The following is a 62,866-nucleotide window of genomic DNA, read 5'->3' as shown; positions in this document are numbered from 1 at the left end:
GTAGACAGTTTTAAGTTGTATGTTTGGTACCAGGCAGATGAAGGCAATCCAATCTTCCTTTGTATCTTATATATAAAGTAGGATGTGATGGTTAGGGGAAGGGTGGCAAAACTTTGAGAAACATGGAGAAGGTTTGAAATAGTTCAGAATAACTTAATAAGACATAAGTACTGGGGTTGCTGGGCAGACTTTCAGACATATTTGAAGTGAGGTATTTCTCTAAGAAATCATCAGATCATGTGAATAAGTAAGGATATAGAGAAGCTCATACCACTACTTAACAAGGTTGAGTATATATATGTGTGTACATATATATGAGATTCAGTTCAGTTCAGTTCAGTCACTCAGTCGTGTCCGACTCTTTGCGACTCCGTGAACTGCAGCACGCCAGGCCTCCCTGTCCATCACCAATTCCCGGAGTTCACCCAAACCCATGTCCATTGAGTCAGTGATGCCATCCAACCATCTTATCCTCTGTCGTCCCCTTCTCCTCCTGTCCTCAATATTTCCCAGCATCAGGGTCTTTTCAAATGAGTCAGCTCTTCACATCAGGTGGCCAAAGTATTGGAGTTTCAGCTTCAACATCAGTCCTTCCAATGAATATTCAGGACTGATTTCCTTTAGGATGGACCGGTTAGATCTCCTTGCAGTCCAAGGGACTCTCAAGAGTCTTCCCCAACACCACAGTTCAAAAGCACCAATTCTTCGGTGCTCAGCTTTCTTTATAGTCCAACTCTCGCATCCATATGTGACCACTGGAAAAACCATAGCCTTGACTAGATAGACCTTTGTTGGCAAAGTAATGTCTCTGCTTTTCAGTATGCTGTCTAGGTTGGTCATAACTTTCCTTCCAAGGAGTAAGCGTCTTTTAATTTCATGGCTGCAAACACCATCTGCAGTGATTTTGGAGCCCCCAAAAATAAAATCTGACACTGTTTCCACTGTTTCCCCGTCTATTTCCCATGAAGTGATGGGACCAGATGCCATGATCTGCGTTTTCTGAATGTTGAGCTTTATGCCAACTTTTTCACTCTCCTCTTTCACTTTTATCAAGAGGCTTTTTAGTTCTTCTTCACTTTCTGCCATAAGGGTGGTGTCATCTGCATATCTGAGGTTATTGATATTTCTCCCGGCAATCTTGATTCCAACCTGTGCTTCATCCAGCCCACCATTTCTCATGATGTACTCTGCATATAAGTTAAATAAGCAGGGTGACAATATACAGCCTTGACGTACTCCTTTCCCTATTTGGAAACAGTCTGTTGTTCCATGTCCAGTTCTAACTGTTGCTTCCTGACCTGCATACAGATTTCTCAAGAGGCAGATCAGGTGGTCTGATATTCCCATCTCTTTCAGAATTTTCCACAATATATGAGATTACCTTGTACAAATATAAAATGCATTTATTTTTGCAAATACCCATAAGAACGTTTTCAGAAATAACTCATTTATTAGTCTGCAAAAATTCAGAAATCATAGGAATGACATTCTCTGATCACAATACAATAACATTAGAAATTAAAAACAGAAAAAGGGCCCCCTGAATTAACACACTTTAGAATTCTTTTCTGGTTCAAGTCCCTTGGATAACAGCTTTCTCCAGATAGAATTTATAGGCCATGAAATTCACCCTTTTAAAGCGCACAATTCAATGGTTTTAGTATATTTACAGAGTTGTGCAACCATTGTCACATTCTAATTTTAGAACACAGTCACCACCCCATAAAGACATCCTGTCCCTTTCCTCAGCTGCCTCTAAAGTGATCGGTCCTTCTGAGGAAGCTAAGGCAGTGTTGAGGTGAGGCCCTGACTTCATCCAGCCACTATAACCATTTCAGGCAGCCCCTGCTTAGCATTCACCTGCAGCATGGCCTCTGAGCTCACCTGCATCTGCTTGGCCTTCATCCTGCTCAGCAGTGAAGTGACAGTCCCGGAGGATAAGATCGATGCCCTCATTAAAGCAGCCGGTGTAAATGTTGAGCCTTTCTGCCCAGGCTTGTTTGCAAAGGCTTTGGCCAATGTCAACATCTGAAGCCTCATCTGCAATGTGGGGGCTGGTGGATCTGCCGTGGCAGGAGGTCTTGTCCCCTCCCCCACTGTTGCCCCAGCTGAGGAGAAAAAAGTAGAAGCAAATAAAGAAGAATCTGAAGAGTCTCTTGATGACACGGGCTTTGGCTTTTTTGACTAAACCTTTTTGGTAACATGTTTAATAAAAAACTGAGCTCTTTGCTGCAGGAAAAAAAAAGACTCCTGTGTGCATTAGCTGACACATCCTATTCCCACCTTTCCCCGTACCCTGGCAACCACTGATCTACTTTCTGTCTCTATGTACTTGTCTATTCTGGACATTTCATATAATGGAGCTATATAATATGTGGCTTTTGTGATTGGCTTCTCTTACTTAGCCTAATATTTTCAAAGCTCATCCATGTAGTAACATGTCTCAGAATTCTTCATTTTTATGGCTGAATCATATTCTGTTGTATGGGTAAGTCAGATTTGTTTATTTCACCAGCTGAAGGATATTTGGGTTGTTTCTACTTTTTAACTATTATGAATAATGTTGCTATGAACATTCATGTACAAGCTTTTGTGTGGGGCTATGTTTTCATTTCTTGGGTAGATGCCTAGGAGTGGAATTGCTGGACCATTTGGTAACTCCATAGTTAACATTGGGCTTCCATGGTGGCTCAGATGATAAAGAATCTGCCTCAAGTGCAGGAGACCCAGGTTTGATCCCTGGGTGGGGAAGCTCCCCTGGAGAAGGGAATGGCAACCCACTCCAGTGTTCTTCCTTAGAGAATGCCATGGACAGAGGAGCCTGGCAGGCTACGGTCCATGGGGTCATAAAGAGCTGGACACGACTGAGCGACTAACACTTTTAAACTAATTAACACTACGTGGAACAGCTAAATTGTTTTCCAAAGTTGTACTATTTTGTCTTCCCACAGTGATGTGTGAGGGTGCCAGTGTCTCCATATCCTTGCCAACACATGATATTTTTTGTATTTTTAATTATAGCCATCCTGATAGGGTATTTTCTAAATATTTAACAAGCTCTTTTAGTATAGTTTCAGATTGACAGAAAAGACATAAGAATATTACAGAGAGCTCATATATATACCCTGTATCAGTTTTTTCTATTTTTAATATTACTATGGTACATTTATCACAACTAGTTAACTCATGTTGTTCACTTGCTCAGTCGTGTCTGACACTTTGCGACCCCATGGACTGCAGCACACCAGGCCTCCCTGTCCTTCACCATCTCCTGGAGTTTGCTCAAACTCATGTCCGTTGAGTCGGTGATGCCATCCAATAATGAGCCAATATTGATACACTATTATTAACTATATGTCCATATTTTTTTTCAGTTTTCCTTAGTTTTTACCAAAATGCCCCCTTTTCTCTTTCAGGACCTCACCCAAAATCCACATTATCTTTAGTGATCATATCACTTACGGCTGTTCTTGGCTGTGACCATTTGTTAGACCTTCCTTGTTTTTGACGACCTTGACAGTTCTAAGGAGTCTGGTCAGATATTTTGTAGAATATCCTTCAGTTTGTGTTTGTCTAATGCATTTTCCATAATTATACATCACAGCAAGGGTACATGTTCTCAACTTGACTTATCATTGATGAGTGAACCTTGAGTGCCTGGCTGAGGCAGTGTTTGGCTTGTTTTTCTATTGCAACACTCCTCTTTTTCTCTTTTTCCATACTCCACTGTTTATAAGGAAGTTATTATGCACATCCTACACTTAAGGAGTGGGCAGTTATGCTCCCCTGGCTTGAGAAACTATCTACATAAATTATTTGGAATTCTTCTGTACAGGAGATTTATCTACTGTCCTTTTATTTATTTATTCGATCATTTGTTAATATCAGTATGGATTTGTTAATATTTATTCTATACTTTGAATTATAATCCAATGATATTTAATTTTATTACTCAAATTGTTTCAAATTTGGTCGTTGAAAGCTCTTTCAGTTGGCTCCTGTATCCCTTTGACATACATCTATAAAGGGTTTTTTTTTTTATCTGCTTGTTCAGTTTTATATAATAAAAAAAAGTACGGTGCTCCTGCTCTTGGCTCATTTTATATTTTCCCTGCCCCAGTCTTAGAGTCAGCCATTTTTCCATGGAGCCCTGGCTCCTTCTATTGGAGAACGGAGACAATTTGGTGCTATCTACTAAATTAAATATCCACTTAGGCCTCAACTTTACTATTCTACTAGGTATATAGCTCAAAGAAATATTGGCATTTGTTTGAAAGGGATATATGCAGGCAATTTTTGTGTGTGAGCATTTAAAATATGATAGTCTGTGTATGAGCAATTCACTTAAATGTTTATTGCACGCTGATTATGAGTTCAGCAGCAATCTAGGCCTTGGTAATATAGCAGGGATTCTTGGCATTTACCATTTAGTGGGGGAAACAATCAACCAAAAGATAGGTAAGTAACATCAGGCAGTCCTGGCAGTCAGGGTACTGGCAGAAAAGAGAGGTACATTCAAAATGAAGGATTGATATGGTTTAATCATTAAAATCTACTGCAGGGCACAGAGCAGGGTGGAAAGGGGGAAAGTGGATACGGATAGGCAAAGCAAGAATATTCAGGGAAGGGGTGATAGTACTATGGGGAAAGGTAAAGAAGAGTAAAAGACAGAGTGTACAATGGGGCACTCTTTTAGATAGTGTTAGGATGAGGTGCAGAGAAGGCAACGGCACCCCACCCCAGTACCCTTGCTTGGAAAATCCCATGGACGGAGGAGCCTGGTGGGCTGCAGTCCATGGGATCGAGAAGAGTCAGACACAACTGAGCGACTTCACTTTCACTTTTCACTCTCGTGCATTGGAGAAGGAAATGGCAACCCACTCCGGTGTTCTTGCCTGGAGAATCCCAGGGACAGCGGAGCCTGGCGGGCTGCTGTCTATGGGGTCACACAGAGTCGGACACGACTGAAGCGACTTAGCAGCAGCAGCAGGAGCAGGATGAGGTGGCCTTTGAATAATGGCATGAGTGAAGGGAGGTAGAGAGACAAGTAGATATCTAAGAGAAGTTGTTCTAGGAAAAGGGGAAAAGTGGCAAGACCCCGAAGTGTTATTCACACAATGAAATATTATACATCAATCAAAATGAATGAACTATAGTAATATGCAAAGATACACAGATGAATCTTAGAAAAGTAAGTATTAAGGAGGAAAAATTAGGTTCTGAAAGAGTACATACAGCTACAACCTAATAACCTTTCTATAAAGTTAAAATAAGTTATAATAAATAACATACTTTAAGATGAGCTTCCCTGGAGGTCCAATGGTTAAGTTTGTGCACTTCCAACACAGAGGGCTCAGGTTCAATCCCTGGTGGGGGAACTAAGATTCCACATGCTGTACCATGCCACCAAAAAGTTTATATATATATATATATAAAAATATATATAATATAAAATATAAATATATATACTTGTATATATATATATAATATAAAATATAAATATATACACTTATATATATAAATATATATAATATAAAAATATAAATATATATACTTATATATATAAAGTATATATATATACTTTAAGAAAGAAAGACTCATATCCACATATGTATGCATACACACACATATATAACATATATTTATGTTTTTATATATATATATATCATATATGTTTGTGAATATATGGGTGGGCTTCCCTGGCTCAGTGGTAAAGAATACGCCTGCAATGCAGAAGATGCAGGTTTGATCCCTGGGTAGGGAAGATCTCCTGGAGAAGGGAATGGTAACCCACTCCAGTATTCTTGTCTGGAGAATCCCATGGACAGGGGAGCCTGGCAGGCTACAGTCCATGGGGTCACAAAGAGTCAGACAGAACTTAGCGACTAAACAACAACAACATGTATGTATAAAGTAAAACTGTATTAAATAGAGCACCACAAAATGATGAACACAAGATTCAGGATGATGATCCTTTGCCAGGGGCTGAGGGGAGGCAGACGAATGAGATTGGGGGCCATATAGTCAGATTTAGTTATTAAGTTCATGGATGCTTGTTACATTATTAAAAACAACTAACTAAAAGTGAATATGCTTGGATTAATAAGAGAATGTAAGTGAGACAGCAAAAGAGACACAGAAATATTGAACAGTCTTGTGGACTCTGTGGGAGAGGGAGAGGGTGGGAAGATTTGGGAGAATGGCATTGAAACATGTATAATATCATATATGAAACGAGTTGCCAGTCCAGGTTCGATGCACGATACTGGATGCTTGGGGCTTGTGCACTGGGACGACCCAGAGGGATGGTACGGGGAGGGTGGAGGGAGAGGGGTTCAGGATGGGGAACACATGTATACCTGTGGTGGATTCACGCTGATGTATGACAAAACCAATACAATATTGTAAAGTAATTAACCTCCAGTTAAAATAAATAAATTTATATTAAAAAATAAGAGAATGTGCCATCAATAAAAGATTTGATTAATTTATTTCTATTCATCCAAGGCCCAATGAAAAAAAATAAGACTGAGAAGCAAGGGACCATACTTGGCATACTTGTGAAGTAGCAAAAAAGCCAGTGTGGCTGGAGCAGAGGGAGGGAAGGGGAGAGTAATAGTAGATGGAGGGGTGGAGGGGGCTGAACCGTGTAGGGCCTTCAGGGCAGGAGGACCTTGGATCTTGTTATAACTGAGATGGGAAGCCGCTGGAGGTTTTGAGCAAGAGAGTCAGAGGATCTGACTTATGTTTTAAAAGGTTCATCCTACCTACTGTGTAAAAAATAGATTGTAAGGGGGCAGGCATAAGAAATGAAAGCAAAAAGGCAAAACAAGTAAGAGACAAGTATGATAGTCAAGGTGACAGATGATAGTGATTTTGACTAAAGTCATACTGTTGGAGGTATGTGAGAAGTGATCAGATTTTGGATATATTTTGAAAGTAAAAATATTTGATAGAGATAGTATTTTGTAATGGACTAAGTGAAGGATGTGTGAGAAAGAGAGGGCTTCATGGATATTTGACACAAGAAAATATGAGGATGGAACTCCCATTTATTGAGATGAGGATGACTGCATGTTGGGGAAGGGGCTGAAATTAAGAATTCTATTTTGGATATGAATTGTTTTCCAACGTCTGCTATTCAAGTGGAGATATTAACTTTGGATAGTCTGAAGTGTAGAGGAGATTTCCAGATTGGAGATTTAAAACTGGACATAAAAGGTATACAGATGGTATTTATAGGTATGAAACTGGCTTTTTAGTGTAACCAAGGGAAAAAACATGGACAAGAGAGTCACAGACTGAGTCCTAGAGCAATCCAATAAGAAAATGCTGAATAGAGGAGGAGAATTAACAACCAAAAGGATGTCCTTTTCCTTATAGGGGACTGGAATGCAAAAGTAGAAAGTCAAGAAACACCTGGAGTAACAGGCAAATTTGGCCTTGGAATACGGAATGAAGCAGGGCAAAGACTAATACAGTCTTGCCAAGAAAATGCACTGGTCATAGCAAACACCCTCTTCCAACAACACAAGAGAAGACTCTACACATGGACATCACCAGATGGTCCACACCGAAATCAGACTGATTATGTTCTTTGCAGACAAAGATGGAGAAGCTCTATACAGTCAGCAAAAACAAGACCGGGAGCTGACTGTGGCTCAGATCATGAGCTCCTTATTACCAAATTCAGACTTAAATTGAAGAAGGTAGGGAAAACCACTGGACCATTCAGGTATGACCTAAATCAAATCCCTGATGATTATACAGTTGAAGTGAGAAATAGACTTAAGGGACTAGATCTGATAGAAAGAGTGCCTGATGAACTATGGACGGAGGTTCATGACATTGTACAGGAGACAGAGAGCAAGACCATCCCCAAGAAAAAGAAATGCAAAAAAGCAAAATGGCTGTCTGGGGAGGCCTTATAAATAGCTGTGAAAAGAAGAGAAGCGAAAAGCAAAGGAGAAAAGGAAATGATCTACCCATTTGAATGTAGAGTTCCAAAGAATAGCAAGGAGAGATAAGAAAGCCTTCCTCAGTGATCAATGCAAAGAAATAGAGGAAAACAATAGAATGGGAAAGACTAGAGATCTCTTCAAGAAAATTAGAGATACCAAGGAAACGTTTCATGAAAAGATGGGCAAAATAAAGGACAGAAATAGTATGGACCTAACAGAAGCAGAAGATATTAAGAAGAGGTGGCAAGAATACACAGAAGAACTGTACAAAAAAGATCTTCATGACCCAGATAATCACAATGGTGTGATCACTCATCTAGAGCCAGACATCCTGGAATGTGAAGTCAAGTGGGCCTTAGGAAGCATCACTACAAACAAAGCTAGTGGAGGTGATAAAATTCTAGTTGAGCTATTTCAAATCCTAAAAGATGATGCTGTGAAAGTGCTGCACTCAGTATGGCAGCAAATTTGGAAAACTCAGCAGTGGCCACAGGACTGGAAAAGGTCAGTTTTCATTCCAGTCCCTAAAAAGGCAATGCCAAAGAATGCTCAAACTACTGCACAACTGCACCCATCTCACACGCTAGTAAAGTAATGCTCAAAATTCTCCAAGCCAGGCTTCAACAATACGTGTACCATGTACTTCCAGATGTTCAAGCTGGTTTTAGAAAAGGCAGAGGAACCAGAGACCAAATTGCCCACATCCGCTGGATCATCAAAAAAGCAAGAGAGTTCCAGAAAATTATCTACTTCTGCTTTATTGACTATGCCAAAGCCTTTGACTGTGTGGATCACAATAAATTGGAAAATTCTGAAAGAGATGAGAATACCAGACCACCTGACCTGCCTCTTGAGAAATCTGTATGCAGGTCAGGAAGCAACAGTTAGAACTGGACATGGAACAACAGACTGGTTCCAAATAGGAAAAGGAGTACCTCAAGGCTGTATATTGTCACCCTGCTTATTTAACTTATATGAAAAGTACATCATAAGAAATGCTAGGCTGAAAGAAGCACAAGCTGGAATCAAGATTGCCGGGAGAAAGACCAATAACTTCAGATACGCAGATGACACCACCCTTATGGCAGAAAGCGAAGAAGAACTAAAGAACCTCTTGATGAAAGTGAAAGAGGAGAGTGAAAAAGTTGGCTTAAAGCTCAACATTCAGAAAACAAAGATAATGGTATCTGGTTCCATCATTTCATGGCAAATAGATACAGAAACAGTGGAAACAGTGACAGACTTTATTTTTTTGGGCTCCAAAATCACTGCAGATGGTGATTGCAGCCATGAAATAAAACGAGGGTTACTCCTTGGAAGAAAAGTTATGACCAACCTAGACAGCATATTAAAAAGCAGAGACATTCCTTTGCCAACAAAGGTTCATCTAGTCAAGGCTATGGTTTTTTCAGTAGTCATGTATGGATGTGAGATTTGGACTATAAAGAAATCTGAGCACCGAAGAATTGATGCTTTTGAACTGTGGTGTTGGGGAAGACTCTTGAGAGTCCCTTGGACTGCAAGGAGATCCAACCAGTCCATTCTAAAGGAAATCAGTCCTGAATGTTCATTGTAAGGACTGATGCTGAAACTGAAACTCCAATACTTTGGCCACCTGATTCGAAGAGCTGACTCATTGGAAAAGACCCTGATGCTGGGAAAGATTGAGGGCAGGAGGAGAAGGGGACTACAGTGGATGATGGTTGGATGGCATCACCAACTCAATGGAGATGAGTTTGAGTGAACTCCGGGAGTTGGTGATGGACAGGGAGGCCTGGTGTGCTGCAGTTCTTGGGGTTGCAAAGAGTCAGATAGGACTGAGCGACTGAACTGAACCATTGTGGGATAAATAGAATCAGGAGAGGGTTGTGTTAAGGAAGTTAAGGTACCAAACTGTTTCAAAAAGGAGATCATAGTCAACTCAAGTACTACTGAGAGTTTGGGCAAAATCAGAACTGGGAATGATGTGTGGTTTTGGCAAGATAGAGGTCACTGGTAACCTTGATCAATGAGAGGTGTTTCAGTGGCACAGTGGTGACAAAAGCCTGACTGGAGCAGGCTCAGGAAAAAATAGGAGGAGATGAATTAGAGATGGTGAGTAGAGGCAACTTAATCAAAGATTGTTGCCATAGTGAGGAACAGTGAAATTTCGTGGTAGCCAGAGTGGTATTTCATTTGCTCATTCAATGAGTATTTATTGAATGTCTACCTTGTGCCAAGAACTTGGATATAAAAGTGAACAAAAAAATAGACAAATCCTTGTCTTTGTGGAGCTTACAATTTAGCAGAGAAGCATAATAAATAATAATATAATAAATTTTATAGTATGTTAGAAAGTGAGACATGCTATAGAAAAATTGAACTAAGGAAAGGAATGGGGGGTGAGTGGATGACATTTTTAAATGGAAAGATTAGGGAAATACTTTACCGAGAAGGTAACATTTGAGCCAAGGTCTGAAGGAGGTGAGAATTATATGGTGATCTGAGGTAGAATTTTCCAGGTAGACCAGATGGCTCAGCAGTAAAGACTCCGCCTGCCATGCAGCAGGCACAGGAGATGTGAATTTGATCCCTGAGTTGGGATAATCCCCTGGAGGAGGAAATGAGGAACTGGGTGGGCTACAGTTCATAGGGTTGCATAGAGTCAGACATGACAGAGCATGCATGCAGACACAGACAGCTTCCAGGTAGAAGGACCAACCAGTGAGAAGACCTAACATGTGAGCAAACAGTGCAAAAACCCTAGGATGTGGTGTGTTGGAAAATAGCATGGTGGTCAGTGTAATTGGGGAAGATTAAGAGGAGACAAAGAGTAGTAGAAAATGAAATGAACCAGGATCTTCAATGAACGAATGAGTGTGTGTGTGCTCAGTTGCTTCAGTCGTGTCTGACTCTTTACGATCCTATGGACTCTAGCCTGCCAGGCTCCTCTGTCCATGGGGATTCTCCAGCCAAAAATACAGGAGTGGGCTGCCATGCACTCCTCCAGGGGAACTTCCTGACCCGGGGATTGGACCTTCATCTCCTGCATTGCAGGCGGATTCTTTACGGCTGAGGCACAGGAGAAGCCTTCAACGAACCGTGAGTAGAGGACAACACAGAGGAAGTCGAGACGTAACCAGATGGTCTGAAGCTTAGAGGAAGAAGAATCAGGGTTGTGTTGTGTGTTTTACCTGAGGGTGAAGGAGGAATCGTTTGGAAGTTGTAGTGTGGCTGGAAGAGGATGCCGGGTCACCTCCTGACTCCCCAGTAAATGCAGTGTCTTGATGAGAATCACTTTCACTGGAAAGGGCTGAAAGGGAATTTCCAACCTCAGGGGAAAGCCAGGAATATCAGTGGACACTCAGGGATGAGTTGGAGGATGGGTAGGAGAGTTTGTTAATCTTGGGATGGTGTTCCAGGGAGGCTTCGGAAGCACCTGGAAGTTAAGGTAGAAATGAGAGCGCAGGTGGCAGGAGGAGAAGCACAGAGGAATGTAGGAATGAAGTTAGAGAAGCAGAATAACAACAACAGTAGTTTAATAACAACAATACAAATAATTTAACAACGCTTTGCATGGATTCTCTCATTTAATTCTCATAACAGCCTCAGAAAGTAGAGCCTTTATTTTGTAGCTGAGAAGAAAGGCACAAGGGTTCCAGCCACTTGCCCAAGATCACATAGCAAAAACACTGAACTGGGTGCTTACATACTGAAAGTGAAAGTGAAAGTTGCTCAGTCGTGTCCAACTCTTTGCAAACCCATGGACTATACAGTCCATGGCATTTTCCAGGCCAGACTACTGGAGTGGGTAGCCTTTCCCTTCTCCAGCAGATCTTCCCGACCCAGGAATCAAACTGGAATCTCCTGCAGTGCAGGCGGATTCTTTACCAACTGAGCTATCAGGGAAGCCCCTTGGACAATGACAAAAGAGATAAGGGATTTGAGTGAGGCACAGTGGGTTTGGCTTACTATAAATTTGGCAAGATGATTAGTTCTGACAGTTCTGATAAACAGGGGTCTCTCAGCTTTCCCCAGATTTAACTGTATTTGGGACTGGAGGTAGGAGAGGCTGTTTTGTTGGTGTTCCTTATATTGTTCTGTATGGAAAGATCCAGGCAGTGGCTGGGCCAGTGTATTTTCTCACTTGTGGTCTGCAGAGTGATTGATAGGTGGGGGTAGTGGTGTGATTCTTAGGTATGTCTTGATCTTGTGGGGGATATAAAGCCAGGCTGCAGGGGGCTCTAAAGTATATGGCTGAGGGGCAGTTTGTGGGAAAAGTGACCTTAAGGGAAGACTACACAGGCTGCAGATTCTGAGATGAGAGATCCAGTGGTCCAATTCTTTCTTGCATTGAAAGTACCTCCCACAGTGTTCAAAGCTATGGCCCACCTCCTAAAGAAACCATTTTTTACTGGACACTCTAAAGGGTTTCCTGGTGACCCGGCTGGTAAAGAATCCACCTGCAATGCGGGAGACCTGGGTTCGAACCCTGGGTTGGGAAGATCCCCTGGAGAAGGGATAGGCTACCCACTCCAGTATTCTGGCCTGGAAAATTTCATGGACTGTATAGACCATCATGGGGTCGCAAAGAATCAGACACAACTGAGCGACTTGCACTCACTGAAGGGTTTTGGTGCCTTGCTTGTTGCTTGAGGAAGTTGAAGAAGAAAAGGAGGCCTCGCTGTAAGCTTCCTTGGGCAGCATTTTTGAGCCTCATGTCAAGATGCCCCTACAAAATTCTTTCAAAATTCTAAGACGACAAATACAATCCTGCAATGTTTAAAGCTTATTATAGCTAGGTTACTTGTTTTAGTAAAATGTATGCTAGAGTTGGGTTTTCTGTGTCCTGTGCTGCATGTACATTGAGGTCTCTTGTAAAATAAACTGCGTAGAACATTTCTGCATCAAATATAGTAGAGACAGCATATATGTCTAAAACACCAAGGTCCTTTACAACTATTGTGTGAATAAATGAAGTTCATTGTTTCAGTTTTTGAAGAGGTTTATTTTGAGATATTTCTTCTTTTATGACACGCTGTTTGTTGTAGCAGTGATTTATTTTGAAGATGAGTTCTGTCAGGAGTAAACCCCCAATTGTAGTCTTGGAAAAACAGAAGCCACTTTACAATGATCCTCTGAACAACGCAAAACCAGAAACACACTGCAGTGAAAAGTGGACCCTGCTTATGTATCTGTGTAGGTGGGTTATGAATAAAGGTGTTCATGCACGCATACAGAACTAAATACCTCCCTCATTAATACTAATGACCTAACTTGGCGTTTGTTATATTAATACTTCAGATTTGGTTTCTGTGATTATCAGAGTATATGAAAGTGGATTAAAATATGTATGCACATATAGCTATATGTCTATTCCATGCATGTGGGATTTGTTATAATTTAGAGTATGTATAATTTCTTTTTCCTTTTTTACTTTCTGGCTGTGACTGGAGGCAAGCAGGATCTTAGTTCCCTAACCAGAAATCAGACCTGCAACCCCCTGCAGTGGAAACGCTGAATCTTAACAGCTGGACAACCAGGGGAAGTCCCCTAGAGTACGTATAATTTTTATAGAATTAAACGTTGGCTATTATTTCTAGCACTGCAAATACTCAGCATAATACTTTTTAATAAGTCTAAAATTAGTTTCTGGCTATCCAGTGGTTAAGACTCTGAACTTCCAAGGCGGGGGGCCCGGGTTCCACCAATGGTTCAGGAACAGCTGTGCAGCAGCCAAAAAGTAAAATTAAAAGAAATTAAGAAGTTCAAGAAATTAGGAACTTCATCAAGGTGTTACTAGTTTGTGCTGTGTACTAAGTCGCTTCAGTCCTGTCCGACTCTGTGTGACCCCATGGACTGTAGCCCGCCAGGCTTCTCTGTCCATGGGATTCTCCAGGCAAGTATACTGGAGTGGTCTGCCATGCCCTCCTCCAGGCGATCTTCCAACCCATGGTTGGAACTGGTGTCTCTTATGTCTAATCTGAATTAGCAGGTGGGTTCTTTACCACTAACACCACCTGGGAAGTTTTTAGTTTGGGAGTTCATCAAGTTAAAATTTATTTGCTAGTGGAATACATTGTTATTACTATGGTGTTACCATGTTTAGATTGGATGCAAAACATCTGCTTTCCCCCACCTCAAACTGCTTAATAGTAACTGTTTATGGCTGTTATGATGTATTAGCTGTTCCATGGCAGGCTTCTAGGATGATGTGAGAGTTGCCAGTAATATTCTCCTACTTTGTAAGAAGTGTTAGCAGTATAGCACTAACCACAGCTGGGGTCTGGGCTTCAGTTTTGCATGTTCCTAAACAATATTTTCAATGTTAAAGAGTCGACTAATGCTGGGAAAGCAGATTAATGCTAAAGTCATTTACAAGAAACTGAGCTATAAACCGAATGACAATTTATTAATTTACAGTTGTTCATGTGGATATGATTTGAAAACAGAGTTCCTTCTGGGCAGAGCTTCATGGGAAGCTAAATTATAATCAGAAGATTGTTGCTACCATAGAATCAAGGCAAGGTGAGTTGTTAGTTGTACAATTCAAACACATAATGCTATTTGCTGTGATTGCTCCAAGCGTCCATTTCCCCAGCAGAGTATTTGCTCCTGGAAGAGACTGCTGTATTTGTTTTACAGATCAATGCACCCTACCCCACCGCCTGGGTAGTGCTTATTCAGGTTTTGTATTTTTCTATGCTTTCTCTTGGAGAAGAAAATGGCAACCCACTCCCGTATTCTTGCTTGAAGAATTCCATGGAAGAGAAGCCCGGAGGGCTACAGTCCATGGGGTCGCAGAGTCGACACGGCTGAGCGGCTAACGCACGCATGCTTTCTCTGCTGATCAAAACCCTTGATTTGCTCTCCTTTTTAAAATTACAGGTAAAACGTGTTTAATCTGTTATCTCTTCAATTAGATTAGTCTAGTATTGATCGCCTAGAGGCCATTCTACCATTCAAGGGAGGTACCTCTTTAGGTTTATAGCTCAACTCCTATGAGGGTGAGGCAGGGGACAGTAACCTCGTGAATAATTCTTTGGGGGCACCTCACTGTGGTCAGTGAACACGGCTGCCAGATTAAAATACAGGATGCCAAATTAAATTCAGATAGCAAGTTTTTTTTTTTTTTTTTTTTTTAGTGTTAAATATGTTTGAGGTATAGCTATACCTCAAAAAACAAAAAAAAACCCAAAAAGTATTCATCATTTATCTGAAATCCAAATGTCCTGTACAGGGCGTCCTGTATTTTTATTTGCTAAATTTGGCAAGGCCACGAGTACGTTAACATAATGTCAAGCGGTTTGCCCGGGTTCAAGCTGGTCGGTAAGCACCAATCCATTCGGTTGTTTCAGGGAACAAAACCCCTTCCCACTAAAAAGTAAACAGCAGGTAGCAATGAAACTCGGAAGAATCTTGACCCTTTGAGGAACCCGTAGTGACACACCGGCCTTAACCACGGCTTTGATTGATTGCCCCATGTGCTCCGTTCTTCTCTTTCTGCTACTGGAATGATGTCTCTATCTCGTTTTCCTTTTCTAGTCCCGCCCTTTCAGCTACCGGCTCTGGATGGGGATCGGTAACCCAGAAAGGGCCAGCAAAAGCGCGGACGTGTTTAGAGGAGCGGAAGTAGTGAACTGTCTCTGAACACCGTAAAGTGCAGCTGCCTGTCTCCCTTTCCGGATAAAGAAAACAGTTCCGACAGTCAGTGCCGGCCTTCCTCCTGTAAGGGGATCTGTCGGACACTTGCTAATTCAGTTTTTCTTCCCCACTCCGGGCCCTTCCCTATCGTCGCCCCCTTCACCTTGGATCATGTTCAAGAAGTAAGGACATGCCGTGGCCTCCCTCGGCTGCTCACGAAGGTGGTGGGGGTGGGTGGTGGGGAAGAGGACAAGAGCAAAGCTTCTCTTTCTCTTTCCCCCACCCCTGCCATCCTTACTCTTTAAGGTTTTTCTGTAGTACCATGCTTTCAACACTATATGTCTCTGTCTCAGTACTATGCTTGCAACATTTTTTTAAGCTTTTCGCCCCTAATCTTCAATCAGGTTGGGTCCTCCCACTCTCATTTTCTATCTCGTTACCCCTCTTTCTCATTTGCCCCCTTTCCCAGTCCTAGCTCCATTCCTAGGATTCTACCAATCACATCCTTGCACTGTGATTTAGGGACATGCCCTCTTTAGCAAGAGGACAGCCCTGCTCTCTCTGCCATGTGGTTACTAGTTAGGAACTGAACAAGGGAAGGCTTGACTTCCTGGGTCATGGGAGTGAAGGAGTCTGGGTGACAGGAAGCTAGCGGACTGTCATACCTATTGCCTAGCTGCCAGATTAACCTTGTCTTGAAAATAACGTGATTGCTCCATAGGCTATTCAGTTGAGGAAGAAAAAAATTCTTTGCAACGTACCTAGTGGCTTTGCCTTGCAGATTTGGTAGACGCAAAAAGCAAAGGGGGAACATGGGCAAAGGAAGGTGGGTTTTGTGCATGACATTTTGAGCAAAAATAATTAGGGATGTTAAATACCGTCATTATTACTTCAAAAAAATCTCAACAGATTACATAGCGTAGGAGGGGCTGCTTTTCTGTGTTAATGTTTGGGTTGGTCATTTGTATCCTAATGCTTGAGGGTATTTTCATTTTGTTTTGTTTTTCATAGATTTTGTTATAGGTGGGAATCTGTTTCTTTCTGGGTAGAACTGAGTAAGATTTTCCAGGAAAGGCATTTGTGTAGCTGATTTCAGTTTATTGTGTTATATATGCCTCATATCCTTTCCCCTTCCCTGCCCCTCTCCAGCTAATTGTGTGTATATGACAGTTTAATATTGTATTAAGACACTGGTTTTGTGCTGGACAGAATAAAAGGGAAATTGTATTTTAAAAAGCAATTTCTTCCATAATTATTTTCGACATCTAAATATTTGCTTGGGAATAGGTAAATAATTTAAAAAATACCTTTAGCTATTCTGTTATGTCTTTTTAGAAATGCTTTTTGTTTTTCCTTGCAAAAATCATTTGGCAGATTTGATGAAAAAGAAAATGTGTCCAATTGCATCCAGTTGAAAACCTCAGTTATAAAGGGTATTAAGAATCAATTGATAGAACAGTTTCCAGGTATTGAACCATGGCTTAATCAAATCATGCCTAAGAAAGATCCTGTCAAAATAGTGCGATGGTAAGTCTTTGTTTTTTTTCCCATGTAAAACTCAGAGAAGCTGAATATAATATAATTAGACTGCACTCATAATAACTGATTATCTTTATATTAACTATTTATCTACTCTAAATGAGTAACCCTAAAACATCAATATTTATATTTTCACATGCTTTTGTATGTGAAAAATGCGGCATTGTGTACTGATTGTTTTATTAAAGAGTTAATTAAATGTTTTTATTCAGAGTCAGATTTATTTCAGCTTGTGCTTTAGAGATTTGTTTTATTAATTATCTACCAAGGAAATTAAAATATGTAATAAAATGTGAAATAAAATTGTAGCAGATCATATTTTTCTCTACTGGACTGGTGTTAATTTAAGTAGTGTTTTGTGGGGGTTTTTTTGGGCCTGGATCTTTACTGAAAATTTTTTTTTAAACCTTACTGTATTTCTATATATGCATACTTCATATTATACATTGTTTAAAGGATGTTTGGCATATTCATTTTTGAAAGAAAATATCTAACTTGGTACTTTGTGATGTTTGTTTTACAGCCATGAACATATAGAAATCCTTACAGTAAATGGAGAGTTACTATTTTTTAGACAAAGAGAAGGGCCTTTTTATCCAACCCTAAGATTACTTCACAAATGTAAGTCTTGTTAGAAAATATGTATTTGGGGATATGAAAAGACACAAAGGAGTTGAAAGTGACTTCTGGTAGTTAACTTATTGAAAGAAAAGTGAAAGTGAAGTCACTGAATCGTGTTTGACTCTCTGCAACCCTATGGACTGTAGCCCGCCAGGCTTCTCTGTCCATGGGATTTTCCAGACAAGAATACTGGAGTGGGTTGCCATTTTCTTCTCCAGGGGATCTTCCTGACCCAGGGATCGAACTCAGGTCTCCTGCATTGCTGGCAAACTCTTTACCCTCTGAGCCACCAGGGACTCCCACAGTTAACTTACTAGTACTAGGTTATATGGAATATAAAACTCAAAAGATTTCCCCTTCTCCGTCTTGTGGTAAATCTGAAAAATGCATATTCTCTCATTATGCATTCCAAAAGCCCAAGAAAGAACATTTATTCATTCATTCAAAAAATATTTATAGTTTTTGAACTTATTCTGTGCCAGGCACTGAGCTAGGTATTGAGAATGTGATAGGAAGCAAAGATAGACACGGTCCCTGTGCCTAGGAAGCTAACAGTCTAGTGGGGAGAATAGACAACAGTTAGATAATTACACACATACACATTCACAAAGCGTGTAATAAGTGCTGTAAACATTGGCTTTTACATCTGTACCCAGATTTGCTTCATAGAGAGAATTCTATATAAGAGAAAGCATGGAGTCCCAGTTCTTAGTAGTGTCAAGGCCAGGTGTTAAGAAACAAAATAATGTTTGTTGCTGCTGCTGCTGCTGCTAAGTCACTTCAATCGTGTCCGACTCTGATTCCATAGATGGCAGCCCACCAGGCTCCCCTGGCCCTGGGATTCTCCAGGCAAGAACACTGGAGTGGGCTGCCATTTCCTTCTCCAGTGCATGAAAGTGAAAAGTGAAGTCGCTGCAGTCCATGGGTCACAAAGAGTCAGACATGACTGATGTGACTGAGCAGGCACTGTATCCACTGTTATAATATCTTACAGAATAGTTTCACTGCCCTAAATATCCCCTCTTTTCTACCTACTCACCCCTCCCACCTCTTCCCCTCCTCCAACCCTTAGCAACCACTGATCTTTTTGGCAATTTTTATTGTTTTTTTTTCACTTGTCATATATTATGAATATTTCCCAAGGTATTACATATTCTCCAAAAACATGGTTCTATTATACGGATATTATAGATATACTTTAAGTCATTTATCTCTTAATTGTTGGACATTTAGGTTGATTCCAGTTTATTTCTAATATAAATATTAGTGCTATAATGAGCATCTTTCTACCTAAATATATTGCGCATTCCTCCTTTATTTCTTAGGATAAGGTCCTAGAAGTAGAATTACTAAATCAAAGAGTTTAGTTTAGGCTATTTGTACATATTGCCTAGTAGTCCTAAAGAAAGCCTGTACCTATTTATAAGCCTTTTAGCAGTAAATGGGAATGCCAGTTTTCTGACATTCTTGCTAGCACTGGTAATTACTTTTCTCAAAAATATATACCAATTTGATAAGTGAAGGAATGTGTTTCAGTTTTATTTCTCATCTGTCAAAGTACTGTAATTTCGGGAAGTATTTGTTCATGTCATTTGCCTTTTTCTGTTGAGTCTTTAGTTTTATTAATGGGTGTAATGTATTTCTTTTCTTCTAGATCCTTTTATCCTGCCACATCAGCAGGTTGACAAAGGAGCCATCAAATTTGTACTCAGTGGAGCAAATATAATGTGTCCAGGTTTAACTTCTCCCGGAGCTAAACTTTACCCTGCTGCAGTAGATACGATTGTTGTATCCTTCCCAGGCTCTGTTGAAAAATGTGTTCATTGTATTCTTGTTATCACTGAAAGAACTAACATCCAAGAGAGCATTAGATATATCTTTTGGAAGTTACTGTTATATCTTTCTGCTTACATTTGAAGATGTGGGAAGCAACATTATTTTGTGTTAGAAGTTAAGTGAGAACAAGTAATAAAAAGAGTCCCAGCTGCATTTCAGCTGTGTTAGGGCCCAGTGTTATGAGACTTGGGACACAGTATAAAACTCCTGATTATTAATAGAGAGGTTGTATATGATATGATTGGATCACTTATTTGAACATCATCTTGCTACTTTTACATTTGAATTACCCTGGGAAAAAAGCATTCAAAAGGGAAAAGAATTTAGGCACCAGGTGGAATTTTGGTGACTAGTAGGAACCATGGGCCAGAGAAGGCAATGGCACCCCACTCCAGTACTCTTGCCTGGAAAATCCCATGGACGGAGGAGCCTGGTAGGCTGCAGTCCATGGGGTCGCTAAGAGTCGGACATGACTGAGCGACTTCACTTTCACTTTTCACTTTCATGCATTGGAGAAGGAAATGGCAACCCACTCCAGTGTTCTTGCCTGGAGAATCCCAGGGACAGGGGAGCCTGGTGGGCTGCCGTCTATGGGGTCGCACAGAGTCGGACATGACTGAAGTGACTTAGCAGCAGCAGCAGCAGCAGCAGCAGCAGCAGGAACCATTGGCCATTCCTATTGCTTTATTTTGAAGTCCCTATTAACTTTTATTTAAAAATTCATTTTTAACTTGGTTGTTTGGGCCTCGGAACATGTTTTCTCAAAGAGAAACGTTGACGTCAGAGATAGCCCTTAAGAATCTATTCAACTCATGACATAGCTGAATAATTCTGCATTCCTTCCATTTCTCTGGTGTTGTTTCAGCCATATTCTAGATTAGTTTTTTGTCAACTAGTCTGGACAAGATGATATCTTCTGTTTTGTCATAGATAAAATGACCATTTGCCTCAGGTTGAGGAAAGGAACCATATTTGGTGGGAAATCACTGGAATGGGACAGCCATTGGAATGGGTTTAAGAGTGCTCAGAAGAGGGTGTCCTCTCTTGTGGAAGTTATATCTAAGGGGTAATATAAGTTGTATATCTTAGGAACAGCTTGTATTGACATAGATACTGGTCATGTAATAGGTGTTCAAATATCTGTGGAACATTGAAGAAATGAATGAATGAATTGAAAACCAATGGAGAAAAATATTCTCTGAGGACAGGTTATCCTTTTATGTTTATGATTGCTCTAAGTTTTTAAAGTTTATAAAGTTCTGGAGTTTCCCCTAGATGGAAAATTTTCCTAGTGTCTGGCCTTTACTTTTTAAATTACTTTTATTTTGAAATAATTATAGACTGTTGGAAAGCTGCAAAACTAGTACAGAGAGGTGTTGTGTACACTTGAAACTTTGAAAATATGGACTGTAATCTTTACCACTTTAGACACTTCAAATGAACCAAGAACATTCTGTTTGTTCTGGAGAGATTGCAAGTTACATTGGGCTCTTAAAGATAGATAGGGGATATAGTTATTGTTTTAATGTATCCTTTATATAAAACCACCATTTAGTGATTAAAGCACTAGAACAATGGATATTTATTTCTTTTTAATATTTTTATGCAAAAAATGTTATCTCCTTTTTTTGCCTGATTTCTTTTTCTTCTTCTCCTCCTTCTTTTGTTAGCATTGGGTTATAGTATTAGCATTTGACCCAAAACCTGAGAATGATTATTAGATTCCATTCATTTAGCATTTATTGAATATTTGCAGTGTGCCCATAAATGATGCTAGGTCCTTGCCTTCAAGGAGTTAATGGACTAGGTGAAAATGCAAGTTGGGTTCCCAGCGGCTTAAGCAGTAATGTGACACCCCCCTCGAAGTTATTTTGATAGATAAATGGTTTTCTTAGCTGTGTGTTTTCAGGCAATCATGGCAGAAGGAAAACAGCATGCTCTGTGTGTTGGAGTCATGAAGATGTCTGCAGAAGATATGTAAGTCTCCTGTTAGTCCCCCTTAGTTTTTCAGATATAGGTAACCTATGCAGTAAGGGGCTTCCCAGATGGCAGTAGTGGTAAAGAACGTGCCCACCAATGCAGGTTAGACATAAGAGACACTGGTTCGATCCCTGGGTTGGGAAGATCCCCTAGAGAAGGAAATGGCAGCCCACTCTAGTATTCTTGCCTGGAGAATCCCATGTATAGAGGAGCCTGGGGATAGAGAAGTCCATAGGGTCACAGAGAGTCGGACACAACTGTAGTGACTTAGTGCACACGCAGGAGGAATCAGAGTTACAGGTGAGCTTTGCTCTCGTTCATACCATGTCTTACAAATGTTTATGCACAGAAGCCTCATTTCTGATTTTTCCTAAGACTTAGGAAGCCATTGAAAGTTATTTCCTCTCTGAGATTGCATTCTTTCTTTAGCACTCTGAAAAGAACCTGTGTGCCAACACAGCTGTATTATATGTATGTGTGTGGTATTTTAGGAATTTTTTTATTTAGTGTGATTTCACTTAGGTGTGGGGAAAGGTATTTTGCTGCTAGTTTTTAAAAACAGTGACATAATTTAGTGCCACACAGTATTTATCTTGTATTTTTACCTGGTGGCATAAAATATTAAGGAAATATTAGCGATACATTACCAAAACATGGGCTTCCCTGGTGGCTCAGCTGGTAAAGTCTCTGCTTGCAGTGCAGGATACCTGAGTTTGATCCCTGGGTTGGGAAGATCCCCTGGAGAAGGGAAAGACTACCCTTTCCCAATCCAGTATTTTTCCAGTATATATATTTTCCAGTATTCTAGCCTGGAGAATTCCATGGACCGCATAGTCCATGGTGTAGCAAAGAGTTGGACATGACTGAGTGACTTTCACTTTCAGTTTATCAAAATATAGTCAATATACTTAAAAATGTTGGAACTCATTTGATGACCAAATTATTCCTATTACTTTTGTTTCAGGGTTAATTATAACACTTTGATGTTCTCCTGGTCTGGCAACATCATTACTCTGTTTCTGTGATCCTACTAGTTAGATCACTAGAATTTCTTTAAGACATGAATGAACTTCAGCAGAGTAATGTATTTTAATGTAGATGATCATGTTGCTGCTGCTGCTGCTAAGTCGATTCAGTCGTGTCCAACTCTGTGCGACCCCATAGACGGCAGCCCACCAGGCTCCCCCATCCCTGGGATTCTCCAGGCAAGAATACTGGAGTGGGTTGCCATTTCCTTCTCCAATGCATGAAAGTGAAAAGTGAAAGTGAAGTCGCTCAGTCGTGTCCGACTCTTAGCGACCCCATGGACTGCAGCCTACCAGGCTCCTCTGTCCATGGGATTTTCCAGGCAAGAGTATTGGAGTGGGGTGCCATTGCCTTCTCCAAGATGATCATGTTAGTGTAATATAAATAAATTCCCTATATATGGCTCAATAATTGCAAAAAAGAGCAATGCACCCTGAATTACATTTACCATGAGTAAGCTGTAAAAGTACTTAACAACATGTTTATGTGCTTTATTCCTTCTGCAGTGAGAAAGTCAACAAAGGAATTGGCATTGAAAATATCCATTATTTAAATGATGGGCTGTGGCATATGAAGACATATAAATGAGCCTCAGAAGAAATACACTTGGGCTAAAAATGGATATTGTGCTGTATCTGTATCTGTGTTTGTGTTTATGTGTGACAGCATGAAGACAATACCTCTGTGGTTATGCTGAATAAATTCAACAGATGCTAAAATTCTGTTAGCTTCAAAAATTATTTTAATTTTTCTTAAACTTAAGTTAAATTTGGGTTACGAAGTTGGACATTAAAAGGTAGCTGGTAAGTAACCAAACTTAATTAAGACAACTTAATGTCCTTTCTTAGGCTAATGATGCAAGATGAAGGGCAAGACTTGGTAAATGAACTTGCTAGTATATGGCTGATGCCTCAGAAAATCTGACCAATTAATGGGGCTGGAGCTAGACTGGTTTTTTAAAACATTTTATTTTTTTTAATTGGAGGATGACTGCTTTAAAATGTTGTATTTATTTGTGCTGTACAACAGTGTGGATCAGCCATAAGTATACATAATCCCCTCCCTCTGGAGCCTCCCTCCCACCTCCCCCCATCCCACCCCTCTAGGTTGTCATGAGCACCAGGCTGGGCTCTATGTGCTATACAGTATCTTCTCACTAGCTATATATTTTACACATTATAGTGTATATATTAAACTTGGATTTTTATCCCATTACCCAAGGGCACCTAGAAGTACCCCTTCTCTTTTGTGTGTGTGTTTTTTTGTTGCTATTTCCATTTTTAAACTTTTCATTATGGAAAATTCTGAGCATAGAAAAGTATGGGTAGATAGTATATTGGATTTTCTAATCCATCACCCAGCTTCAATTCATGTCCAATATTGTTTTGTCTCTGTCTCACTCCCTCCCACTGCACTCCCCAATTATTTTGAAGCAAATCTCAGATATATCATTTCATCCATAGTTTCTTTAATATGTATTTTTAAAAGATATGTTTTCTTTTAAAAATATAACCACAATATCATTATCACACCTAAACATTTAGCTATTTCTTCAGATATATGACAAATGGACTTAATTGTTTCTCTTTTTATTTTTTTAACCATTGGTTTGCTTGAAGTTGGTATCTGCCAAGGTTCTTATATTGCATTTGGTTGCTATTTATTTGTCTCTTTTAATCTATAAGCTCCCCCTCTTTTGTTTTCCCTTTAATTATTTAAGAAATCTAGTTGTTTTGTCTTATAGTTTCCTGTCACATTCTGGATTTTGTTGATTGTATCACTGTAAAGTAATTTAACTTGTTTTTATATTCCTCATATAGCCCGTAAACAGATAGGCTTGATCAGATTTTGGTTCAATTTATTTAATGCCGTCTCTTGAAGCTGGGTGAAATCATACTCCACAGATGCCCAGAACTTCCAGATTTGAGTCCCTACTGTATTCCCCAAAGAATGTGTATCTCTTATCATAAGTGGCATGTGAAGACTATCAACCTACTTCAGTAAGAACAGTAAGCTGTTTTGAGAATTAAACAGCAGCTGTGAATTTATATAGTGATAACAGGTCTTTCTTCCTAATAGCGTTGCTGTTATACTATGTTTCAGCCATCTTCATTTGGTTGTAGACAAATACAGTACATGTGATTTTATTTTTCAGATGGATACAGACATTTACAAGATTGTGGTGACCTGTGTTACAGTTAGAAGTTGGTGAGAAAGGTGAGGGTGGATAGTAAAAAGAGAGATACCATTGGGCTGGCTGTTGCAGCTGGGCTTTCACAACGTAGGTGAAGGGTACAGATCCAGGGTCTGACTCAGACTGAGAAACTATTTCCCACAAAACCTGTAAGACTTGGCGAATCCCATGTTAGAATGTAAGTGTATTAATTTATAGTAGTAAGTCTGCTTAGGGTAAACAGTTAGTAAACAGGCGGTTTCTTGGTGAAGATGGATTAGAGTAAAGGAAGGTTGATAATTTGGGGGAGTCTTTCATCTGGGCTGGGGTAGGGCTTGGAGAATTTTTCCTCCTTCATCATTAATTAGAATGCTTATGACTGCCAAAATCTTTTCTTTCTTAGCCCATAGAGGTGCCCTGATATTTTTCTTCCTATATCCTTTTTAAGTCCTATGTATTGACCTTTGTTATGACAGTTATATTCTACAACTTGCTATATTTTTAATATTTTATTATTTATTCCTGGTGGATAAAAGTGTAAATAATCTAATCAGTGGCATAATTATAAATGAATTTTCAGGGTAGGTTTCTTCAACAGATAGTCTCATTTCATGCTGACTTACTAGTTTCAAATTCAGACGTCTCCCCATTTGGGAGACAGGCAGCCTATTTGAGGTCTATAGTTCCTTATATGCTTAAAAAGAAAATAAGTTATTTATGTCAAAACCAAACTTTGAATCTTTATTCTTGGTACTAAGATAATGTTAATTGACTAAAATTGCCTATGGAGTGTTAGTGATGAAAAACAAAGCACACACACATATTAGAGAAGTTTTAATTGTGAGGTTTCAGAAATAATTGATCCATGTTTCAGACCACGGTTACAGTGGGTGTCGGGAACACTTTTAAAATATTCAACATCATCTGTGCTTGTTTTTCTACTCTGTTCAGGTACATTGACTTTGTTGCCTTGGTGATGTGGGCTAAATATGTACCTTTCCTACTTTCCCCGGGTCTGAGGCCTCAGGTCATGGAGTTAATCGGGGGTGTGATTCCACAGGTGGGAGCCTAGTGAACCGATTCAAAGAGGTTGAACTAGCAGGTATATCAACCTCTTGATGCACTGTGCATAAAGAAAACAGTTTACCCACATTCCTGAGAGTAGGAATATGGGGAGAGCCTGTTTTCTCATGTGTAATGTGGCTTCAGTTCACTTTTAGTTTGATAATTACTTTTGTGTCAGGCAACCTACAGTCTAGTCATTTTTGTGTACTTTTCCTCAGCCAAGGTCAGTTCAGCTCACTGGACATTTATTGAATATCCACTAGGTTCTAGGTGTGTGGCACAAAGATGAATAATAGACAAGTTGCCCTTGCCCTTAAGGAGCTTCAAGGCTAGTGAGTAAAGTTACATTTTTAAAAATCTGAGTAATGGTGACAGCCCAGTACCAATTTATAAAGCTAGTAGGAAGTTACTAATACATTTCCAATTTCAGTCATCAAAACTTATAAATTATACATGAACCAAATATAAACATATTCCTTAGATTGTATCCAATATGAGGTTAAAAAAATCCAGGTGTCTTGGAGTTGCAACAGTTCAGCATTCCAACTCAGATGGTTGTCTCATTTTGCCATAGACCTGGTCAGCCCTCTTCTAGCAGACTATTATAATGGTTTGGTGGTGCTCGGTTGGCAGCTGCATTTTTCCTTTTCTTAATGTTCTGGACTCAAAACAAGCAGCTGGATTTAGCTAAAGGACAGCCATGAACATTTCCAATTGGAGAGATTTGATAGTCCCCAAACATAAAGTCAGATGGCATTTGTTAAATAATGATTATATCCAGCCCAGTTCCCCCTGCACATACAAATCAGCTACCAAGGATACAGTATCTCTAAGCAAAGTACTTCAGAAGATATAAGAATGGTAAATGACTAAATTTACAGAGGTTACAGAGGTATTTCATTATAATAAGTATTTCACCCTTTTGTTGTTCATGAGACTATTAATTATGTAGCAATTATATATTAATGGGAATATGAAATGAATGTATGCCCAAACAAAATGTGGTAAATATTTTAACTTTGTTTATCTAGGTTCATTAATTTTGAGAATACATTTCTCAAGGCTCTTCAGGAAACTCAAAATGTTCCAATTTCTAAAGGAACATCTACTGAAACTGACTTATGATGAGAGAAAAAACAGAAAATGTATGTATGCATCCTGTGTCAAATATAACCATCACTTTTGAGGTCTCAAGCAATCAGAAATTTACTGAGTTATTCAATAACCTGTAAGACTTAGGCCATTAAAATATATTTTGAAAGCCCTTCAGAACGCTTACGTTTAGTATGTCATTAATTGTATTAAGGCAGTAAAAATTACACTAAATATAATTATATTCTTAATATCCTAGTCTCTCAGCAATACTCCTAAAGAAATCTTGCCTGTCAACGTGGAGATTGATGCATGGAAATGTATATTTGTATTCTATTTTTATGCATCATGTGTATACTTTATTATGCTTTGTTTTATAGCAGGTAAAAGCATGAGTAGATATAATGAACTATAATGATAATTTATCTAATATTATATTAAAACTAATTAAGTACTTGTAAAGGACTACAACTCCACCAGAACAGGAGTGAATGAACAGGATTGAAAACCAGTTTTAAAATCTATGTTGAGACTATCAGGCTGGTTGGTCAGTTGGTGTAGGAGCTGGCTTCCTGGAGAATATAATTTATATATGGAAAAGGACGTGGAGATGATTCACAGGAATTTCTACCAATAATATCATGTTCATTAGAACAGGTCATGGGGAGGAAAAATAGATAAAAACATCCAAACTAATTGTACTATTAAAGATTTGCCTCTTGGAGTGAAAAGTTAAAGTACACCAAATTTTGTCCCTGAACATTTTGAGAAATAAAAGGATTAGTGCAATAATTGTTTATATTTATTCATTTATTTGGCTGTGTCAGGTCTTAGTTGTGGCACGTGAGATCTTCCTTGTGTCACCTGGGACCTTGTGCTGCAGCATGTCGACTCCCATTGTGGCACATGGGCTCCAGAGCACACGGGCTCAGTAGCTGCAATGTGCAGGCTTAGTTGCTCTGCAGCATGTGGGCTCTTAGTTCCCTGCCCAGGGATTGAACCCACATCCCACATTGGAAGGTGGATTCTTAACCACTGGACCACCAGGGAAGTCCCAAGACAACTTTTAAAAGCTGCATGCACTTAACTTCTACTTTTGTTTCCCTATCTGTGAGGCATGGAATGTCTGTCTTATCATATTGATGTTTTAACAGATTTTTAGTTTTTCATCATCTGAAAGATTTTGTATGTACTTGTTAATCTGGATAGTGTTCTCATTAGTTCTACTGCTGCCCCATCCAGAATTCATTTTTTAAAGCCAAAATTCACTGTTCACTTAAGCATCTGGATTAAATTGGGCAGGGTGAGGAGGATGGGTGGTGGTGGTTTAGTCGCTAAGTTGAGTCTGACTCTTGCAACCCCATGGACTGTAGCCTGCCAGGCTCCTCTGTCCATCTGATTCTCCAGGCAAGAATACTGGAGTGGGTTGCCATTTCCTTCTCCAGGGGATCTTCCTGACCCAGGAATTGAACCCAGGTCTCCTGCATTGTAGGCAGATTCTTTACTGACTGAGGGGTCTTTTTTGCCCTGTAGGCTGTGGACAGCTTTCTTAGAGAGTTGGCTTATCCAGGATGAGGAAAAAGTATGCTTTTGCATGACTACAGTCTTTGTAAAGTTTGCTTATGTAAGCATTTTGGGTTTAAGAGAGTTCAACCTTGGAATTCCCTATTGGTCCAATGGCTAGGACTCCATGCTTCCATTGCAGAGGGCACGAGTTCAGTCCCTGGTCAGGAAACTAAAGTCCTATAAAAAGCTCAACTGAACTGTATTTGAATATAGAGTACAAACATTTTCATTTAGTGGGATAACAGCAGTCTCTAATCCATCAAATTAACCTCTATCTCCTAAATAGCTTTCAAAAAAGCACATGACTGGAAGATAATTTATGGCTGGCAATGCTTTATTCTGCTTCAAAAATAGTAGGGGCTAAACTGTCATAAAAACTTGTAAGCTTACACTGCACTTATTTTATGTTTTACAGGGTAAAAAATCTTATATTTTGTAAAATGTTTTTAAAGGAGTCCACAAAGTAATTCTGCTTTCTTGCTCCCAAATGCAGAGGTCTGAGAGAAGGCACATGGCCTCATGAGCTTCTTGGTATTGTCAAATCCATTTCTCTTTCAAGTACCAACTGCCCAGATGCTTTTACTGTGGATGGAAGAGTCTTACTAAAGCAGTAGTTTTTTTTTTTTTTTTTTTTTTTTTTTAATATAGAGAAGCATCTTCCCTGGCGGTCCAGTGGTTAGGACTCCGCCTTCTAGTGTTGGGGGGTGGTTTGATCCCCTTGGGGAGCTAAGATCCTACGTGCCTCATGGTCAAAAAACTAAAACAAAAGAGACAAAGAGAGAGAAGTATCTTGATTAAAGTGTGAGGAGATAGAAATCATATTGATTTGGGTAATTTTGGCTCCAATAATGTCTAATTAGCTGTGAAAGGGGAACATGTATTAGGTTAATGTTCTTAAAAGGAACTTCCAATTTTCTCCTTAAAAAAATATTTACTTTATTAAAAAGCTGCTCAAGGAAGAGCTATTTTATTGCATGGCACAGATTCAGTGTATAGATGTTATCTTAGAACTATTAATGAAGGAGTTCCCTTGTGACTTTGAATATTCAGTACCAGCTGTTATTCACATCAATATTTTAATATTTTACCAGAAAGATACTTAATAAAAAGGATTGATACATATTTAACTGTGTAAAGTGCTAGTTAAACTTGTTCAAATGGGCCAGAGGGAAAGGGAAATAACATTACTTGAGTACCTACTGTATATATAAGCTCTATTTATATATCTTGCTTAATCTTTATGACTGCTCCATGAGGTAGATTTTATTTGTTTTTATAGATTTATTTGACTGTGCCAGGTCTTAGTTGTGCCACACAGGATCTTTAGTCGTGGCATGTGGGATCTAGTTCCCCGACCAGGGATTGAACCTGGGCCCCCTGCATTGGGAACAGAGTCTTAGCGACTGGACCTACCAGGGAAGTCCCTCCATGAGGTAGATTTTAATTCTCATTTTGCAAACGAGGAAACAAGGGTTAACTTTCCTGAGGACACATTGCTAATAAATGGCAGAGTTGGGATTTGAACCTAATTTCAACTTGATTGCTAAGCCTGTTTTGCAGAAAATCTCCCCTCATATTTCATAAAATGTTAGTCTTGGCCCTCAGTTGCATCGCCATCTTTGTTTATGGGCTACTGGAGATAAGTGTAAGTTGGCCGAGCCTGTATACCACAGTGGGAAAATATGAGTAGGATTAGAATGAGGTAACAGTAGGTGGCTGCCAAGCCTGGGTGGCTAAGATAGTAAAGAATCTGCCTGCAGGGGCTTCCCTGGTGGTCCAGTGATTAAGAATATTAAGAATCCACCTTAGAATCCAGGGGACATGGGTTGATTCCTGATATGAGATCTCACAGGCCTAAGGGCAACGAAGCCTGGGTGCTATAACTACTTTGCGCCCTAGAGCCACGCTCTGCCACAAGAGAAGCCACTGGAGTGAGAAGCCGGGGTACCACAGCTAGAGAGTAGCCCTCTCTCGCCAAAACTAGAGTAAGCCCACAAGCAGCAACAAAGACCCAGCACAGCCATAAATAAATACATACTTAAAAAAAAAAGAATCTCCCTAAAAGCAGGAGACATGGCTACAGTCATGGGCTACAGTCCTGGGTCAAGAATTTCCCCTGGAGGAGGGCACAGCACCCCACTCCAGTATTCTTGCCTGGAGAATCCCATGGACAAGGAGCCTAATGGGCTACAGTCCCTGGGGTCACAAAAGAGTTGGACACGACTGAAACCACTAAATAACAGCAACAATATAAGGGAAAAGGCTGAGGGGTCTAATCTATATTTCACTCCAGATCTACTGAGTTAATTTTGAGAAGTGAAGTGAAGTGAAAGACATGGTCGCTCGGTCATGTCTGACTCTTTGCAACCCCATGGACTGTAGCCTACCAGGCTCCTCCATCCATGGGATTTTGCAGGCAAGAATACTGGAGTGGGTTGCCATTTCCTACTCCAGGAGATCTTCCCAACCCAAGGACTGAAGCCGGGTCTCCTGCATTATAGGCAGACGCTTTACCGTCTGAGCCACCAGGGAAGAGTTAATTTAGAGAAGGAGTATTCAGTGATACTTCCTTGTGAGAAGGAAGATCCAGTAATGGAACTGGTACAAGGAGATGGCCTGGGGCCTGCTAAAAGTCAGGTTGTAATTTCCATAGCATTCAAGACAAAAAAATAAACAGCTCTTTAAGAAGAAACTTCAAGTTTTCTCCATTCACATGTCAGCCCCAGGGTGGGATGTTGTCTCACACTTCTGGAATTGGTTAGACCCGTGTTGTAACTGTAAAATACACACTGGGTTTCAAAGACTTAATAAAATACTGTAAAGTATCCCATTTTTGTCACTTATACATTGAAATGACAATATTTTAGATATATTGGGTTAAATAAAATATAATATTAAAAGTAATTTCACCTTTTTAAATGTGGCTAATATTAGTGGAAATTTTTAAACTACACATGTGGCTTTCATTTCTATTGGATGGCACTGGGATGGAGAATGGGCAGTGTTCCTTGAAGTTTCCTTCTAGAGGTGAATACCTTAGAGCGGTAAATAGGGAAAAGAAGACTCTCAGCGCCAGTATTTAAAGTCTTCCATCAGTGGGAGGGATAAATTGGGAGATTGCGATTGACATATACACACTACTATGTACACTAATAAGGACCTACTGTATAGCACAGGAAACTCTACTCAATACTCTGTAATAACCTATGTGCGAAAATAATCTAAAAGAATGGATATATGTATACGTGTAACTGACTCACTTTGCTGTACGCTGAAACTAACACAACATAGTGAATCAACTCTTCGTCAATAAAAATTAAAAAAAATAGTCTTCCATCAAGTTAGGACTGGACTGTAGCCAGCCAGGTTCCTCTGTCTATGGAATTCTCCAGGCAAGAATACTGGAGTGGGTTGCCATTTCCTTCTCCAGGGGATCTTCCTGACCCAGGGATCAAACCCAGGTCTCCTGCATTGCAGGCGGATTCTTTACTGCCACCAGGGAAGCCCCAAGTTAGGACCACTTTTTCCTCCTGATGGTATGGGCCTGGTGTTTTGACTATTAAAACATCCCCATTCTACACTTTGAGTACCTTTGTAGATGTCTCTTATCACTCATTCATTAGAAGCACTGCTTTTTTTTTTTTTTTCCCCATATGTAAGCCTGTCACATAATTAAGGGCATCCTTCCTCACTCCTGTACTTCCCTGGTGGCTCAGTGGTAAAGAATTTGCCTGCAGTGCAGAAGTGAAGTGAAAGTCGCTCACTGGTGTCCAACTCTTTGCCACCCCATGGACTATACAATCCAATTCTCCAGGCCAGAATACTGGAGTGGGTAGTCTTTCCCTTCTCTAGGGGATCTTCCCAACCCAGGGATCGAACCCAGGTCTCCTGCATTGCAGGTGTATTCTACACCAGCTGAGCCACCAGAGGAGACCTGGGTTCAATCCCTAGGTCGGAAAGATCCCTGAAGGGGATGGCCACCCACTCCAGTATTCTTGCCCGGAGAACCCCATGGACAGAGAAGCCTGGAAGGCTACAGTCCATGGGGTCACAAAGAGTCAGACACAAGTGAACACATGCAGCTTCTCACTCCATCCATCCATCCATTCATAGAAAATCTTAGTTTTATTTTTAGGCCCTGCTCTTCCTCCCAGGTCTTTCACTAAATTGCCAAAGCAATGGCAAAACCAGCATGGCCATTCTTGCACAGAATCAGTGAAAGTTATCAAAGAAATGGGGATTATGTGGGTTAAGAGAAACGGCACTTATCAAAATGATTTTTAAGGAAAAGGGGACCACCATATTCTAATAGTAAACAATGGCTTGTTTTATTGCTCATGCAAAGCTTATATGAAATGATTGTTTGACTGCCTGTATGAATCATGTGTTTGGGCCTTTTTGCTTTCCACAAAACAACCAGGTCTAGTGTTGAGCTAGTGGGTATTCAATATATGCAAGGAATAGTATAGCGTACAGATTCCACACTAATAAAAGTGGACTTTTCTATTATGCTAGAGACCCCAGATACACACCATCATTTCATTTCACCATTTCATACTTTCTAAATAAGTCATTTCCTCCATTATCCTTTGAATACAGTATTTTACCTTTGATTATATTGGAATTGAGTTATTATTCTTTCATTAGACTTTGGGGATTCCTTTGTGGGAAAGTTGGCAAAAATTTCTGAATTTTTTTTCTATGCCAAAAGAAAGCTAAACTACTACAAACAGGCTCTTCACATATCCACTCAGACATGCAGCGAATGCATCAATCCAAGTGAGCTGGCACTAAAAGGAACAGAACATTTTAAACGAGTAGAAAATTAGTGGTACATCATTACTAAACTGTGCTTTCAGTAACTTTTCTAATATAGGTGTTCCCTGCTTTAAGCCCAATAGATGGGTTTGTTTAAATGCATTACAGAAAAATCTGGGCATTATAAATCAGATTTGATACACAAGCAATCTTCTAGCTACATGAAGAAAAAAGCCGAGAGATCTAATCTATATTTTGCTCCAAATCCAGTGTTTTGAAAAAGAAGGTCTAGTGACTGAACTTGTGCAAGGAGATGGCCTGGGGCCTAATTAAAGTCAAGGTGCAGTTTCCACTGCATTCAAGAAAACCAGAAAGATAAATATAACTTTTAGAAGAAACTTAGTTTTCTCTCATTTACATTCAGCCAGTGGGTCTCACACTTGGGGAACTGGTTTAGACCTGTGTTGTCCAATATAGTAGGCATTAGCCAGCCATATGTAAAATATATTCACAATCATGATCAATTCTCATTAGATGTCCATTCTTCCCAACTCTCTTCCCAATAAGACTGTAGTTAGGGTTACAGTTTTTGACTACTGAATGCATGATCAAATCTGTACCATGACCTCTATAGCACAATTTTCTGTGTTACTGATTCGTTTTATCTACAAGACTAGGTACAAATATGTTCAAAGAGACAGTATATTATTTAAGACAACTAACATTTTATAAAGGAATTCTCCAGGCCAGAATACTGGAGTGGGTAGCCATTCCCTTCTCCAGGGGATCTTCCCAACCCAGGGATTGAACCCGGGTCTCCCGCATTGCAGGTGGATTCTTTACTAGCTGAGCTACCAGGGAAGCCCAAGCAGACTGGAGTGGGTAGCCTATCCCTTCTCCAGCAGATCTTCCCAACCTAGGAATTGAACCAGGGTCTTCTGCATTGCAGGTGGATTCTTTACCAGCGGAGCTACCAGGAAAAGTCCCTTTTATAAAGGAATACTCGTATAAAAATACAATCAAGAGCATCAATTTGGTTTAAAAAGCAATTGTTACCTTAGTACCCACTAGGAAATCAAACAATGGAATGCATTCTCTAATATATTTATTTCAACAATATTTTGATACCCTAATGTAATTGAAGGTGATAATACACTAGAAAAAAATTTAATATATTGGTGTTGGGGGCAAGGTGATACTTGTAAACTGGGTGTCACACTCAGTGAGATACTGTGCATCATTATACTCACTGAATATGATTTGGTTTGTAGTAATTACATCTGAGACCACATATTAGGGTGCTTGATTTATTACTTTTCTAAATTAATAACCTTTCATCTTAACCAAGAGTCCCAATGAGGAAGATCGTACAAATTAAAACAAAGGGTTTTACACACTACTCTGATGATTGATAATTTGTAGCCCAAGGCCTTCTTAAGGAAATTCTCTTTCTGGCTTACAAAAGCTGTGGTAGACTATTAACATCATGAGGCCAGTTACAAGAAAAATTGATCTCTAAAATGTCATGGTCTCGCACCCTGTGGAGGCTTATGGATCTGACTTATATGGCATGTGCAGGCCTAATAAGAGGGCAAATCAGCTCCAAGTATTTCACAAATTTATGAAGACAGAAGTTATTGTATCTACCATCCTTAAGGCTTCTAGGTGGCCACTGAAATCAGGCAAATGGCATAGTAATCCGAGGTGAATGGTGAGGTTAAGGCCTCCACACCAAACAGGTGCAATCAACATACGATACAATCAAGAACATGCAAAAAAAAAATCTCAAAATTTGAACAGGTAAACAAAAACCAGGGCAGATTCAACCCAGGTAAATGAAACTGCCAGACTACCAAAAGGAGTTCTTTAAAGGAGATTTAAAGGGGCTTCCCTGGAGAAGGGCATGGCAACCCACTCCAGTATTCTTGCCTGGAGAATTCCATGGACAGAGGAGCCTGGTGGGCTACAGTCCATGGGGTTGCAAAGAGTTGGACACGACTGTGAGACTAAGCACAAAGGGGCTTCCCTGGTGGCTCAGCAGTAAAGAATTCGCCTGTAATGCAGGAAACTTGGGTTTGATCCCTGGGTTGGAAGATCCCCTGAAGAAAATGGCAACCCATTCCAGTATTCTTGCCTGGGAACTCCCACAGACAGAGGAGCTTAGTGGGCTACAGTCCATGAGGTCTCAGAACAGTTGGTCACAACTTAGCGATTAAACAACAACAAAGGAGATTTCCACAGAACTCACTTGCTCTGCAGGAGTAAATCAATCTCAACTGGTATATTTTTATTCAAGCCATAGCTGAGAGCTTGATTAACTGGGAAACAATGAAGTTAAATGAATTACATTCTTTACGGTCACCACTCCAATTTCAATATATGCATAGAGAAATTGTATATGCCGAGGAATAAACTAGCTCCCAGGAAAATTATTAACCTTTGTAAGTAATCTTCAGTTTCATGGACAGATTTCAACTTTCACTTTAACAGGGGTTGGGAACATTCTTTTGGTTGCTTGGTTGTGTATTCTGAGAAAGCAAATCCATTGGCACTTATGAGGGCTTAGAACATAAACCAACATTAGAAGTAACAGAAACACATAGCTAAAAGTTTTACTTTAATCACAGATTCGAAATTAGAGATTTCATTTGCATATCTTAGCAAGCTAAAAAGACATGTTAAATTTTTAACCAATCAGCAAAAAAATGTGCCACAGATTTAATGTTCATAATTTAGAATTTATCACATATATTACTTATAAATATATCCTTTATTTGTAAAATTATTATTCTTAGGACATTTCTTTCCAACACAGTTGAAATTATCATATTTTTTAAGAAAAAAAAATCCACCCTATTTAAAAATGTACTACTAAACTTCAATGTGGGAATACATCAGTGCCACCAAATTGAAAAAGAAAACAAAAAAAGAAACATACTGCTGTGTTGGATATATATGCAGTTGTTACTACAAATAACAACAATACACGTCCTGTACGGTGATCATATACATGCTCTTGTTTCACTTCTCAGTCATTGTCAGAACCATTTGGAGGTAGGAAAACCAATGCATCATTGAAAACATGCCCAAATGCCCTAAGACGGTATACCCCATACATCATTACATGCATCTGATTAGGTGTCAGTCCATTAAAAGTAACAGCCATATCTGAACAACATCCTTCTACTACCTGGTTTGGGTGATTAGTCATTGCCTCTTTAATAAAAAGCCCAACAGATTTGGTGTTAAATATATCTTTTCCTTCAGAATCTTCTGCATTTTCTGCAAACACTCCAGCATATTTCAGGCAGACAGCAAGCTGCTTATCTTCAGATATCTTCCAAATCATCCCTCCCTGTTCAGGACACTTCTCAGGAATACTGAGAAGGCTGTTAAGTCTCTTCATTGATTCTATACTTAAGACAATTCCTCCTTCCATACTCACATACTCCAGATCTCCAGATTTTACAGTGTGACCTAGATAGAAAGGTTGTGATGGATCCTTTTTTAACAAAAAGTACTTTAAGTTTTCAATAATAGCAAACGTAGTGGGGCGTGCAAGGAAGAACCAGTTGTATTGGTCTCTATATTTATCAAAGGCGTATTTGTAAGCTTTTCTCATCATTAACCACATGTCATTTGTTTCCATGTTAATTGACTCAAACACTTTAACATTTTCAGAACTGAAGAAGTCTACTTTGTCACAGTGATTGGTCCAAGTTTCTTTCACTGCAGCCCAGAGGCTCACATCTTTGGGTCTGACAAGGAGGATACAGTATACCCGAAAGCTCTTACTGAGTTCCATGCGTTCATCCTCTGAAATTTTCAAGATGTCTTCTTTATTGGGAGCTTGGAGATGATGATGCTCATGGTGGTGCATTCTACTTCCATGACCAATCCTAATGTGTCCTAGCATAGTGACCAAGGCACAGAAAATGCTTCCAAGCATTACACCCTTCAAAAATGAACTGCTTTCAGAAAGCATTTTTCCTATAAAGAAGAAAAAGAACTTTAGGATACTTAATAGAAAAGGATTAGTCTAATGATTTGATAGTTCCCCTATACTTACATTTGGCTCTTAATGTTAAGGAAAAAAAGGCTCCCAGGTTTGACATGGAATCAGTTGCAAATAGTACAAGAGAATCTTAAGAATTTTTTGCTTCCAATGGTATCTTACTGCTCGGTATAAACTGGAACTTTGCAGAAATACCTCGCAGCCGTAGAATTTTCTGGGAGGCTATTTCTGCACTTCATCTATGGGGATTTAATTAACTAAGTACTGAATTAAAAGTACCGACTCCAGAAACCAATGTTACAGAGGTAGTCTGTCCATCATTCTCTTGAAAGGAATTTTGTTTCACAAGCTTGCATTATATTATTTAAATACCTCTGCAGCTATAAATGGACTTTTACAAGAAAATCTTCAGTTCAGTTCAGCTCAGTCACTCAGTCGTGTCCGACTCTTTGCGACCCCATGAATCGCAGCACACCAGGCCATCACCAGCTCCCGGAGTTCACTCAAATTCACGTCCATTGAGTCGGTGATTAAACTGAACAAATAAAACCACTTACAGTTGCTATATCATCACTGGTATCTGTGCTGGCTTTTGTTCTCAATCTAAAGCTTTATTTAACCGATGGCTGCTACCAGATGTTTTGAGTACATCTAAAGCAAATTTCTTGGAATTGATACCATATTTGTTAATATTTACCCTCTTGTTCCTAAGACTAAATGACTTTCAACACAGTATCTCAACTAACTGATGTAATAAAAGCCCATAATGAAAAGAGTTAAATTATTTGGATGAGAACTGAGTCAATATAAGGCATATCTGGGGACCATTAATGAACATTTTTATTTCCTCCAAAGGCATCTGTTTATTCTTTGGGGAAGTAAAAAGTCTACACTTTGATTTCAATTAGAAATTAAAAGAAAAGTCAACATTAAATACAACTGTTGAAAATTTCCCAATCTCCTTTCCATCTCCACAAGGAATGTTCTGAGCTCCTTAGATTTTTTCCCTTTGTTTCTTTAAGTTGAAAGTGGCCTTAGAAGATACTTAATGTCGCTTTTCTCTTTTTACAAATAGGGAAATAGAGGGTCCACAGAGGTTAGGTAACTGACCCAAAGTCACAGTCAGTAGTAGAAATGAACTAGAAGTCACATATCCTGACATCAGTTTAATGTTTTTTCTGGTACAGAATAATGACCTCAACAGTGCTTCTATCCATATTATTGATAATAAACAAGTTACTGAATAACCCTGTTTTCCTATAAATGAAGAAACATGTAAGATCTGTTAATCATAATTTAACAGATCTTGCATCTAACACCACCATACTGCCTCAAGGACACCATCCCTCGGTTTTAGAGGAAATGGACTTTGACTTCCATTACCTTTGAAGGAACAGGTGTGGAATAGCTTGACAGACGTAATTCTCAAGCAGGGGTGGGGGAGTGGGGAAAGAGGCAGGACAGTTTTTCTGTCACTCACAGAACTCGGTCACAGCTCTAATAAGGAAAAGAGAATTGACAGGAAACAAGCAGAATTGTCAGATGCACTGCAAAATGAATTCTTTTACATAGGTCTTTGGCATTTCATATTATTTCTGGTCAATATATGATAATTCAGTAGTGTTTCTTAGCTTGATAATGGCATATGGATGTCAGGATTCTTCTTGATGGGGATACCACTTATAAGTCATTTGCACGAATTTTCCTAAGGAGTAGCACATGATATGTGATGCGCATGATAGGATATTTGGTGCAGAGGGGAGGGAAACTTAAAACTGCACACGGGCTCAAACAAGGCAGAAACTACCAGAGTGGTTTTCCATACGAGTCTCTTTAGATGAAGGTGGTTGGGGCGGAGTATGGAAAAGGGAGGAGGATGAAATGGAGAACGTAAGTGAGGGGGAGAACACGGTCAACCCAAGACCCCAAGGAGGGGCAGAGGGAGCGCTTCTAGGAAGCTGGCGCTCAATCTCTCCCCCTCACTGTTCCTCCCACTGGACCTGCCTGGGCACCTCGCGTAGAGCATGCTGGGAGTGAGCCAGGGCCGAGGCCTACCCTGGAGAGGGGCGGGGTCGTTCCGGGAGCTGCTCCGCGGGCAGCTCCAGGTGCGGGCCGAAGCCCCAGCACTCACCCGCGTCTAGAACGGTTCAGGGGCGGGAAAGCGCAGCCGCGCACAGCTTTCCTCTCACGTTCGCGCGCCACTCGGTTACGTTCCTGGTTGGGCTGCTCTAGATGCAGGCGGTGTCCTCTCGTTGGTTTCGCAAAAGCTGGGGAGGGCCAGGAAGTGGCCGCCACGACGGCGCGGGAAGGGGGCGGGGCAAAGAAGCCCTCGGTCGGGCGGAGCCTCCCGCCGCACCGACGTCGGAGGGGCCGGCGCGCACGCAGCGCGCCTTTTCTCCCCGCCCCCTGCCGAGTTCCGAGAAGCGCGTCGGGCTGGCGTGACCCGCACGCTGGCCCATACCAAAGTGGACGCCGAGAGAGGCGTGCGTGTGCACGTACGACCCGTCAACACCTCCCACCGCCTCACCTTCCGGGCGTGGAAACTGCGAGAGCGGAGTAGAGCGTTCCATCCGAGTGTCAGGTCTCTCATTGGTTTCTCTGACGAACCCTTGAGACGTTGCACCAAGAGGGTGCTCCATCCAGTACCCCTGGGCTGAGGTTAAATGCAGACCACTGAAACAGTCACCAAATTATGAGGGCAAGGAGTCGCTAAGGTTATTGGAACGGTATCTGAAGCCCCACTGTCCAGAGTTCAGTGCTGTCTTCACCGCGTCATTTGGTATGCAGGGGACGTTACTTCACCTCGCTATGCCTCACTTTCCCCCTCTGTAAAGTACAGAAAGTATCACGGTAGTGCTATCTCATAGAAGATTAAATGAGATAGTGCCTTTGACTCTTATTAGCAAAAGACCAAGCCTAGAGTAAGCATTCCCTAGCTATTAGCTGTTATGCTACTCACCCCTGTATCACTAGCCTTAGTTACCAGCACGCCGCGGACAGTATACATTTGTGGAATTAATGAATGTTAGAACAACAGATGAGGAATCAGGACCGGAAAGGAAGGGTAAGGAACTTTCTAAAGATCACAGAGTAATTAACTGCAGAAGAGGAACTAGAACTCAGGTCTAATTACAAGTGTAGAGCTCGCTTTCTGCTAAACATGCGAGCTGTCTTAAAATTCATTTTTGTGACATAAAGGGGTTTTTGCTAAAAAGCACAAAATCTTACACATTTTTAAAATGTACTGTCACCAGGTTCCATCCAAATAACTTTAAGTGGTGATTTACCCAGCCCTGAGTTCCTAAAGACACGTATATTTGAGTATTGGCAGTGACCCAGTTTAAGTGGACTGAAAGTTTCAGGAAGCACTGAAACAATGAACAAATAGATTTTAGGCACTCACTATCCTGGCTGTGCTAAGTCAATTCAGTCATGTCCGACTCTGTGTGACCCCATAGACGGCAGCCCACCAGGCTCCCCCGTCCCTGGGATTCTCCAGGCCAGAACACTGGAGTGTGTTGCCATTTCCTTCTCCAATGCATGAAAGTGAAAAGTGAAAGTGAAGTCGCTCAGTCATGTCCGACTCTTAGTGACCCCATGGACTGCAGCCTAACAGGCTCCTCCGTCCATGGGATTTCCCAAGCAAGAGTACTGGAGTGGGGTGCCATTGCCTTCTCCGCACTCTCCTGGCAGCACTACCCTAAATTCTGGAGATACAGTGGTGAACAAAATTAGCCCCCTGCCTTTAAGGAACTCTCAGTGTAGCTGGGAATAAAGATATTAAATAATCCATTACAAATACATGGTGGTACGTTCTCCAGAGGAATACAAAAATAAATTTTAGAACTGGGAAAGAGCTTAAGACGGCAGAGTATTTCCACTATATTTTGTTAAATGACATACATTGTCTATTGTCACATATATATTAATACATGTGTACTGACTAAACCACAACCACCTCGTGTATGTGTGTGTGAGGTGTGTGTATGTCCGACTCTGCAACCCCATGGACTGTAGCCCACCAGGCTCCTCTGTCCATGGAATTCTCAGGCAAGAATATTGGAGTGGGTTGCCATTTCTTTCTTCAGGGGATCTTCCCAACCCAGGGATTGAACCTAGGTCTCCCGCATTGCAGGCAGACTCTTTACCCACTGAGCCACCAGCGATGACCTATATCTATACACACACACACACACACACACACACACACACACACACACACACACACTCTTAGTTAAGTGAAACAAGTTGCAGAATAATGTGTATGGTGTGATTATGCTTTGCAGAAAAGAAACCGTTTTATATATGTGCACATATGTTTGATCTGTTGGTAATGAGCAAAGGGAGTTGTGGAAGGCTCCTCAGCAGCCTGTTAATATTGATCACATCAGGAGGTCGAGGTGTGAATGATTAGCCTTGTCTTTATACATTCTTCAATTGCATTCTTTGCATTGTTTCACTGGTCATAACAAGCATTTGTTATTTTTGAATTTGAAGAACAGCAAATAAAGGGATCTTTAAGATTAGAAGGAGAAAAAGAATGAGGGAAAGATACCAATAAGAATACTTTCAGAGTGCAGACAATCAAGCTCTCCTTGCAAAAAGGGACCAAGGAAAGACAGATAAAAGTGGCACTCAGAATTCAGAGACAGTGGCACAGAGTCAATTTAAACCACTGCTTCTTTCTAGTATAGGAGGGAATACCAAACTGAAAATACTGATACAGGATGCTCTGAAACAATAAACCACAGAATTTTCAACATCAAAAGCACTGCCAATGAGAGATTAAGAACCCAGTTCTCTACTTAAAGCAGTGTTTAAGGATACTTAGCATTTGAAGTGAGATTAGTGAGATGGTTGACTTGTAGTTAGGTGATTTTATTTTTAAAACATCATTCCTCATTGTAGTCCTAATTGAAAAATTACATGCAAGTAGTTTCTGCTAAAATTAAGAATATTTATAAATATTCTTTGGCCCAGCTAACCCACTTCTTGTAATCTCTCCCCTAGAAATTAAAGCATCAGAATGTAAGGCTAAATGTATATGGTCAAAAGCATTGTTGTTTGTAATAGTGGGAAATATCTATCAATGGTTGAACGAATTAAAGTGCGTCCATATAGTGTAATATTAAGCATAAAATAAACAGCTTATCTCTCCTGCACTAAAGACTTCACTAAACACACTAACCTGCACCTTGTCAGGGTGGAGGGGGTTGCTTTAAAATTTGGTTGCCTTCATGTGCCCAGGAGGTAAGGCAAGACTGTATTCAAAACTGACAACACTGCGTTATTGTTAAAGTCCTCCTGCTAAGTGCATGCATTATTCAGCATGAGAAGTCATTAATTTTTAGTAATTGGCAATCACTTGCATTTGAACATTCACATTTTTGAAATCTGTCCAAAGGCCTTTGGGAAATTAACATGATTTTCCACAACAGTTCACTGGAATAGTAAATACTGAAGAAAATCTAAGGTGGATTGTTCTCTGCATAACATCTTTTTGGAGGGTTAAAGGTGTCTTCTGTGTTTACCAAAATTAATACCTGTAATATATGTAACCTCTGCTGCCTAGAATTTCACAGATGTTCATCTTTAATAAATTCCCTGTCTGAGCAAATTCATTATTGTTTCCATTTGAGTATAGTTGGTCCATAAATGAATCTCATTTGTGTTTTCAGGCATATTCATGCTTGCAATCTCATTTAAGTTTTAATTCTTTTTTGGAGCTAAGTAACCAGAGGTTTTTTTTTTTAAGTTTATTTATTTTTTTATTGAAGGATAATTGCTTTACAGAATTTTGTTGTTTTCTCTCAAACATCAGCATGAATCAGCCATAGGTATACATATATCCCCTCTGTTCTGAACCTCCCTCCCATCTCTCTCCCCATCCCACCCCTCTAGGTTGATCCAGAACACCTGTTTTGAGTTTCCTGAGCCATACAGCAAATTCCTGTTGGCTGTCTATTTTACATATAATAATGTAAGTTTCCATGTTACTCTTTACACACATTTCACCCTCTCCTCCCGTCTCCCCATGTCCATAAGTCTATTCTGTATGTCTATTTCTCCATTCAGTTCAGTTCAGTCATCAGTCCTGGGTGTTCTTTGGAAGGAATGATGCTAAAGCTGAAACTCCAATACTTTGGCCACCTGATGGGAAGAGTTGATTCATTGGAAAAGACTCTGATGATGGGAGGGATTGGGGGCAGGAGGAGAAGGGGCCGACAGAGGATGAGATGGGTGGATGGCATCACCGACTCGATGCACATGAGTTTGGGTGAACTCCGGGAGTTGGTGATGGACAGGGAGGCCGGGTATGCTGCAATTCATGGGGTTGCAAAGAGTCGGACATGACTTGCTGCCCTGTAAGTAAATTCTTCAGTACCATTTTTATAGATTCTGTATATATGCGTTAGAATATGATATTTATTTTTCTTTTTCTGACTTACTTCACTCTGTTTAATAGGTTCTAGGTTCATCCACCTCATTAGAACTGACTCAAATGCATTCCTTTTTATGACTGACTAATATTCCATTGTGTGTATGTACCACAACTTCTTTTTTTTTAATTTTTATTTTAATTAGAGGCTAATTACTTTACAATATTGTGGTGGTTTTGCCATACATTCACATGAATCAGCCATGGGTGTACATGTGTTCCCCATCCTGACCCTCCCTCCCACCTCCCTCCCCATCCCATCTCTCAGGGTCATCCCAGTGCACCAGCCCTGAGCACCCTGTCTCATACATCGAACATGGACTGGTGATCTATTTCACATATGATTATGTACATGTTTAAATACTATTCTCTCAAATCATCCCACTCTTGCCTTCTCCCATAGAGTCCAAAAGACTGTTCTTTATATCTGTGTCTCTTTTGCTGTCTTGCATATAGGGTCATCGTTACCATCTTTCTAAATTCCATATATATGCGTTAATTTACTGTATTGGTGTTTTTCTTTATGACTTACTTCACTCTGTATAATAGGCTTAAGTTTCACCCACCTCATTAGAACTGATTCAAATACATTCTTTTTAGTAGCTGAGTAATATTCCATCGTGTATATGTACCACAGCTTTCTTATCCATTTGTCTGCCGACGGACATCTAGGTTGCTTCCAAGTTCTAGCTGTTGTGAATAGTGCTGCAATGAACAATGGGATACACATGTGTCATTTTCAATTTTGGTTTCCTCAGGGTTTATGCCTAGGAGTGGGATTGTTGGGTCATATGGTGGTTTTATTCCCAGTTTTTTAAGGAATCTCCATACCGTCTTCCATAGTGGCTGTATCAATTTACATTCCCACCAACAGTGCAAGAGTGTTCCCTTTTCTCCACACCCTCTCCAGCGTTTATTGTTTGTAGACTTTTTGATGATGGCCATTCTGACTGGTGTGAAGTGATATCTCATTGTAGTTTTGATTTGCATTTCTCTAATAATGAGCAATGTTGAGCATCTTTTCATATGTTTGTTAGCCATCTATATGTCTTCTTTAGATAAATGTCTATTTAGGTCTTTTTCCCACTTTTTGATTGGGTTGTTTGTTTTTCTGGTATTGAGTTCTATGAGCTGCTTGTATATTTTGGAAATCAATCCCTTGTCAGTTGTTTCATTTGCTATTTTCTCCCATTCTGAGGGTTGTCTTTTCACCTTGCTTATAGTTTCCTTTGCTGTGGAAAAGCTTTTAAGTTTAATCAGGTCCCACTTGTTTACTTTTGTTTTTATTTCCGTTATTCTAAGAGGTGGGTCATAGAGGATCTTGCTTTGATTTATGTCATCGAGTGTTCTGCCTATGTTTTCCTCTAAGAGTTTTATAGCTTCTGGTCTTACATTTAGGTCTTTAATCCATTTTGAGTTTATCTTTGTGTATGGTGTTAAGAAGTGTTCTAATTTCATCCTTTTATATGCAGCTGTCCAGTTTTCAAAACACCATTTATTGAGGAGGCTGTCTTTGCCCCATTGTATATTCTTGCCTCCTTTGTCAAAAATAAGTTACCCATAGATGCATGGTTTATTTCTGGGCTTTCCTGGTTCCATGGGTCTATGTTTCTGTTTTTGTGCCAGTACCATACTATCTTGATGACTGTAGCTTTGAAGTATAACCTGAAGTCAGGAAGGTTGGTTCCTCCAGCTCCATTCTTCTTCCTCAAGACTGTTCTCGTTCTTCAGGGTCTTTTGTGTTTACATATGAATTGTGAATTTTTTTGTTCTAGTTCTGTGAAAAATGCCATTGGTAATTTGATAGGGATTGCATTGAATCTGTAGATTGCATTTGGTGGTATAGTCATTTTCACAATATTGATTCTTCCTAGCCAGGAACATGGACTATCTCTCTATCTGTTGTCTTTTATTTATGTTGTCTTTTATTTCTTTCATTAATGTCTTATAATTTTCTGCCATGAAGTGATGGGCCCAGATGCCATGATCTTAGTTTTTTGAATGTTGAGCTTTAAGCCAACTTTTTCACTCTCCTCTTTCACTTTCATCAAGAGGCTCTTTAGTTCTTCTTTGCTTTCTGCCATAAGGATTGTGTCATCTGCATATCTGAGGTTATTGATATTTCTCCTGGAAATCTTGATTCCAGCTTGTGCTTCACCCAGCCCAGCGTTTCTCATGATGTACTCTGCATATAAGTTAAATAAGCAGGGTGACAATATACAGCCTTGATGTACTCCTTTCCCTATTTGGAAACAGTCTGTTGTTCCATGTCCAGTTCTAACTGTTGCTTCCTGACCTGCATACTAATTTCTCAAGAGGCAGGTCAGGTGGTCTGGTATTCCCATCTCTTTCAGAATTTTCCACAGTTTATTGTGATCCACACAGTCAAAGGCTTTGGCATATTCAAAAAGCAGAAATAGATGTTTTTCTGGAATTCTCTTGTTTTTTCCATGATCCAGCGGATGTTGGCAATTTGATCTCTGGTTCCTCTGCCTTTTCTAAAACCAGCCTGAACATCTAGAAGTTCACGATTCATGTATTGCTGAAGCCTGGCTTGGAGAATTTTGAGCATTACTTTACTAGCGTGTGAGATGAGTGCAATTGTGCAGTAGTTTGAACATTCTTTGGCATTGCCTTTCTTTGGGATTGGAATGAAAACTGACCTTTTCCAGTCCTGTGGCCACTGCTTAGTTTTCCAAATTTGCTGGCATATTGAATGCAACACTTTCACAGCATCATCTTTCAGGATTTGAAATAGCTCAACTGGAATTCCATCACCTCCACTAGCTTTGTTTGTAGTGATGCTTCCTAAGGCCCACTGGACTTCACATTCCAGGATGTCTGGCTCTAGGTCAGTGATCACACCATCATGATTATCTGGGTCATGAAGATCTTTTTTGATTAGTTCTTCTGTGTATCATTGCCACCTCTTCTTAATATCTTCTGCTTCTGTTAGATCCATACCATTTCTGTCCTTTATTGTGCCCATCTTTCTTTGAAATATTCCCTTGGTATCTCTAGGTTTCTTGAAGAGATCTCTAGTGTTTCCCATTCTGTTCTTTTCCTCTATTTTTTTTGCATTGATCGCTGAGGAAGGCTTTCTTATCTCTCCTTGCTGTTCTTTGGAACTCTGCATTCAAATGGGTAGATCTTTCCTTTTCTCCTTTGCTTTTCGCTTCTCTTCTTTTCTCAGCTATTTGTAAAGCCTTCTCAGACAGCCATTTTGCTTTTTTGCATTTCTTTTTCTTGGGGATGGTCTTGCTCCCTGTCTCCTGTACAATGTCATGAACCTCCATCCATAGTTCATCATGCACTCTGCCTATCAGATCTAGTCCCTTAAATCTATTTCTCACTTCCACTGTGTAGTCATAAGGGATTTGATTTATTTCATACCTGAATGGTCTAGTGGTTTTCCCCACTTTCTTCAATTTCAGTCTGAATTTGGCAATAAGGAGTTCATGATCTGAGCCCACAGTCCGCTCCCGGTCTTGTTTTTGCTGACTGTATAGAGCGTCTCCATCTTTGGCTGCAAAGAATATAATCAGTCTGATTTCGTTGTTGACCATCTGGTGATGTCCATGTGTAAAGTCTTCTGTGTTGTTGGAAGAGGGTGTTTGCTGTGACCAGTGCGTTCTCTTGGCTGATGCCATTTAAGTTGCCTCTTAATTTCTTGAGAAATTGAAAGCAACTATCCTTATCTTACAGATCTTTGTAAAACCAGAAATGTGACTGCAGAAAAAATGCAGAGCTCACCTATCCTTTTTACCTTGTTATTCCCAAACCTCCTCTATTTATCTCAGGAAGCTTGTACATATTGTAAAAATTCTGGTCTTTAAAGAACAAAAGTCCTTCTTGGAGGAAATTGCATTATTTCCCTGTCTTTGATATCTAATTGTTTTACCTAGTCTTTCTCTGGCAACTCTTATGTAGACCATTCTCAATTCCTGAGATCGAAATGAAAAAGTAGGGGGAAGGCTTTAAAAATGGTTTTCATATCGTATCAGCATATAGCCAATTAACAATGTCGTGATAGTTTCAGGTGGACAGCAAAGGGACTCAACCATACATACACATGTATCCATTCTCCCCCAAATGGGGGGAAGCCTTTTAAAGATACAAACTGCTATAAAAGCTCTCTTGCCCAATGGATTAAAGACCTAAATGTAAGACTGGACAATATAAAACTCTTAGAGGAAAACATAGGAAAAACATTCTTTGACATAAGTCACAGCAAGATCTTTTTTGACTCACCTTCAAGAGTAATGAAAATACAAACAAATAAAAAAAACAAATGGGACTTAATTAAACTTAAAGTCTTCTGCAGAGCAAATAAGCCATAAACAGGATGAAAAGACAACCGTCAGAGTGGGAGAAAATATTTGCAAATGAAGCAACCGACAAGGGATTAATCTCCAAAATATACAAACAACTCACTCAGCTCAATATCAAAAGACCAACTCAATCAAAAAATGAGTGCAAGACCTAAATAGACCTTTCTCCAAAGAAGACATACAGATGACCAAGAGGCACGTGAAAACATGCTCAATACCACTAGTTATTAGAGAAATGCAAGTCAAAACTGTGAGGTATCACCTCACAATGGTCAGAATGGCCATCATCAAAAAATCTGTAAATAAATGCTGGAGAGGGTGTGTAGGAAAGGGAACCCTCCCACATTGTTGGTGGGAATGTAAATTGATACAGCCACTGTAGAGAACAGTATGGATATTCCTTAAAAAATTAAAAATAGAACTACCAAATGACCCAGCAGTTCTACTACTGGACATATACCCTAAGAAAACCATAATTCAAAAAGACATATGTAACCCAATATTCATTGCAGCACTGTTTACAACAGCCAGAAAATGGACGCAGTCTAAATGTCCATTAACAGATGAATAGATAAGGGAGATGTGGTACATATATACAATGGAATATTAATTACTTAGCCATGAAAAGGAACAAAATTGGGTCATTTGTAGAGATGTGGATGGACGTAGAGTCTGTCATACAGAGTGAAGTAAGTCAGAAAAAAACAAACATCGTATATTGAGACATACATATGGAATCTAGAAAAATGGTATAGATGAACATCTTCTCAGGGCAGGAGTAGAGATGCAGATGTAGAGAATGGACATGTGGACACAGTGCGGGACGAGGAGAGTGGGACGATTTGGGAGATTAGGCTCAATATATGTACACTTCCATGTGTAAAATAGCTAGCTGGTGGGAAGCTGCTATATAGCACATGGAGCTCAACTCGGTGCCTGTGATTACCTAGAGGGGCGGGGTGAGGGGGGAGGAAGGCCCACAAGGGAGGGGATGTGTGTATCCATATAGTGGATTCACTTTGTTGTACAGCAGAAACTAATAAAACACTGTATATTAAGTATAGTCCATTAAAAAAAGAACTGGGAAAGTTAAAGTTTACTTGTTAAGGACAAATACAAATCTAAAGTGTTTTCTCCACAAATATTAGTAGAATAGAAAAGGCTTTAGCCATAGACATTGGAGAAGGTATACTTATTTCAATTGTTTTTTAAGCTAGTTAGTTTTACATTGTCTTACCTGCCTCATGGTTAAAATTTTAGAACAAGAACTATAAAATCTTAACTATAGTTTGGCTCAGCGTTTTTTTGGTGTGTTTCTGTATACGTTGTAGATGTGTTGTATTTTTTTTTTTTTACCTCCAGATGGTTTTGTCAAAATTAATTTGTAAAAACAGAATAGAGTTCTGTATAATTGGCTTAAAGAAAAAGAATGCCTATGTGAATTTAGTATTTATACAATTCTCAAAAAATATAACAGAAAGTAACCCAAATGCTTTTCAGGTTCATGTGATCTAAGAAAATTTTTGGTATTAAAGCTAATTCAAATCTGTTCAGTTCAGTTCAGTTCAGTCGCTTAGTCGTGTCCGACTCTTTGTGACCCCATGAATCGCAGCACGCCAGGCCTCCCTGTCCATCACCAACTCCCGGAGTTCACTCAGACTCACGTCCATCGAGTCCATGATGCCATCCAGCCATCTCATCCTCTGTCATCCCCTTCTCCTCCTGCCCCCAATCCCTCCCAGCATCATAGTCTTTTCCAATGAGTCAACTCTTCGCATGAGGTGGCCAGAGTACTGGAGTTTGAGCTTTAGCATCAGTCCTTCCAAAGAACACCCAGGACTGATCTCCTTTAGAATGGACTGGTTGGATCTCCTTGCAGTCCATGGGACTCTCAAGAGTCTTCTCCAACACCACAGTTCAAAAGCATCAATTCTCTGGCGCTCAGCTTTCTTCACAGTCCAACTTTCACACATGACTACTGGAAAAACCATAGCCTTGACTAGATGGACCTTTGTTGGCAAAGTAATGTCTCTGCTTTTGAATATGCTATCTAGGTTGGTCATAACTTTCCTTCCAAGGAATAAGCGTCTTTTAATTTCATGGCTGCAATCACCATCTGCAGTGATTTTGGAGCCCAAAAAATAAAGTCTGAAAAAAAAAAAAATAAAGTCTGACATTGTTTCCACTGTTTCCCCATCTATTTCCCATGAAGTAATGGGACCAGATGCCATGATCTTACTTTTATGAATGTTGAGCTTTAAGCCAACTTTTTCACTCTCCTCTTTCACTTTCATCAAATCTGTTAGTTTAATTAAAATAGACATGTCTTTAGTGTTATAAACAGTGAATATTATGCAGACATACAACTTTTATTCTATCTAGGTTTATTAGTCAAATAAGTTTATGTTATCTCTGTTATAAAACTTGTCAGCAAGAAATATAACCTGGTATGATGAAGTAAGCTAAGCACAATTGTTGAAATCCAGTGATTTAAATAGATGTGAAGTTAGAGTTTTTAGGTGAAGTTTTTAGCAATAATTATGTTTCACAATATGTCTCCTTAAGCAGTTTCCACAATCTTTTTGGTAACCTGAAATCTTAAAGTTTTGCTTAGTTAAATTTAGTGATGTATAGTCATTAAATATCTAGATAATTTCCAAATAAGATGAAATACAAAAACACTAATTACTAAATGTAAGTTTATTTACTTTTAGTTTCATTTTATAGAGGAAAAAAATATTTGGGTTTATTAGTAAACACATTTTGTGCCACACTGAAAAAAATCACTATGAAAAAGCATATGTTTCTAGAAAATATAAAATGTTTATAAATTTGCCACAAAATGCTAATGTTTAAAATAGTTCACAATTGTTTATTTATTTTCACTAGTAATTAAGGTTTTTAAGGGTTAACAATTATATATGTAATTAAAACTACTAGAAATAATAAGGGAAATATTTCCACATGCAAGGAAAGTAGGGTGTAAGTTTTCAATAAAAGAAGGTATGAGGAATAGAAATGCATTTTTGTTGAGGGGAAGGAAAGTATTAATAGCTTTGTCCTGAGGCTGGTTATTTCAGAATAGGAAAGAGGAAAAATATATGACAAAATCTGAATGTAAAAAAGACAGTTGTAAAATGTTTATGGGAAAGGAATCTTGGGAAAATAATTTTATGCATGGTTAAGCTGGCTAAGATTAAAATGAATTTATTTGAGTGAAAAATGGATTTTAATATCAAAAGTAGCTGGTACAATATTAGAATTTGATTTTCTCTCTGCTTTAAAAGGGCTAAGTTTTTGTGCACTATTGGTCTGCTCTTGTAAGAGATTATAAACGGTTTTTATCTTTTAAGTAATTTGCTTAGAAGACAAAGATTTTGTGTCTTATCAAAATAATTTCCTGTGTTTCACATTGTCTTTATCAAGTCTTTGGTTACTTAAGAAAATTGAGTCTTCTCTATTAAAAGAGCTAAGGTATCCTGGTTTGTTTTTTTTTTTCCAAATTTTTTACAATTATTTACTTTCTGTATTTGCCTGTGAAGTCTTTGTCACTATGGCTAAACAGAGAATTGTTGTTTCAGTGACCTATGATCCTATTTGACCAAATGTTTTAGAAGCCTTTTGATATTTTTGACAACTCTCTCCCCACCCCCCTGCCCAAAAAAATCAAATCAACATGAAATCCTTTTGACCTGGAAGTAACTTTGAAATTTTTCCAGAAGGTCTCTGGAAAGTCACAGAAAAATGACTCTCTTTAGAAAAAGAGAGATGTTTAACTTATTAGGTATATTTGATATGCTAGATTACATGGGAAGCACTGTCAAATAAGTTGTACTAAACCTTCTTTATGTTGTATTTGTATAAATGTATAGATGTTCCAGAAATTGGATGAAATTCCTGGGAATTTAAAGTATCCTGGTATGTTTTCAGTAGTAATTCCAGTTATTACCAAAATAACCAAAATTTCTCATCAATTCCATTGTAATTAACTCTCATCAGATCTTTAACAACAAGCATTTTTAAGTCTTTATACAGTTACTGGGCTTCCCAGGTGGCTTGGTGGTAAAAAACAAACAAACAAAAATCTGCCTGCTAATGCAGGAGACACAGCAGACGCGGATATCCCTGGGTCAGGAAGATCCCCTGGAGGAGGAAATGGCAACATGCTCCAGTATTCTTGCCTGGAAAATCCCATGGGCAGAAGAGCCTGGTGGGCTACAATTCATGGAGTCTCAGAGTTGGACATGACAAAGCACACATGTACATTGTTTTACTCTGATACTTTTGCAAAATTGTTCCTGCAAAGTACTTTCATCTTCAAGAGATTCACAGAAAGAACTTTGACAAGTACAGGTTTCTGATAACTTTAAGATCATAAAACTGAACTGGGTAAGAGTTTCCAGAACTCATGGAAAAACTGGATTCAAGCAGAACAAATATTAATTACGTGGGTCTGAATGAATTGAGGAGGATGATTATAATTTTTAATGACTTTGATCGAAACATTGCTGGTTCTTTAATGTTTTGTTTTTCCAGATATAAGAAAAGATTTTCTCTTAAGCTAGCTGTGACATGGAGCAATTTGGTTAAGTATCCCTTTGTAAGCAAAGAGGCAGCATGTACTTTTTCTCCCTACCTGATCCCTCCATAATTGAGAAACTCTTAGGTATTCTTTTCATGGCAATATCGTTAGTTATTTGCCTAAGTTCAGTAAGGATCTGTTTGTTCTCCTTTTAACAGAACACAGAAACATTGGCTGTATTACCAAGGCTTTGATAGGAACGATGTATTTGAGAGAGATGTGCATAGACTCAGATATGACCAGATAGCTTTAAGGTATTAAAGTTGACTTCATGGAGCCAATAAAGCCTCTTGGAAAATTGACCTAGTACCTTGCTTACTGGATTCCTGGCAACCTTACCAGGTGAGTAAGGCAGGTAACTTCCTGGCAGGCTCATAAAGCTAGGATGTTTAGAGGATCTCAAGAAGAGAGGAATTCACACAAGCTCTAGGCAAAATGTAGGCTAGACTTCCTCTTCTCAGAGGCTTTTAAGAGTTTAAGCTGAGATTTCTTATGCAAAGTTCCAGCAAATGTATCTTAAAAAGAACTTAAACTTAAGTTCAGTTTAAGACTGAACTTAAAAATAACAGTCACTGTTCTTGCTGCACTTATATAAATAGCAAGCCCAATTTTAATACAAACAAATTAGTTTTACTGTGATAATCTTGGTTAAAATAATGGGGGTGAGTGTAGAGAGAAAAATTATGTTTGCACCTTTGTAGCTACTAGATTTTAGTCTGTTAACTGTCTTTGATCTTTGAAGTTTTGTTATATACTTGTAAACTGGACTGGATCCTCAGTTCTTTTAGTTTCCTCAAATATCTGGCTATAACTCTCTGAACTAATGTTTCCAGTTTTCTCCCACACTTCTGATTTGGAATCCACAAGAATAAATCTACTCTTAAGTTTTCTTGCAAGGGACTATACCAGGTATTCTATAAAAGGACTATACCATTTATCCAGATGGCAGCCAAACTTCAGGAACTTAAACCTTGAGTAGACACCTCACAGCTAAAGAAGGCTCCGTCTGACAGCTGGTCCTGTGTAGACACTGGAGGGCTTCCCTGGTTGCTCAGATGGTAAAGAACCCACCTGCCAATGCAGGAGACATAATAGACCTGGGTTTGATCCCTGGGTTGGGAAGATCCCCTGGAGGAGGGCATGGCAACCCCACTCCAGTATTTTTGCTTGGAGAATCCCCATGGACAGAGGAGCCTGACAGGCTACAGTCCATGGAGTCGCAAAGAGTCAGACACGACTAAGCACAGCATAGCACAGACACTGGAGACCTCCAAATCAGAGGAAGAGATGTAGCTAACATTGATGTAGACTGCTAAGATGCCAAATCAAAATTTCATACTTTAGCCAAACATGAAACCCTCTCTCCTCTTTCTTTCCTTTACTCTGGTATTGCCTTGGAAAATTAATGCCATCATCCTTATCTTCCAGGCCATTGCTAATAGAGTTTACCTTTCAGACTGCTGGATTTGTCATCATAAATGCCTGTCTATGATGCTAGAGACATTACTTTGCCAGCAAAGGTCTGTATAGTCAAAGCTATGGTTTTTCCAGTAATCATGTATGGATATGAGTTGGCCCATAAAGAAGGCTGAGCATCAAAGATTTGATGCTTTTGAAATGTGGTGTTGGAGAAGACTCTTGAAGAATCCCTGCAAGGAGATCAAACCAGTTAATCCTAAAGGAAATCAGTCCTGAATATTCATTGGGAGGACTGATGCTGAAGCTCCAATACTTTGGCCACCTGATGCAAAGAGCTGACTCATTAGAAAAGACCCTGATGCTGAGAAAGATTGAAGGCAGGAGGAGGAGGGGGCGCCAGAAGATTGAGATGGTTGGATGGAATCACCGACTCAGTGGACATGAGTTTGAGCAAGCTCTGGGAGATGGTGAAGGACAGACAAGCCTGGCGGTCTGCAGTCCATGAGATCGCAAAGAGTCAGACACGACTGAGGGACCGAACAACAACATGATGCTAGAGACCCCTTGGTCCTCCCTGTGACCAATTTCGATTTTTGACTGATTCCCTGTCTTAGGAATCACGTAGAGTTTGACTTTTATGCCCAGAACATCCTGTGCCTTGTTTTACTTTTCTTCAGTCATAATGCATTTGCCCAATTGTATACAAATATCTATGTAAATCGTAGTACATTTGCACCCCCATACTTATGATTATCTATATCACATCTCCCCTAGTCGTGAAAAGGTCTCACCAGCAGCACAGATCTTTGCAAGGAATTTAGAGCAACTTTTTATTTGGAGTTAGGAGGTTTAGTTTCCAGTTGTCCTGAAAACCTAACCGACCCCTGGCTTGAGTGGATACATGCAACAATCCATTAACAGTGCCACCTTGGTGGGAATGGCTTTGTGCCCTGACAGGATTTATCTTTGTCTGTGATATTTGTCATTCTCCTTGGGCCTATGTATGCCCAGATGGCTGGTGCATAACTGTGCAACCAGTGCCTCTTAGGTTAGCTAACTGTGCTCCTAACTGTCCACAGTCAAACTGAGACACCTCATTAAGGTGTTCATGATTCAGGACTCACTTCCCCTGGCAGGTCCCTACTTCCCTGGTTAGGAGTGAAGACAAGTGAGGCTATGATCAGGAATCTCAAACTCCTGAAAATACTACAGAATCTACTGCAAAAGCCATAGCCATCCAATAGAAATCCTTAGACTCTCTCGTCAAGGTTGCTCTTGATAAAAAGATAACCCTTGATTATCTTTTAGCTGATCAAGGAGTTGTTTGTGCTGTGACCAGAACCACGTGCTGCACCTGGATTAACACTTCTGAAGTTGAAACTCAGCTGCATAAGATCACTGAATAAGCCACTGGTTTGAGAAAGTAACTTCTTCAACAGGTTCCTTCTTTGATGTGTTTGATTTTGATTGGTTTGGGTCTTGGAAACCATGACTCCAAAGTGCACCCCAGACTTTGGGAATCGTCCTGCTTATCATAGTCACAGTAGTCCCCCTGGTGTGCTGTGTTCTTTCAGAATCGTAAAATGAATGGTGGTGGCTGCTCACCACCAAGCAAATGTTCTAAGACTAGAATGTCAGAAAAGAATGAAGGGAATGACCAGCTAAAAATTGTGAAGCAGAAGTCATGACCTGTGAATGCCTCAGAAATGCAGCAAAGGAAGTCATGACCTGTGAATACCGCACAGAGGATCAGCAAAAAACTGTGGGAACTTCAGAGTGATAGGTGGAAGTGACACTAATGCCTTAAATTTTGATCACATCTCCTAGTTAAGCTGAGAGTCTGATCAGAAGGGGGGAATTGTTAAGAAACACAAAAGGCTCCAACTGGAGTCACTCGTACTAAGCGCACATCACCGAACTGAGACTTAATACCCAACCTAATTGCAGTTTCATCCTCTCCTAGAAATGTAATTTCCAGTCTGTCTGCAATTGTTTGGTCAGCAGTAGTGAAGTAATCCACCTCATAGACCCCTGCAGTCCCCCAAAGGAAGGTGACCTTGCCTGAAACAATTCACTCATCACTAGTAATTTCTTTGGCACCCCACTCCAGTACTCTTGCCTGGAAAATCCCATGGACAGAGGAGCCTGGTAGGCTGCAGTCCATGGGGTCGCTAAGAGTCTGACACGACTGAGCGACCTCACTTTCCCTTTTCACTTGCATGCATTGGAGAAGGAAATAGCAACCCACTCCAGTATTCTTGATTGGAGAATCCCAGGGATGGTGGAGCCTGGTGGGCTGTCGTCTATGGGGTCACACAGAGTCAGACATGACTGAAGCAACTTAGCAGCAGCAGCAGGAGCAGTAATTTCTTTGTCCCTCTGCCTTCTGCTTATTAAAAGGCTTCCATTTTGTACAGCTCTTCAGAGCTCCTTTCTATATGCTAGATGGGATGCTACCCAATTTATGAATTGTTAAATAAAATCATTAAGATCTTTCAAACTTAAATTTTGTTATTTAGCAGGTATATTGTACATTTGTTTTTGTTGCCTTAAAAAAAACCTTACTACATTTTAGAGGGTTTTCCATGTTGGTAAATATAAATTAGTTCAGTTCCACTGTATACAAGTTCCATGTTCTATTTAACCAAATCCTGTTGTTGGGTGTCTAAGGAATCTCGTTTTTCATTATTACATGTGATGCACATTGAATATCAATACAGTTGAGTGGCAATTGAATCAGTGTGAAGCCCTTCACAGGGCACTCGGCAAATAGTAAACTCTATTTAATGTTATTTTTATATTGTCAAATTGCCCTGTATAAAGGTGACCTAATTTACATTCCTGACAGCAGGGTGAGAGGGCTTAGTTTCCCTAAATTCTTGCCAATTCTTTCCATTTTTGCCTTTTGTATTTCTTTCTCTGTGAATGGCCTTTTCATGCTCTTTGATGGTTCTAATGTTGGATTGATTCCTCATGCTTTAAAATTTTTAGTGGGTTTCTGTACTGGAGCTATTAATCCTTGTAATATGAATAAAAAGGTACCTTTTCTTCTAGTTTCTTTGTTTGGTGTTTGGTTTTGTTTGCTTTATTGTTTTAAAGTTTAATACAGTTAAGTCTGTATTTTCCTTTAGAATTTTGGTCTTCACTGTCTTTTTTTGGCCATGCCACACAGCTTGTGGGGGGTCTCAGTTCTCCAACCAGGGATTGAACCCGTGCCCCCTGCAGTGGAAGTGCAGAGTCCAAAGCCCTGGACCACCAGGGACGTTCCTTGCTGTATCCCTTTAGAAAGTCTGTCCTACTTTAGGTCTACCAGATTTCCTCTGAGGCTTCATTCTTTTGGGGTTTGGTGTTCCAAATTCTACAGTGGATTTCACAACCCTAGAATACTTGAAACATACATGGGACAGGGGAATACTTTTATTAACTTTGAATCTACATGTGAAGATATAAGATATATTAAGAATGAGTGTCTTCTACCTTCTACCCATCCATAAACTATTTTTGCCTTTTCATATTTTCTGTCTTTTTTTGCTTTCTTCTCTCTCTCTCTCTTTTTTTGGCCGTACCATACAGCTTGTGGGATCTTAGTTTCCCAACCAAGGATTGAACCTGGGTCCTCAGCATGAAAATGTGGAGTCCTGATCACTGGACCACCAGGGAATTCCCTGCCTTGCTTTGCATTCTAAAGAGAGGTTGTCTTTATCAGAGCTGTTCTTTTGGGGATCAAGCCAAAGAGAAATTGAGTTGCATATACATTTATTTGGGCTTAATGGGATATACTTATGTGGTTTGCTATGACTTCTGCATATAGTTAAGTTATTGCTGGCTGTATTCGTGTAGGAATGACTTGCAGAAGCATTTCTGAAGTGGTAAATCTAAAGCTTATTTAAGATTAGTTATTACTTTAAAAACTTGACATGTAAAATCTTACAGCTCACATAAAAAAAGAAATGATAGAGGTTTTCCTCAATTTTACAACAACCCAGAAAATTAACATGATATTAACCAGAGGTGGTGAATTGTGAAGCTGAAGAAGATTTCTCCGAACTCTCAGAAACCCATGGCTCAGTGGTAAAGAAACTCCCTGCTGATGCAGGAGTGCAGGAGACACAGGTTCGATCCCTGGGTCAGGAAGATCTCCTGGAGGAGGAAATGGCAACCTACTCCAGTATTCTTGCTTGGAAAATCCCATGGACAAAGGAGCCTGGTGGGCTATGGTTGATGGGGTTGCAAAGAGTCAGACGGCAACTGAGCATGCATGCAAACTCTCAGAAAAAACTGAATTGTTTTTCTACTCTATAGAAATTGTACTACAAAAGGTATATTGGATGAAGAGGTGATCAAAAGTTATGAGCCAGAAAATATGGGTAAAAGGGTAGCATGGAGATGTGTTAATTTAATTAGAGTTAATTATATGAAAAAATAAATACTTTCAAAATTTTATGTTTGTGATGTTTGTCAGTTTTTAAAATGTGTGTTTCTTATGATTTATTGTCTGATTCTAAATAAATGTTTAAGATTGTATCTAATTTTGTACTTAAAGGAAGCCAATTTAACCCAAATGATATAAGCTTTAGGCCCCACAAAACCTGGATCTGCCATGCTTGTGAGGTAAATATTGATGGTCATTTGGAGTGTCCCTTGTTACAGATGATACCGGCTTGCTCAAACTAGCACAGGTAGTTTTAGAGCCAGGATCCAACCCTGAGTCTGACTTCAAAGCTTGTTTTTTCCCACTATCTAAAACTGTCTTCTTTCAGATGAAAATGTATAATCATCAAGCCAAATAATAATATACTGAGTTCTTAGTGTCAGACATTGATATTTCATTTAAACTGTACAGTAATCCTATTATGTAAATATTATCATCCTTATTTTACAGGTGGGATTACTACAATTCAGAGAAGTGATTTAAATTGCCCAGGCTCACACTAATAAGTGTACAGCTAATAAGTGGTAAAGACAATATTTGAATTCATGTGTAAAGAAGTCTAAAATCTCGACTATGTTATAAACTGCTAGGGGAGAATACTCAGGAGTCACTAGCAAGAAAGACCTACTTGTCAGTTCTTTCCATCAACCTCCAGATGGGTATAGAAGAGGATAGGTAATGCCTTCTCCAATCCAGATGTGAGTAGAGGGTCAATTCCTTCCCTCGCAGATCTTGGTTCAACATCAGGATACCCCACATGCCTCTTTCTGCAAATCCCAGACAGTGTTCAGTCACTCACTGTGTTTGCCCTCTTTCATCTTCTCTGATCTCAGCTTCTCAGTTGCGGTGTTCCTGATAGAGCAAAGACGTGAGCATGCCCCATCAAGGAGCTTTCTGACCTCTTCTTCAGGGTCTTATCACAGCTACTGCTGCGGGCCCAGTGCATTTACTGTAGCAACCCTGCCCTGCCTTCCATCTTTTTCGACTATTTAGTTGATGTCAAAAATGGTTGCAAACACCAGGGCTTCCATGGTCCCTTATTCTTTGACCCTAGGTATATACCTGGATCATGTCACTTCTCACCTCACTTCTCAGCTTGGAAGTGAGCAGGGACCTCTGGGTCCTTTCCACATTCCAATATGAGATTTCAATCTGCCCCTCTCAGTAGGGCAGGCTGAAGCTGAAACAAGCACTTTGAGGGCCTGTGAAAAAATGTGAGGCTGGTTGCGCCTTCTCCAAATAGAGCTTATTTGACTCACGCAAGCTGAGGGAAAGCATTTTGCAGGTGTCTTCTCAATTCCACAGACTGAGGCTATACTTCCTTGACTCCTTCCTCCCCACGATCCCTAACTAGCTCATAGTTCACCTCTCTAGTGCAAAGGAGATGTCCTTTCCTCAGTCAGCCCAGGTCTGTGGTCCTTGCCTCCAGGGCACGAAATACTTGAAAACGTTGTCTGTATTGACGACTTTGTGCTACAGACTCAAATTTTTGAATTGGATCTTAAATCTCACCAGCTGACAGACTCCACTTGGCAAAAAGCTGTGATGATCTTTGCCCATGTGTCTTTCTGACATAGCACAGATCCCAAGTTCTCAAACCAGGCCTTGGTAGCGGGGGACACCACAGGCTAGAACCGTAAGCCAGGCAGCATTCCCATCTCCAAAAGTTCAAGAGGAAGGGCACATGAGAAATGTTGGCCCAGGCAAAAACTAAACTTGGTTTGTTTGCTCTCTGAGGGGTCCTCCAACAAGGGCAGCTTTATTTTGAGATACAGCATCGTTGAACCACAAGCACAAGTCTTCCTGATGGACAGACCCTGGTATTTTGTACAAGCCTTCCCCTCCTTCTTTAACTCTCTGCTCTGCTTCTGATCTCAGGCACCAACTCACCGAGGTGTTTTGCAATCTTTGAATAGTTCTTCAACCAGCTGCTGTAGTGTCTACAGAATCCCCTCAGTGTTTAAAAATGTTGGGCCCTGGCCATTCCAGTCATTTTTCCACAGTCTGTGTCCAGCCTCTGATGTGATTTTATATGTCCAAAGCATTTTATTGAGGTCTGGCAGGACTGGCATTTGTCAAGGGACAGTTTTAGGCTGTCTCCCAGGTGATTCAGTAATAGTAATATAAGGAGCCATTGTTCCTTCCCTCCAAAGCTCTGCCAAATGTAATTATGCCATCTAAACAAATAAGCACCTCCAGGCAATTTATATCACCAATTGCTTTTTCCATCAAATTCCTCAAGGTGTCTGGGGCTCCAGAGATGTGTGGGGCAGCCTTTCAAACTCTGTGGGACAGATGAAACTGGCTTTACTTTGCCCTAGTCAGACACAGGAATTCAACAATAGCACTTTTCAAACGCAGCACTAGAAATGACTGGTCCTCTACCATGCAGTCTAGAGGTTAATCTGGACACAGAACTCACTCTTTCGAGCAGAAAAAGCTAATAAAGCATCTTATCCCCATCTATGTCCTGAGTCTGCCCTCTCCTATCATGAGCTTTTGTTCTTCTCCTTTAAATAATCATTATTCAGCTAAATAGTAGTTCTCAACCTTGACTGCCTATTATAATCCATGGAGTTTCTTCTAGAACATCTATCCCTGGACCCCACCCACCCCTAGAGATGGTAACATTTCCTAAACACCTACTCTCTACTAGGTCCTGTGCCCTGCCATGGAAGCAGAAGCAATTCAGTCATGATCCTTGCCTCCATGTAGCACACAGTCGAGGGACAGAGACAGACAAAATAAAAAAATACAATTCAGCGAGAAATCAGTGTAACTCCATGTTTTTTTCTTTATCTTGTTTCACGTAGAACTGTGCCAGTACACCTAAGGTAAACATGGATTTTGTTAAAAAACAAGTCCTAGTATACAGGAGAAGAGGGCTTTCTTGAGTTCTTGGGTGACATAAATTGAGAATTAAAAAAATACCAAAATGTACACAAATGCCCATAGAAATTTTATTTGTAATAGCCAAAAACTGGAAGCAGTGCAGCTGTCCCTCAGTGGCTGAATGGTTGCACATACTGTCACATCCATACTTTGGAATACTACTTAGCAAAAAAAGTAATGAACTATGAATACAAATGACAACCTGGATGAATCACCAAATTACAGCGAGTAAGGCCAGGGGCGACGGGCGAGAGGAGCTACCCCACGCCCCTAAGGCTGAGGCCAAGGGCGGCAGTGGGGAGGAGCAACCGCAGGACTGAGGCCAGGGGCAGTGGCTGGGAGGACCAACCCCACATCTAAGGAGCTGTGGCTGTGCGGGTGCAGGAGGGCCTAGAGGAGCTATCCCACATTGAAGGTCAGGAAGGGCGGCGATTAGGAGATACCCCTCGTCCAAGGTAAGGAGCAATGGCTGCGCTTTGCTGGAGCAGCTGTGAAGAGATACCCCACGCCCAAGGTAAGAGAAACCCAACTAAGATGGTAGGTGTTGCAAGAGGGCATCAGAGGGCAAACACACTGAAACCATACTCACAGAAAGCTAGTCAATCTAATCACACTAGGACCATAGCCTTGTCTAACTCAATGAAACTAAGCCATGCCCGTGGGGCAACCCAAGACGGGCGGGTCATGGTGGAGAGATTTGACAGAATGTGGTCCACTGGAGAAGGGAATGGCAAACCACTTCAGTATTCTTACCTTGAGAACCCCATGAACAGTATGAAAAGGCAAAATGATAGGATACTGAAAGAGGAACTCCCCGGGTCAGTAGGTGCCCAATATGCTACTGGAGATCAGTGGAGAAATAACTCCAGAAAGAATGAAGGGATGGAGCCAAAGCAAAAACAATACCCAGCTGTGGATGTGACTGGTGATAGAAGCAAGGTCCGATGCTGTAAAGAGCAATATTGCATAGGAACCTGGAATGTCAGGTCCATGTATCAAGGCAAATTGGAAGTGGTCAAACAAGAGATGGCAAGAGTGAATGTCGACATTCTAGGAATCAGTGAACTGAAATGGACTGTAATGGGTGAATTTAACTCAGATGACCATTATATCTACTACTGCGGGCAGGAATCCCTCAGAAGAAATGGAGTGGCCATCATGGTCAACAAAAGAGTCTGAAATGCAGTACTTGGATGCAATCTCAAAAACGACAGGATGATCTCTGTTCGTTTCCAAGGCAAACCATTCAATATCACAGTAATCCAAGTCTATGCCCCAACCAGTAATGCTGAAGAAGCTGAAGTTGAACGGTTCTAAGAAGACCTACAAGACCTTTTAGAACTAACACCCAAAAAAGATGTCCTTTTCATTATAGGGGACTGGAATGCAAAAGTAGGAAGTCAGGAAACACCTGGAGTAATAGGCAAATTTGGCCTTGGAATACAGAATGAAGCAGGGCAAAGACTAATAGAGTTTTGCCAAGAAAATGCACTGGTCATAACAAACACCCACTTCC

At 40.0% G+C, this 62,866-nt stretch overlaps 2 protein-coding genes across 11 annotated transcripts; one reads left to right on the top strand and one right to left on the bottom strand.

Moving 5' to 3' along the window:
- The first annotated feature begins 14,695 nt into the window (after nucleotides 1-14,695).
- Nucleotides 14,696-23,308, top strand: MCTS1 (MCTS1, re-initiation and release factor). Of its 8 annotated transcripts, XM_027534374.1 has the most exons (8): nucleotides 14,696-14,828; nucleotides 15,486-15,766; nucleotides 16,306-16,410; nucleotides 16,920-17,111; nucleotides 17,647-17,744; nucleotides 19,399-19,532; nucleotides 21,490-21,557; nucleotides 23,093-23,308. In XM_027534374.1, the coding sequence occupies exons 3-8, from the start codon at nucleotides 16,397-16,399 to the stop codon at nucleotides 23,172-23,174; spliced, it is 588 nt and encodes a 195-aa protein (XP_027390175.1). In that variant the 5' UTR covers nucleotides 14,696-14,828; nucleotides 15,486-15,766; nucleotides 16,306-16,396; the 3' UTR covers nucleotides 23,175-23,308. The 8 variants fall into 8 exon arrangements, with proteins under 8 accessions (XP_027390175.1, XP_027390181.1, XP_027390177.1 ...); XM_027534376.1 differs by lacking the exon at nucleotides 14,696-14,828 and having other exon boundaries at nucleotides 15,408-15,668; XM_027534373.1 differs by lacking the exon at nucleotides 14,696-14,828 and having other exon boundaries at nucleotides 15,408-15,766.
- Nucleotides 23,309-35,502: 12,194 nt separating this feature from the next.
- C1GALT1C1 (C1GALT1 specific chaperone 1) lies at nucleotides 35,503-39,598 on the bottom strand. Of its 3 annotated transcripts, none has more exons than XM_027534382.1 (3): nucleotides 39,387-39,598; nucleotides 38,639-38,752; nucleotides 35,503-37,230 (listed from the first exon to the last, which is right to left on the bottom strand). In XM_027534382.1, exon 3 carries the CDS (start codon nucleotides 37,223-37,225, stop codon nucleotides 36,269-36,271), a length of 957 nt encoding a protein of 318 aa, XP_027390183.1. In that variant the 5' UTR covers nucleotides 37,226-37,230; nucleotides 38,639-38,752; nucleotides 39,387-39,598; the 3' UTR covers nucleotides 35,503-36,268. The 3 variants fall into 3 exon arrangements, with proteins under 3 accessions (XP_027390183.1, XP_027390184.1, XP_027390185.1); XM_027534383.1 differs by lacking the exon at nucleotides 39,387-39,598 and adding an exon at nucleotides 39,311-39,372; XM_027534384.1 differs by lacking the exon at nucleotides 38,639-38,752.
- Nucleotides 39,599-62,866: the final 23,268 nt, after the last annotated feature.

The sequence above is a fragment of the Bos indicus x Bos taurus genome, chromosome X, assembly GCF_003369695.1.
Source record: "Bos indicus x Bos taurus breed Angus x Brahman F1 hybrid chromosome X, Bos_hybrid_MaternalHap_v2.0, whole genome shotgun sequence".
Taxonomy (NCBI): domain Eukaryota; kingdom Metazoa; phylum Chordata; class Mammalia; order Artiodactyla; family Bovidae; genus Bos; species Bos indicus x Bos taurus.
The sequence above is the reverse complement of the archived record's forward strand: the minus strand, read 5'-3'. Positions and strand labels throughout refer to the sequence as shown.

Coding starts and splice junctions, on each gene's coding strand:
- MCTS1 (XM_027534374.1), top strand. Junction 17,745..19,398: donor CCTAAGATTACTTCACAAAT/GTAAGTCTTGTT, acceptor CTTTTCTTCTAG/ATCCTTTTATCCTGCCACAT. Junction 21,558..23,092: donor AAGATGTCTGCAGAAGATAT/GTAAGTCTCCTG, acceptor TTCCTTCTGCAG/TGAGAAAGTCAACAAAGGAA.
- C1GALT1C1 (XM_027534382.1), bottom strand. CDS start 37,225: ATGCTTTCTGAAAGCAGTTCATTTTTGAAGGGTGTAATGCTTGGAAGC.